Genomic DNA, 72,089 nt, shown 5'->3' on the forward strand with positions numbered 1-72,089 from the left:
GTTGCGCTGCAGCACAACTGGTAGCATCTGCTGGTGAGCCAGAGGTGTTAAAGGTCAGGTTGGGGGTTCGATTCCCACTAGCAACAACCCACCCAGTATGAATGGACGGAGAAGGGTGATAGGTTGAGGGTGGCAGGTGGGATGCCTGGTAAGCCCAAGAGGATCCGGGGGTGTTACACGTCGCACCTGTTCGAACCAGATTCTTGACGCCCATCGTGAAGACGAAGGTACCAACGACAGAAACCACGATGGAGAAAGGAGGAAGGATGAAGAAACCCTAGTTATGGGAAGAGAAAACGCACTGCCACATGGCCGCTTCTCAGTGGACAATCACAGAGTCAAACTGGTCAACCAGTCAACTCTGGCAAGGCTTAGTCACAGTTGGTCAAACATACTATTTTTACACTATTTTTGGGAGGTGGTTCCTCTGCAGGAACCCTAAATGGCCTAGCAAGGAAAAGATAGTCTGGCGGCAGTTCACCACAAACTAGACTAATTCTGGAAATTTCCCAGAACCACAAACTTTAAAAATGGAATATCCAATTCATACATAATCATACAATACTTAGCATGCCAATCAGAATTAAAATAAACAACACATGAAATTACCCTATTTAGCATGCCAATCACATTTAAAATAAGGTTAACGTATAAGGTATTCTAATTATCATACCAATAAGAATTAAACATAAACTTAACGCATAAAGCTCCCTAACCTGGTTTCCTTATCTTAGCTTTGACTCTTGCAAGCTCTCCCTTGATCACCGATGTCCTCTTTTGTTTTTTCTCTCAACTTAGTCCTCAAAACCTCACTCAAAACTCACAAAAACTCCAAAAATTAGTGCTCTCTTCTGCAACCACAATGACAGCCCAACCAAACCTTCTCTCTTACCTCAAAATGGCCTTTTAAATGGTCTTAATGAAAAAAAATGAAAATGGCATTAATCCTAAGTTAATTACTATTTAATTTCTTAATTCAATTTTGTTTTTCAACCACCCTTGGCTGCCATGTGTAAGATCCGTCGAATTTAATAAATTAAATAAATAAATAATTAATAAATGCGGGTAGGTGGTGTATTTATGACAATAAATTTTGATGGTATAATGTGAAAAAGTACTAGCTCAAGTAGTTAAGAGTACTTAGTTGTGTTGAGAGGACTTGGGTTCAAGTCTTATGTATGCCAATTATGTGTTATTTAATTATTATTGTTTTAATAATATGTTGGAACATGTTTCGCATGACATAATACTTGAATTGTGTGAGTTAGCAAGAAACATGAGTTGGCCTAATGGTTTAGTATTGATTTGGCTTGGTTGAGGGTTCAAACCTTGGTGAACTCAAATTTGCTTTCTTTTTGCTAAAAAGTTAGTGTGGCCTGGATATGAAAGGGTAGAGACAACCCTAGCAGGGGCACTAAGGGATTTTTGTGTTGGGCAAGAAGAAGAGTTGTAGCATTATACTCTTGTAAGGTGAAATTCCAAGTTAGGGGAACTGAGCCCGAATTTCTGTGTTTATCTGCACATGAGAGAATTAGGGGTGCTGCACATGAGAGAATTAGGGGTTATGGGTTTTGGTACTGTTTTATTAAATTTTTAGCCTAAATGCATGAATATAATGGAGTTATGCATTGTATATACTGTGATTATGCAAAGTTGGGTTGTTGGGGGCCTATTTTCGTGCCCAATTATGCTCATATGCCTAATGAAATTGTGCTGAATGAATGGTATAGGGATCTCACTTTACTTAGGCGAGTGTGCCTCTTAAGCGAGATAGAACAATAACAAATAAATACACAGAAATAAATACACTGATATACATGGTTGTGGCTATGTGGAAGGAAGGGTGGATAAAAGAACAATAACAAATAAATACACAGAAATGTCATACCTAGGACTTGAACCCAAGTCCTCTCACACAATTAAGTACACTTAACCACTTGAGCTAGTACTTTTCCACATCATACAAATTAGAATTTAATACCATAAGGCTTTCTTTACCCGCATTTATTAATTATTTAATTAATTAATTAATTAAATTCTACGGATCTTACAGGGGGTACTATACCTATAGAGTCACACAACTAAGGAAATGCAAGTTTTCTTTGCAAAAAAACACACAAGTCGTGAAGTTAGTATCCGTGAGGGGTTGATGGACTACATGTCCTCATCTCCTAGGGTACTGGTCCTAAGAAGCAATCTCAAGGAAGGAAATTGACTACTCGTCCTCGTCCCAAATAAGGGACTACTCGTCCTCGACACAAACATGAAACTACATGTCCTTGTCCCCTAAGAACACTCAATTAGAGGCAACCTCGGGAAGCGATAGAATACTCGTCCTCATTCCAGATAAGGGACTACTCGTCCTCGTCCCAGACAAGGGACTACCTGTCCTCGTCCTCTCCAAGACACCAGACCCTAGGAAAGCCACTAAAGACCACTCACTGAGAGGGACCATCCAGTACACGGCGTTGCCGAGTACATGTCAGCCTAGTAAGACGCCATATACTCGGACTCGCTAGCCAATCCAATCAGTCTAATCATCTCAAAGGAAAATAACCCCAAATTACATAACCAGTCATGATTAGCAGGCAATTAAGACCACTAAATCAAAGTTAAACCAGTTAAGGCTCATTAACTTTACTATAAAAGGCATATTTTACAAAACATATGCTTACGTTGGTATCAGAGTGTCTTTTGCTAACATTTTCTTCTTTCGTGTTCGCATCAAAGGATGAGATACCTTTGAAGAAAAAACCTTAAAACCGATAGGATGATTTAGGAAACTTTACAAAAATATATATATTGTCTATGTAAAAACACAATTTAAAGGATGATTTAGGAAACTTTACAAAAATATATATATTGTCCATGTAAAAACACAATTTAATCCATTTCGATTGTTAAAAAAATGAAAATAAATTAATTAAAGCAAATCCAATAATTGAACTTGGTAAATTACTAAAAATAGTAGACAAACTCTATATCCTCGAAGTTATCAAAGACCGAAAATAATTTGGTCATAAGAGAAATAAATAGTCAAATCTTTAAGTTTTTACATTCAATTCTTTTATTTAAACATATCAATTGTATGTAAAGATGCATCGATTTGAGTGGACCCTTATTTCTTTTAATCGATTCAATGATGAAATATAAGTGATAGGAAACTTTAGAAAATCGTGGTGGATATGTAGGGTATGCATGAGATGATGAGAAGAATTACTTAAACCCTAAGACTCTTGATGAATGTGTATAATTCTCTTTTAGTTTAGTTATTGAATCTCCCTTCGGCGTGTCTTGGAAAAAGGTACATGGTTCATTGATTCCCACAACAAAACCCTATTGTTGTGCTGCCACATGCAGGGTGTCCTTTAATAATAGAGCAAAGTTGATCCAATAACACCTGCAGTTATGTGTATCTGTGAATAGAGAGAGATTAAGAAGAAATATATAATAATAACTAGTGGATTGCATTGAGAAGTGTATATATGTATGTGGAACCCACCCTCTTTGGAGGAACTCCTTTGTCTTGTGGCAAAGAGTTTAAAGTAAGAATGGTTCCATTTCATGGGTTTCAAATTTTAGTGGCAAAAGTCATTGCTACTAATAACCACCCTTTCCAACTCCCTATGAAAACAAATTGTATTACCTCATTACTTCATTGATTGCAGGTAATTAAATCAAAGGAAACAGTCACAATGTTCAATTCACACTGATGTTGATGACAAATCTTCCCTGCTGGATGTTGAAAATGGCCCCCAAACCCAAAATTTAGATATAATTATATATCTACCCTTTTTTATTAATTTTAATTAAAAGTTCATTTTATTTTTAAATTAATTTATAAAGTATTTAATTTTTGCATTTTGTAAAAGTTGTAAAATATTATTTTTAATGTATCTAAAATATATCTAACTCTTCATTACATTAAAATCTTCACATTAAAATCTTCACGAGCCAATTACCAAGACTAAGTATAAATTATCTTATAAGTTTACACTACTAGAAATTCTCATATTACATATGATTTTTCTTACAAATTTGTTAAAAAAATTTGCAAGAAAATATTTTTTTCTGTTATTTTTTTTTTAAAATTTTAATTGGTAGGTAATTCCTTCATAGATAATCATTTCCTACAAAATTATAAAATTGTAAGTATTTTCTACAAAACTTGTTGCGAAAAGTGTTTTATACAAAATATTTTGTAAGAAAATTGGTAGCAATTTTTTTTTCACAACAAAATTTGTAAGTATTTCCTAAAAAAAATCAAAACAAAATTGACAGGAAATATAAATTTTTTTTAGTAGTGTTATCAATATAATAATTTATTGGGAGACAAATACTAATGAAATCTAAGCTTAAACTACTTAAAAAATTAATTGACACTATCTTCAACTAAAAATAGTTTATAAATCTTGATCTTTCTCATTTTTATATGAAACTTAGATACACATTTGAATTCATAACTTTATCTGTAATTAATTTTAATTATTTGAATAAAAAAAGAAAAAATGTTGAGATTTACTCTAGTTTTTTTAATTTTATTGTGGTTCTCCTTATTTTTATCATACAATTTTAAAATGTTTTCTCTCTGTTTCTCAGATATTTTATACATCAAAGTTAAATATTTAATTATTTTTCACGTATTAGTCTTTTTTTTTCCTTTTTTTTTTCTCTACTTTCCTCTTCTTTTATTTCTCTATACAAAAAGGTTGTCTTTCTTTCATAAATTATATAAAACTCTTCCATATCTTTCTTTGTAACAGTTAAGCATATATATACAAGAAAGTTATATATGTTAAACACATATATAATAAGTTTTATATTATTATATATGTGAAAATTTCTTTTTCGTAAAACTACGGACTTTAAAATCGGTATATGAATTTTTGGAGAGAATAAACCATTGCATGTAGGTTATGAAATATTTGCGAATTTTAACAATGGTTTTGGAGTTAGACATAGTATTATTTTTTCATTCTCAAATGTAATTTAAGTTCCAACCCTTTAATGTACATAATCGTTAACGTAAATATTTATTACGTAAAATGTATGGAGTTAAAACTTTAATTTTGAATTGATATCAACACGAATAATACTTTTTAAGTTCTTATCGCTTTTAGGTTCTTTAATTATATTTTTTCATTTTGTCATCATGATAAATTAATCCTTAAACACAATATTGTCATCCTTGTCCTCCACTAAATATTTGTATTCCTTCATATCAATATTTTTTATATAAGTTTTTAATCAATACTCTTTATAAGCTTTTTGCAATCAATACTTTCGTATTTATATTCAATATTCAAATACTCTTTAAAAAATTTCCTTAAATTTCTTTCTAGAGCAATCATACTATGGCTTCATATAATTAAGTGCTCAGACAATTCATTTTCTATATAAGTACACTTAGATAAATGACTTATTCTAAAATAATTAAAAATTGAAATAAAGATCAAATCATTTAAAATATATTATTTAATTTAAAAGCGCAAACACATTTTTCATAATCCCCGTACCCATTCATGCAATCAGATAATTTTCATGTTAATAGTAAAAATAATTGGATTTTAATTTATTTTTAAAAATTCATTTAATTTAATTTCCAAAATTCATCCATATCCGACCCAATTAAGTCATAGTTATCTTATCAAATTCTGTTGAAATTTAATCGAAAGATATGCTTAAATTTTTAACTTTTAATTTTATTTTTTTATATGTTTATATTATATTAAAATGTAATAATAAGCGACATAAACCATAATCTATTAATTATTAAATTTACATACAATTCTTTTAGTGTATTTTTATTTATTTATTTAAACTTAAAAATAAAACTAAAACAATTTTTTTTAAATGAAGTTGAATAATGTGAATTAAATCTAAATAATTCATCCATATTAATCGAACTAAAATAATTTATATCTAACTAACATGATAAACAAATGATTATATATACATTTAAAATATTAAATTTGAATTAACTGGATAGTTGATATTAAACTTGAATCTTCCAACCTAGCTGTTGCCTTAACTCATTTTACCTTAAAAATTGTAACAACTTTGTCTTGTTTTGAGGAATAGTTGACAGGGCTATAAAATGATGTATATATGAAATTTGAATTTTAATTCAACCTTATTATTAAATATATTAAATATATGGGTGCTGTTAATGAATGTTTGGTTAAAAATAATTAACATGAATCTTACAAAATTTATAATTAATTTATATTAAATAAAATATGACCTAATAATCATTAGTCTAGTTTTTTTTTATTCAAAGGATATAAATATCTATGTTTAATATTTTATTTAATGTTTATTAATTAAAAAATAATAAAATAATAATAAATATATTTTAATTTTGTTAAAAATTAAAATATAATTAAACTTATTTTCTTAAATTAATTGAAAAATCAACAAAAAATAATATTAAATATTTAAAAAGTTAAAGAAAAAAAATCAAATATCAATTTGAAATTTAATTGAGTTTCTTTTCTCTAATTCTTCGATAATCTTTTACATCATTCTTTTTATCTTAACAAAATCTTTTATATTAAAGAATCAGACCATATTTCAATATATGAAACTATTAATTATAAATAGATAAAATTAACAATACGTTAAAAATATATTTTTTCTTATTTTTTAATAAAGACTTTAAAATTTTCAAAATACTTATTTTGTATTATAGAATTATTATTTAAAATTTTTAAAAAATATTTTTATTTTTATAAAATCTATTATATATATTTATATTATTTTAACTAATATAATTAATTATTTCAACTTTTAATATAAAAATAATGAAAGTAATACACTTAATTATTTAGTGAGCAAGAATGAGTTATCATTGTCCTAAATATATTTGTTAAAAGAAATGTATAGAATCTGTATGCATTATTTAAAGATGAAGAGGGGTTAGGTATGTAGGGGCTATAATCTGGGGTGACTCAGACATTTTCCTTTGTGCAAGTCTTTATAAGAACTGATTCATCATTTTCCTAATATTGGTCCTGGTCGGTGGTACGTGGCAGCTTCTCCTTTGTTACCCACTTATCAATCAACCACTACCATATAAAATACTCACCCATCCCCACAACACTTCTGCCAAAGGTGTTGCCTTCTCAGAAACCACAACCTTTGTCTATAAACTAACTTTCTCCATAAACTAACTTTAAAAACTCATCTAACCACCTTACATATAAATTACTTTTACTTTTCTTGTTAATAATAATAATTGAATTTTTTTAAAGAAAATTCAAAACTACAAAATCAGTTTGTAAGTTGAAATATTCGTAGTTGATATAAAACTTTTAACACATTCTTCATGTCGAATTATATATATCACCAACGTGAGACTAGATATTAATATGTGATTCGATAACAGTTCAATAACAAATGAAATAATAAAGTAACAAATAACAAATTTTGTTAGGTTAAGTTCTAAGTCATAACTCTGATATCATGTTAAGAAATGAATTTTAAATCTAACTAAATCTAACAAAAACAAATGAGATTTGTACTCACTTATTTACTATAAATTGACATTATTTCTAATTTATTTATGTCTTTCTATATATCCTCTCACACTAAAATATATATACATTTCGATGGTGAGATTAGACATTTGTAATTGATTTGACCGTGAATGAAATAATAAACCACAAATTTATTAATAACGAATGTACTATGATAGATAGATGTAATAAATAATAAATATTGTTGAAATAACCTTTTGTAAAATTTAAACTTAATCTCAAAAAAATTAACTTTTATAACGGGAAGTCTTCATTCATTTATATACTAAAAATTTAACTTATGTATAATGGTTGACGGGAAATCTCCAACAAAAATAATTTAAATATATCTATCAAGATGTTTTCAAAAGTAAAACCGTAACATTTTTTTTTATTTTAAAATAAATGATACTTTAAATACAATAACTGAATTCCACATAATATTTAATATCTGGACACTTTTCATTAAAAGAAATTAAATAAAAAGTTGTATGAAAATGAAACATATAGTGATTTACAAGATAAGTGTAAATTTGTTATTCGACACAGTTATTTAAATTAGGAGTTTAAAAGTCAAAAAAGAAAATTTGAGACGTTTCCTAGATTCGACAGCAGTTAGCATGTTAACAACTCTATATATAAAACCTGGTTTGCTGCATAATTTTCTCCCTCAAACAATCCACAACAGCAACAACTAAGAGCAACAACAGTTTCATCAGGTTCATAGTTTTGATAACAGAAAAAATGGCGTACCCTTCTTCTCAAAATTCCGAACCCGCTCTCCCTCTGCACCTGTGTTTCTTCTTGCTCACCTTGTTCATGTTCCTCGGTTTCTCATGGTACTCAAGCTACGAGCCAATAATGGAGAGCTTCATGGAGCAACTGAAGCTGGTGCTGATGGTTTCCCCTCTTCTGCTTCTGCTAGTTCTGCACTTCGTTTCCAACTACGGAGGAGGTGGAGGGGTCTTGTCTTCACTCATTCCGTTGCCGGAGAGAGAGTCGCTGCACAGAGCAGGTGGAACTCCTTGGGGTGTTGGCTTCGTTCTTGTTCTTCTTCTCTTCATGGTTTCTTACCAGTCTTCTTTCCAAGAACGCTGGTTTCCTCTCCTCACCAGGTGAAAACACTGAGCCTTTTTGCTGCATCATGGATCTTTCTCTGTAATTACTGTAATTTAGTTTCTTCTCGGTGGTTTTCATGAAACCAGAGATTTCACCTTTTTGTGTATTCATTTTCTGTTTCTGTTTAAGTGTTGAAGTTGTATCAGTTTCAGTTTTTAGAAATGGATACCTTCTGTATAATTAGTCACTGATTTGAGTACCTTCTGAATTTATTCACATTATATACTAAGGAATTGTAGTAGTTTGTGGCCCAGAGAATTCATCGTACTGTTTGAATGAGTTTCATGGTCTCCGATAAAGGAAAAAAAGAAGGAAAGAAAGGAAGGGAAAGTGGTTTAGAAGAAAGTAAAACAGATGTGTGAGCCCTACATGATTAGGTATTATGAGTTATTTAATTATAAGGTCACAGTGTTGTGATATGCATCATAATATCACATTCAATACTTACTATACTTTCCATTTTTTAAGGATTTTTTTTTTTTTTTACTAAAGATGTGTTCATTTTTTATTGATATTTTTTTTTAAATTTTAAGATAATATTTTTTATTTTTAATTTGATTAATATGAACAGAAAAGTGTAATAACAGAAAAAGGGACAAGGGGAAATGTAAGAGCATAATAGTAATAAAAAATAATAATCAATTTTAATTTTTAAAAATAATTAATCAATGTAGTGCACAATTTAATTATAAATTTATAAATTAAAAGTTATTAATAATTAAAATAGGTTTTTATAAATAGATTATTTTTAAATTAATAATTAAAATAGCTTTTATTATGAATTAATATTTAAATTGTTAACTAACATTAATTAATTAATAAGGTCTTGATTATCAAAAGAAATTGATTTTGAAATTAACTTTTAATTAAAAAAATTATTTTTAAATATATTTTTATTATTAAAATTGATTATTATTTAACAATTTTTTTTGAAGAAAATACTACACACTTTAAACTATTAGGAAAAGAAAAAATAATTCATTTTAAACTACTTGAAAAATAGAAAAAAATTATTTCCTTAGTTGATTTTGGTGAAAAAACCTTAAACACTGTTCTAAAATCATATATGGAGTATTTGCTATAGCTTTCTGAAATGTCTTTTGTCCTTAATTATTTTGTTTTCAAAATTTCTTTCAAATTATTTCTTTGATATATATATATATATATATATATATATATATATATATATATATATATATATATATATATATATATATATATATATATATGTAACGATTGTTTAGTAAATTATCAATTTACCCTTATATTAAATATTTTAAAATATTTCTACCTATTTGAATTTTCTTTAACAAAAAAATTATATTTTAAATAATACATTGAAGGACAATTTTGAAGTATACTAAAAAGTAATCTACAAACCTTCATTAGTTTAATCAAATCAATCAAATATATGGTCGAGTTCCTTGTCTTTTTATAAACTAAATCACCTCAGTTTTAATTTATGTTCTCTGTATATTTCACTCTCAACCATATAAAGCATGAGGAAAGGTGATTAGGTTATCATATCAAGATTCTTCAATATAAGGCAACAATCCAGAATTTTTTAGCAAATCAACCATCAATAGAATAGAATGTAGGATATCACATCAAGGCACTACTAGAATTTTTTTTTTTAAATATTTTGTTGAGTTTTTCCTGTAAATTTCTTAAAAAAATGCAGGAAAAGAGTTTTTTATTATTTTTTCTGTGAATTTTTTTATTAACAAGTAATTCATATGGATAATTAATTACTTTAGAATTTAAGTTCTTTTTCAAGAAATTTCTTACTAAATTTCCTATAAAAAAAATATCTGCAATAAATTTTATACTAAAATAAATTTACAATAAAATTTCAAGTAAAAGAATATATTACAAAAGTAAGTATAAATTTTGTAAGTAATTTTCTTACTAACTTTAAATCAACAAGTACTTTCTTGGAAAAAGAAAGTTCCTAAATAATATTTTTCTTACCAAATCAGACTACATATGATAAGAATTAAAACAACAATTCACGTGAAATAAATTATCATGTATTTGCAGCGTAGTTTTCTTTCTTTTTTAAAAAAAAAAATGTGTAAATTTTACATGAAAAAAAAAGTGTATATAGTTTCCACCAAATTTTTTTAACACACAAATCTGCATAAAGTAAATGGTTTTACAGAGATTTTGAAAGAGAATCTTGCATGAGATTTTTTAAAGGTAGTATGCAGAATTGTCACACATCACGTGCTAAGAGAAGGAAAATACAACATCAATTTCAGTATACCCTTGTCTGAATATGTATGTTCTTACGTCCTTGTAAAATATTCTAGTCCGATTACTAACATAAAGTAACATATAATTAATTGTTAATTATAATACCTTAAAATACGATACATTATCATAATTGATATGAGATAATATTGTTAATATCAATTAATACATTTAAGATATTATTCGTTTTCTTTACTTAAAATTCGTTCAAAATTTTATTTTTGAAAGGTATTTTGAAGCATTATGAAAATATATTTAAATTGTTTTTGCCTTCAACTTATAGGTGATATAGAAGTATTGGGTATATCTAAACAAGTCTTCCGGTATATTTAAATTGTTTTGTCCTCATTTTCATTATTACATATGGCGTTAATCTTTTGATCTGAAATTCGTTGAGATAACCTTGTTAGAGTAAATCATCTCTACAAGAAAATATGGTATTATCAACAACAAAAATTCATTAGAAATCACACAATAATTGTTGGTAAAGGAAAATTACCAATAACTTACTAACGACCCAAAAATCATCAGTAAAATGTTTAATAAACTTTACTAACGAATAGGAAATTTTTTCAGCAATTACTGATGACAAAACATTTGTCGGCAATTACCAACAATTGAAATCCTTTGGTCAATAATTTTTTTTTCATTGGTAAATATCGTGAGTTCTTCTTCTTCTTATTGACACTAAACATATACCTAAATATAAAACATTTGTTTTAATATAATTAACTAGATAAATCAATCAAATATAAAGAATGCTTTAGAGGCCTACATCATCCATGACTAAATAAGGGTAATATTTAGTTCTTTTGTCCTTGATGTAAGCTCTAAGGCATCTTCCTTATACAAGTACAATGGGATCTCATTGTTTATCCCAAATACATTAGAATCCCACGAAATTAGCATCGGCTTATCACTTATGATGTCAACAAGTTGGTCAAGAGAATCGTCCACAAATAGAGAAATCTTTTAGGTTTAAGATTTTCCTCTCGATGCGACTGTTGTTACATGAAAAACAATTTAAGTAAGTTTCAACAAAATAACATGTAAACTTAAAAGTATAGTAGTGTACGGTGGGTTTTAGAGTCCGTACCAGGGGGTCAAAAATAGAATCAACCAAATCTCTAGGCCAAACGAGGAAAGATTGAAATGTCTGTGCCATAATATATACCTCATCTGTTGGCACAAGAACTAAACCATCTACTATGAGAACTTCCTTTAACGTAAATTTAACCCCATTGTCTGATAGCTCCATACCATGAAGAATTGTGGCTACCTCAAATTATTGTTCCATGGGCCACCTTACCCTCCACAATATATAGCATACATGAATGAGTGTCGTCAATGTAATCACCTGATAGGGGTGGACCTGAACAACTCCTATTTTTGCTTCTACTTGTCAGATCAAATGTTAATGTTATTTTATTAAATAATAATTATTCAATTCATAACTTATCATAAAATGATTGTTAATTTTACCTATTGGAGGAACAAAAGGTTCTGATGCAGAAGATACTTGAGGATGGATGACATAACTATTGAATTTTGGTGTAAACTGATAATCTTGGTAGTTAATTGTGATGTGGTGTGTTGAATTCATGAGTTGTATGTTGAACTATTTGATATTTGATTTGTTTGGTCTTGATTTGGGAAAATGTCTTAATCTATGTTTTGAGAGATTGGTATCAGGTATTAACTCTCTAAAACCATTTGGAATCAAAAACAATAAAGGAAAGGTGCCAAATTAGTCAATTGCACATGATCAATTTTCCCCAAATTGTCGTTTCTGATACACCGTCGAGCGTCGTTACAGTGTCATGGGGGTGATAGGCCACTAGCTTGGTGTCGCTGGGCACCATTTTTGGATCGTCGGGCGGTAGAAGTCAGTGGGTTCCTGAGGTTGGGCATCGAGCGCCACTTTTCAACGTTGAGCGCGACCTTGTTTTGTAGTTTGCGTCCTCTTGATAAAATAAAGATTCCCGCTTTATTAATCGTCAGATCGAGCTAAAATTTTGACAACTGATCTTAGACATGTGATTCTTCACCCTCACCGGTGGGATCTTTTTATTGAAGTCTGTGGTTAGGGAAATGGTTTTTAACATTTTGATGTACTTTATGTATAGCGTTATTTGCCATGTTTTGCATGCTTCTCTTATTTGACCATTTTAGGGTGTTTTGTGGTTGATGTGAAGTATGTTTATGGTTCTTATTATGATGAATTGAAGATAATATGTTGTGGTGAGCATACATGATGAAGTTTGAAGGATTTCAAGGGAAATTTCTAGTGTTGTTGTTATTAGTGTATGCCTTGATATAGGTGGGTATGGAAGGAGATATTCTGAACTCTAATAATCATTCATACTCATATAGAGTAGAATGAATTATGTAGTGAGAGTAGGAGAAGGTCCTAGCCTTTGAACTTGTTCTTTGGTCATAGGCTTGAAATGATTAACCTTGTGTGGTTGGGTGATGACTCATTGTGGCATTATATTCTATGGAGTCTAGAAACCATCACAAGTGCATACATTCAGTGAACCCTATATCAATGACATGTATCCGGATAATTGAGTTTAGTATCAATTGCTTGTGTGATTATAGGCATAAATATGTTTGTGAGACAAATAATTTGTAATAATAATATGTAAAAAACCAAAAACTTTGAAGTAGTAGTATAGTATTATCTTTTGTATGTTTGAAAATGTGATTTTAATCTTTCAAGTCGGACTCTTGTTGTTTTGGTAGGGGTTAAGGTGATTAATGTGATTTTGTTTCATTGTAGCAAAGATTATGATTTAGGTTTTATTTTGTTTGCTTTGTGATAGCCATTGTTCCAATATCAATATCTTCTTGTTTCATATTTCATTTAAGAAACCTTAATTTTGGCCTAAATGATGGCAAATGCTGTCAATTTGGGGGCTGTGTTAGGAAAAATGGGTGTTAGTAAACAAAAAGAAATAATATGCTCTGTAGTTAGTAATCTAAGGGGTGCAACCCATAAATAGTAAGAAAAAAGAATTCATTTCTATATTCCAAAAAGTCCACTCCAAAAGAAATAGACGATGCACAATTTGTGGGGCCATAAGAAGAGAGAAATGGGGTTACAAGTAGTAAGATAGATGGACTCTTTTGGACCTAAGCCAACAACCGAAAGTAGGTTTTACCTCTATAAAAAGTTCGAATTATATAATTTGAAAGATATTTTTAACTTTTAAATTATATAAGTTAATTGAAAATTAATTTTTAATTTTGAATTATGTAATCCAAGAATTATAATTTAAAAATAAATTTTAATATTATGAAGTATTTATTCTGAAACTCTGTAAATTTTTAAAAGAATTTAATATTTAGCGTGAAATATTATTTCTAAACATGTGAAACTAATCATTTTAATATTACAAAATTAATTGTTCGAATCTTTCGAAACTCCGAAAATTTGATACGTAAAACTGTTTATATAAACAATTTATTTTGTAGTATACTCATTTTTTTCAATTTTACTTTTTAAACAAATGATATTTTAAACTAAACCTTTAATTTTTTATTATTATTATTTTTTAAATAAATGTTAACTTAAATTTCACCAATTTCTAAATTAAAATAATTATCTTATTATTTTCACTTATTTATTTAAATTTTAAATTTTTAAATTAAATTATCATCTACAATTAAAAAAAGATAGACATGCAACTAACACATTCATTTTTACTAGTTTATCATAAAACAAACTAAAATAATAAAAATAAACAAAATAAATAAAAAATTTATATTACAATTAAAATAAATTACACATGAAATCACATTAGTTTATATTTATTTAAAACAATTCAACTCATAAGTAACCCAAACTACCGATTAACCTTTTCCGTTTAGATTTTATATATATATATATATATATATATATATATATATATATATATATATATATATATAATATTATCTACTTTGTATTTTTTAGAAAATAATTATGACATACCATTTAATAGAAATCTCTAATAAATAAAACATCACATATTATAATAAAATAGAGCACACGTACAAAGAGTATATTTAAAAATTAATCATTATAGTCATCCAAAATATACTAGAACAAAAGGAAAGATTAAGGGCACATAACAATGTCATAAACGTGTTTCATAATACAAAACACTTTATCAAAATATTACTCATGGAGCAAGGAATTATAAAGATCAGTTTGTTCTAAAAGGTGCCAAAAGGGCCATTACTAAAACCTAGTCTAAACAGTTGCATCTCCACCATTTGTATGATGTCAGGGATCTCCACATTTGCTCACACCAACATTGGTGATAATTGTAAAAAGGAAAACCAAACAAGAAACAAACACATAGAGAAAGGGTAAACTAGAGAAAAGTAATTTTAACATATAAATAAATAAGCAGATTGTAAGCAAGAACAACATGTGATAACAAAGACCCTCTAATTCAATTATCTAGATACATATCATCAGATCAGATTCACTGGTTGTTTGCACTTGTGGTGCCCTCTATTACTCTGCAGAGCCATTACCAATGGGTTTCACCCTACTACACACAACGTTAGTCCATGATCATCTAAGACCATTATCCAGCCAAAGACTAGGACCTCCTTCTACTCTCACAACATGAACCAATCTACTCTATGTGAGTCTGACGAATTCATTAAAGTGTGAGGATGCAACCTTACTTGAATCTTTATTTCATTACATACACTACAATAACACCACCATAAAATCTTCCTATGAGACTCATAGAATTACATCAAGCACATACCATATATATATATATATATATATATATATATATATATATATATATATATATATATATATATATTCATGCATCCATTATCATTTCATACCAAGCACAACAATTTTAGTTCAAAATATGCCATAATACATGCATAGTCACATCATGCATAATCCCCTCGCTTAAGCCAGAACCTTCTCGCCTAGGCGAGAACTCGAGCAACATGCCATAATGCACATCTGCGAGTTTTCACTTAAGTTAGACTTTCTCGCTTAGGCGAAACTGCTCTCACTTGAGCGATAACTCGCGCATAAACAAATGGGAACCGTATGCTATTCTCGCTTGGGCTAGAGGTTTCTCGCCTGGGCGAGAATAGCAAATTCTCACATGCTCCTCCATGCAAAACCTGAGAACAAGCCCAAACCACATCCAGTCCATAACCATACAATCACACGCATCATTCAGCAATTTTGAAACACGATTCAGAATGAAAATAGTTATGCATTTTGAAGGCATTTGAAAACTCTAACTTCTCTTACCTTGACAGATGCTAACCCAGAAACAAGACAAGACCCTAACAGAAGGGTAATACTAGAGATGACAAATAAACTTGTCCCCGTGGATAATGCTCGAACCTGTCCTCATTTTGACGGGGAATCCCCGCAATGACTAGGTATGGGTATGGGTATGGAGAATCCCTGACTTTTTCAATTGGGTATGGGGATGGGTATGGCGATGTACATATTTCCGCCTCCGTTTAAATTATTAAAATATTCATAATTAATTAAGTAACCATATATATATATATATATATATATATATATATATATATATATATATACATATGTATATGTATATACATATGTATATGTATATATGTATATGTATATACATATGTATATATATATATTTATATATATATATATGTATATATACTTTCTATTTTTTATTTCTTCAAATTATTTGGTTTGTCATGAAACTCATTCGCATCTCCAATATATTTTTCATCTTATCATAACCTTTATGTAATTATGTTAAAATGATGGATGTGAATTAAAAAAAATTTATGTCTCATATTTGAATATTTTTATTATATTTTTATATTTTTATTTATTGTATATTTTTCTTTCACATAAGAATGTTTAATACTCTCTATTTAAGTATTTAATAACATCAACCTTTCATTTACTAAGTAATATAAAAAAATTCTTTACTTATTATTATTAATTTTTGTTTCATTTGAAGAAATTTTGTTTAGCTAAAATAATTTTCGTTATTTCTCAACCATTAAGTATGTATGCTGATATTTGAAAAGTTTTCTTAGATCTCTAAGATATTTTTCATCTTATCATACCATTAATTATATAATAGTCTCTCAAATTGTTTCTAAAACACACATTTATTAATTTTTTAATATTTTTATTTGTTGTTTATTTTCATCATATACAATATTATTTTGATATATTTTATCTAATTATTTTTTATTTTCTAACTCATTATCAATCATATTGTAATTTTTCACTATAATTGTATAAATAACTTTTATTTACTACAATATAAAAATTTAATTTAATTGCCATGAATATTTTTTTATCACCATCCAACATACATTGAAGTTAGGGATGGCAACGGGGCGGGGCGGGTACGGGTATCATGATCCCATCCCCATCCCCATAATAAAAATTCATCTACATCTCCATCCCCAAACCCAACGGGTATACAACTTTTGACCCATCCCCATCCCCACCGGGTAACGGGTATTTTCTTATACCCATACCCATACCCATTTTTTTATTGTTCCATATATCAATTAAATATTTTTTATAAAAAAAATTTAAAAATCACACCAACGGAATCATGATATTATCAAAATATTCAATATTAAAATAACATACTCTTTTTGATTTTCATGATGTCAAATATTAAGAAAAATATTATAATATATATATATATATATATATATATATATATATATATATATATATATATATATATATATATATATATATATATATATATATATATATATATATATATATATATATATATATATATATATATATATATATATATATATATATATATATATATATATATATATATATATATATATATATATATATATATATATATATATATATATATTATTATAATATTTTTCTTAATATTTGACATCATGAAAATCAATATATATATATATATATATATATATATATATATATATATATATATATATATATATATATATCAGAATGAGAAATATGTTATATATATATATATATATATTATATTATATTATATTATATTATATATTATATTACTATGTATATATATATTATATGTGTGGATATCTTATGTTTATATATATATATATATATATATATATATATAATTATTTATATATATTATATTATATATTATATTATTATTACTATGTATATATATTATATGTGTGGATATCTTATGTTTATATATATATATATATATATATATATATATATATATATATATATATTTATTTATTTTAAGTATATATTATATTATATTATATAATAATATAAATATAATAATATATATTATATTATTATGTATATATATTATATGTATTTGCGTAGATATTTTATGTTTTTATTTATATATATATATATATATATATATTTCTTTTAAATTTTTATAAATTTGTCATGTTATAAATTTGTTTATAAAAGATCTCACTAGTTAAATGATTAATTTGTTTTATACGTATATATTATATATATTATATTATATTATTATGTATATATATTATATTATATTATATTATATTATATTATATTATATTACATGTATATGTGTAAATATATATATATATATATATATATATATATATAAAAGTATATTTTATTTATATGTATATATACTATATTATATTATATTATATTATATTTTATGTGTAAATATATTATTTATTTATATATATTTTTTAGATTATTTAATAAATTATAAATAGTTTAGTAATTTAAGCAGGGACGGGTATTTGGGCGGGTATATATATATCCCCATCCCCATCCCCAGTTGAAAATTTCGGGTATTACCCATACCCATACCCATACCCAGTCAAAGCGGGGATTCCCCGTCAAAACGGGGACGGGTTCGGGTTCGGGTGATACCCACGGGCACGGATTTATTTGCCATCTCTAATTGAAGTTCAAAAGATACATGATCTATGTCAAAATTTTATTATTATGTTTATTATTTGTTCTTTGCATCATTTTTATCAAGTGATGTATTATAACTTTTATTAATGTATAAAAAAGATATTCATTAGAATTTTAAAAATTGAAGTAAACAAAAATTTTAAAAATATTTTAATTTGAATATTTGTTTTCTTTTTATTTTTTCAATTTTATCAACTAGGTTTTATTAATGTTAGCAGTTTGCAAATTTAATAAATGTTTTGGTTCTCATGAAATTTTATTTGGTATTCTAATATAAAATGTAAACAATTATAATTTATTTAAGTATTTGATATCGAAGAAACAATCATTCTCTAATATTGAATATTTGATAATATTATGTTTCCTTTACCGTAAATTTTTATTATTTTATGAAAATTAATTAAAATTAATAATGGAGTAGTAAAAAAACGGGTACGGGTATGGGTACGAGATTATACCCGTTACCCGATGGGGATGAAACAAAAGTTTGATACCCATTGGGTTTGGGGATGAGGATATGGATGAATTTTTTTTACGGGAATGGGTATGGGATAGCGAAACCCGTCCCCGCTCCGCCCCATTGCCATCTATGTAATACAACTCTAGAAACAAACTACAAAGCTGAAAAACACAAGGGCACAAGAAAGAAGAGTGAGACTCCATATAAGGATCATAGTAGGACTATAGCTCCAGAACTGAAAGAGAAGGAAGATGAAGGTTCAGAGCTAGACTTACACAAAGCTTGAAGACGTTCTATCAGCTCGAAGGAGGATTCCGTAGAGGCTCTAGTTCAACTATTGTTTCAAAGGAAGAAGAGAGGGGTGAGCTGTTTTGGAGTGAATGAGAGGAGTTGAGGGGTGTTTTGAAAAACAAAGGACAAGTGAACTAGCCTTGAGCCTTTTTACTTTAAACTAGGTCCAAAACGTGAAATAAAAGTGGACCTCATAATAACTAATTTGGTACAATACATATTGATATTTTTTGTTTTTAGTATAATAAAAGAAAATAATTTCGGTATAATAAAAGAATATTCAATGTGTTTTAAGTTTTGATATGAATTATCTATTTGGTGATGAATTTTGAGATATTTGTGATAATGATTATAGGTTTAGAATATAGTTAATGTTTTTTATAAACATTACTAGGTAGTAATGTATTCTATAAATGAGATATTGAACTTTTGAAATGGATGAATATGATAAATTTGTATAGTTTATGTGTGTGAAGCTTTAAAAAATAGAATGTAATATAACATAATATATCGTAAAAATATTAAACATGCACTACTATGACGTTTTGAATCGTATTTATTTAAGTTGAATTAAATTGGATAAAATATTGTAAGGACATAGAAAAAAGTTTACGATATTAATTAAAATGTGATCAGATTATTGATTTGAGGTTTCTATGTGCAGATATTCCATCTTGTGTGAGTAGAGGCCTTTAGAGACAATGAAACTTTGTATTAGTAACTCACAATCTAGGTAAGGGAAACTATGATTTTATAATAATGCTTAAAGTGTTTAATTGGATGTGATGAAACTGTAATACACTTTTTGTTGAGAGCAAAGTAAGAATGATGATCGGTTTGGTATATTAGAAACTATGGAAATATGGAGTCTTCTAGTGTTTGCAGTGAACTGAACTACTTTTGGTAAATTATCTATTAGACTATTGAGTTAAAGTGATGAATTTAAATTGATGTGTTAATGAACATATGTTTTGTACTGTGAAAGTTCAGGATATGACTTATAATGTATCCAATTTGTCAATCGGTACTATATGAAAATATTTTGAGTTCATTTATATTTATTTTGGTGCTTAAAAAGAATAAAAATAACTCAGATAGACCAACAAACTAATTTGGTACATATATCAGATCTTGAAATTCTAATATGGCATTGGATGAGACCTCAGAGCTGTTGGGTGTCATCTGGAAAATAAATTACAAAGAGCTCTAGTAGTTTAGGGCGCTAGGCGCCATCTAGAAATTTAATTCCAAAGAACTCCAAGGGTTTAGGGCATTAGGCTCCAGCTAAACATCGTTGAACGCTCAATGGGGCACTAAGCATGAAATGAGTATCACTGGCACCATCTGGAAATTTAATTCTAGAGAGCTATAAGGGTCAGGGCATTGGCCATCATGTAGCTGTCATTGGGTGCCCGCTAAGGCACAGTGGCTTACTTGCGAAGTCTCGCTTAGGCGAGCTCATCTCGCTTGGGCATGCTCCCCCTTCGCCAAAAGCCAAAACTCTCGCCTAGGCGGCGAGTTAAGCACAACACACGACCACACACGAGTTCTCGCCTAAGCGAGAACCTCTCGCTTGAGCGAGATGCTTTATCGCCCAAAGTAGGGCTATCCGCCTGAGTGAGGTGCTCAAGCAGAACTGCACAATTCTCACGGGTTCTCGCTTAGGCGAGATACACTCGCCTGAGCGAGACGCTCAAATACAATCAGACTCGAGGTTCTGCTATTTTCGCCTAGGCGAGCCTTGCTCGCTTGAGCGAGAATAGAAGACATTCTCTTTCTCATGCATGCAGACACTAATCACAAATGCCCAAATTCACATTCAACATTACCAAAGCAATGCATCACATAATACCAGAATTAGGAACCTAATTTAGACTCCAAATTGACCTCCAAATTTGAAATTTAGCCATAACCCACATACAGTACTGAAAACCTCATTATTTGCATACATTCGTATAAAGGATTACCCATACAACATCAAAACCATCAAACCCCCAAATTCACATCACATTGAGTACGAAAATCTCATGGCAAAGATACAATTTATTCATGCCCATTACAGAATACACGAACTTGTTACCAACATGCATATAGATACAAAAAGAGCTCCCCTAACCTGGTTTTCCAATGCTCAAAAAGAAAAGAAGGTTGATAGTTCTTCTTGTCCCAATTTGGATTCTTCTAGTACTCTCCCAACATAGCTTTCTTGATTCCCTCTGACTCTCTTTCCACTCAAAATTCGTGCTCTCTTTTCACTCTAGGGTTCAGACTTCAAAAACCCTTCTAATTACCTTAAATGGCTTTTTGATTATTTATAATTGCCTTTAACAGTCCATTATGGGCTGTTTTCCCAGCCTCCCTTGGCCCCTTGTCTCTAGGGTTTTCCCACCCTTTCACATTCAGACCACAATTATATTAGCAAAAATAAAGGGGTTAATTTTGTTCCGAGCAAGGTTTGAACACACAACCCTACAATTACAAAGTCAAAGCACAACCAAGTCATATTTCGTGATAATTCCTAAAATTTTAGGATTACATTATCACTACTCACATTCATTCATAACCTTAAAATAATGCACAAACAAAATATCATACAATTGGCATAATAAGACTCGAACCCAAGTCCTCTCACACAATTAAAGTACTCTCAACCACTTGAGCTAATACTTTTCCACGTCACAATAAATAGCATTAAATGCCATAAAGGCTTCTACTATCCACATTTATTAAATAATTATTTACTTAATTATTTAATTTTCTCGGGTCTTACAGTTAACCTGTTGGCTCTTAATTGTTTAAGTTATGTATTATAGGGCCATGTGGACTAGTTATTGATGTGGTAAATAAGCTAAGTTTATGGTATATTTTAAACTCCCTTTTCTATTTTATGAGATGGGCCAAACCAAATGTTAAGGTCCAAGTATGCCCACTAGTTGTCTCAAGGATCCCCCTCTCAGCCACTCACTCTCATTTTGTCTCATTTTCTAGAAACAACTCTTTATCTCCCTCATAGTTCTGAAGTAGAAGCTCTGCTAGGGCTTAAGTCACGTTCTTCTTTGACCTTGTTGAGCTCATTCTTCCTCCAAGTAAGTTGAGCACCAAACCTTCATGCTTTCTTTCCCCTTTTTAGTTTGTTTGTGTTAGTTCTGTCTAGGGTTCATCTTCATAACCCTGTTTCCGTTCTGGTGTCCATGTTTTCAGCTCACTAGTATGTTCATGGAGCTGTGGTGCTGCTCCTCTTAGAATTGTTAGAACTATCCTCCCACAAGTCTGCTTTCTAGTTTCGAGGTAAGGGAAGATAGAACTCAAAGAATTTTAAACTGATTTGCTTGGTTTTTGCTTGAGATTAAGTGTTGAAATGTACTGGATTGATGTTTGTGTGTTGTGGAGATGACTACATGTTTGTTTGGTATTGTTTTCTAGCTTGATTCACTAGTTTGCATGAGTGAGCAGAGAAGAACTCTGTTGTTTTCGACTAATCCCTAGTTTTTGCTTGATTTGTCGCCCGGGCGACGAGCTCCAATTTTGAGCTCCAGTAATCTCGCTTAGACGAAGAGGTCTCGCTTAAGCGAGAACTCATAAAAACCTGTAGTGCCCACTGAATGAGCTCTCGCCCAGGCGAGAACGCCTAGCTTAAGCGAGTTCATGTTGTCGCCTAAGCGAGGGTTTTCAGCTTAAGCGAGATTGATGCGGGATGCGTTTCAGAAATTGGTTTCTGCTGTTATGTGTGATTTTTCTTTTCCAAATGCATTATGTATGATGTTGTGCCTATGTATGGTGGATTTTGAATTGAAATTGATGGACTTGGAATGAGATGAATCATTGATTGGCTAGTTGGTTGTGCAAAGGCATGAGATTTTAATGCTTCAAGATAACATGTAGATTTGGTCTGAGAAACATGGATATGGTAAGAGATAGACGTAATTCCATGAGCCTTTTGTGGAGACCTCATGGTGGTGCTACAGTGTATATATTAGATAAGGATTCAAGCAAGGTTGCATCCTGAAACTCTAAAGAATCAGTCAATCTCACATAGAGCAGATTGATTCAAGTGGTGAGAGTAGTAGAAGGCCCTAGTCTTTGACAAGATAATGACCCTAGATGATCATGGGCTAACCTTGTACGTGGTAGGGTGAAACCCATTGGCAATGGCTCTGCAGAGTAGTAGAGACCACCACAAGTGCAAACATTTAGTGAATTCGATCTTATTATATGTATCTGGTAATTGAGTCATAGAGTCTTATTGTTTGCTATCACATGTTTTAGTGCCTATTGTTTTGTCTACTTATGATCTATTTGATGAATTGCTTGCTTATTGTGATGTTGAAAATTATTTTTATTATATCTAACTTACCTTTTCTCTTTGTGTTGTGCTCCTATTGTTTTGTTGTTTTATTTGCTTTGTGAGTGAATTTCAAGTTTAATCTGATATTTGTTTCAAACTTTGTTCATGGCATCGTTGTGTGCCTTAGACTTCATTTCCAATATGTTTTTGGATAACTATAACAGTGAATCCCCTTATGTTTTTTTTTTGTGTCTCGTGCTCTATTTTGTACTATAATTATGCGACTTTTATTTATTAGATTTATCTACTAAATGAAATGTCATATATATTATATGAGAATAAGTAATTTGAGATTTAAATTTTATATATATATATATATATGCCTTACTATAATTGTACTAGTTTACCTTATTGTTTAATGTGTTAGGGTTTGTCTACTTACTACGATCGTATGCTATACATGAGCATAGGATAGTGCAGGTGGGAGAGATGTGCAATAGTGGGACTACTGATGGTCTTCTTAGAGAGAGTAGTGGTTATTTAGGTGAATAATTTTTGTATTACATAACTCCTCCTTGTTGATAGAGTTCAACATATATTTTGAAAATTTAAGTATGATTTACTCGTGGAGGATTATAAATACATCTTATATAGTCATATGTTTATTCATGCTCATTATCAATTATGTAATGATGTCATTAGTAATATGATTTTGCCAATTAGAGTAGTTACAAATATCTTATATGTTTTGGCATGAAAATGTAGAATGTTGTAAGTGGGTCAAATTGATTGAAGTTGATCTTATTTAGAAATAAGTGCTAAATTATATCTATGAAAAATATGAAATGGAACATTGTTGGACCAATAATCATCAGGGAATTTTTTTTTTGTTGAGTGAAATTTGTTTATTTGAAAACTCAAGATATTTGATCATTGGGTGACCAAAGTCATTGGATGGAATTTGTTTTAGTAAAACTTTGAGTGGTTTGTTTATTGGGTGAGCAAAATTAGTGATTGAGCGAATATAAACATGTGTTTAATTCATTGAGTGAGCGTAATTGGTGGTTGTGTGAAGACAATGTTTTCTAGACTTTGAATAACATATTTTTAAATGTTTATAAATGGTAAAATTGTTTGTATTTCACTAAATTGTTATATTTTATTAACATATTATACTTGAATATTATTATAGTGAGATGAATGGTGAATTGAAATGTATTAGTGTTTTGAATTATTAATTTTGATATATGAAATGAACCAGATATTATTTTATTGACAATGTAAAATATGAGATGTAGAGTTTCAAATGTATGATCTAGAATGAAACGTAAATTAAGTAGGAATGTATATCAATAAAATATAGTATGTATATACATTGACTTTTTTATTCATAGGTCACTTATGTATATACATATACACTTAACGAGAATAAAGGTCAAAATATCACTCCTAAACTGTCCATCAAATAATGTTTATAATTATTTCCATAAAGTAATGCCTATACTTATGTTTAAGCTTAATTAGTGATTTAATGCTCTAACTTGTTGATTCGATTCATTTTGGTTCCCTTCTTATTTTTGGGTTTAATTTAGTCCTCCAATTTTTTAAAAGGTTCAATTTCACCATTTTCGTTAAGTTGATGTGAATGTCGTGTTTGTACATGCCACGAGTCAATTCGTGAAATTTTCATTTTTTTAAATTATTAATTGTTTATAATTTAAAAAAAAAAAACATAAACTGTCAGGTGTCAGTATAATAGTGGTTGTTTTATGTTATGTACATCATCATAGAGATAAATTTACTAGTAAAAGTCGAAAATGTACATTTGTGGGGCACCCTTATGGCCAAATGGGATAAAAACTGTATGATTTGGAATCCTATGAATACATTGTCTCTCTAGGTTCTGTAGAAACTGTCGTCCGGAAAGAAAGATCTTTGAAGTAAATGAGTATACAAAATAAAACATCACTAGACGGGAGTATGGACCATTTGAAAGCGATACTTGTCATATTCAGAGATCATTAGAGCGAGGGGATAGACTACGATGAAACATTTGCCCCGCCCCAATGGCAAAAATGGTGATTGTACACACCTTCTTGGCAGTGGCAACAATTAAGAAGTGGGAAGTTCACCATATGGATGTTCATCTTGAGTTTCTCCATGGTGATTTAGCTGAGGAGGTCTACATGAAAGTTCCTCCAGGTTTTCAAAACTTTGACCCAAATTTGGTTTCAAGTTGAAAAAGTCAATTAACAACTTAAAACAAGCTCTTCGTTGTTAGTTTGCTAAGTTGGCTATGATATTGAAGTGTTGTGGCTTTGTTCAATCATATTGAGAATACTCATTGTTTATATTGCACAGAGGAGAAATACATCTCTATTTGCTAGCCTATATAGATAATTTAATTATTGTAGGAAATAATATTTCAGCCATAAAATTTTTTAAAGCCTACCTAGATTCTTGTTTCATATGAAGGACTTAAGAGTCTTAAAATATTTTATAGGGTTGGAGGTAGCCCATAATTCCGAGGAGTTTTATCTTTGTCAAATAAAATATGCATTGGAAATCATTGAAGACACGGGTTTATTAGGTGTCAAGCTTATGGATTTCAATGGAACAACACCATAAGCTAGCGTTAGCTTCTAGTACATCTCTCGAAGATCAAGAACCCTATCGAATACTGATTGGACGATTAATCTATTTTTTTGTGACTATACCTGATCTTGCTTACCCCGTCTATGTTTTATCTCAATTTATGCAAAATCCTTATAAAGAGCATTGTGAGGTAGCCTTAAGGGTTATTATATATTTGAAGAAACATCTAGGACAAGGTATTTTATTGTGGTCTATAGTAACTGGAACAATAAGGATGGTTTGATTCGGATTGAGCTGGTTGTCCACTTACAAGACGTTCTTTGACTAGTTAGGTGGTGCTTCTTGGTTCTTTTTTAGTATCTTGAAAAACTAAGAAACAATCAATTATTCTCGCTCTTTTGCAGAGGCTGAATATTGCTCTATGGCGGCGATTACATGTAAGTTAAAATGACTCAAACAGTTACTTGGTGAGTTAGGAGTTAATGATTCAAAAGGATGCGATTGTATTGTAATAGTCAATTCAATTTTAAAACAATTCAATTTTGTTCTCTTCAATTTGAAACCAAATTAATAATTAAACTTAATTATAGATTATATATATATATATATATATATATATATATATACTACAAGAAAATCATTGACTAGAAACCAATTTTAGAAACAAAAAATAATTAGTCACTATAGTGATCAATTTAGATATTAATTTACAAAATTAAAAATTATTGGTTACTAAAATAGTCACTATTATAAATAAAAAAGGGTTAAATATGTTTTTGGTCCCTCAAGTTTCAATGAAATTTGGAATTGGTCCCTCTTCGAAACTTTTGACCAATTTAGTCATTCATCTTTAGAAATGTGTGGATTTAGTCCTTTTAACCAGATTTTATTAAATGTATCTGACTTTTCAAGCGTATTTTATGATAGTATTTGAATTGTTTACATCATTCCACCCATTTTCGTTTCAATGCTAACTCAAATATTATCATAAAACGCATTTGAAACCTTAAATAAACTTAACAAAATTTGATTAAAATGACTAAATTCACGCATTTCAAAAGATGAAGGACTAAATTGGTCAAAAATTTCGATGAGGGATTAATTCCAAATTTCACTGATACTTGAGGGGTCAAAAACATATTTAATCCAATAAAAAATTGTAATTCGTCACTAAATTGGTCACTAATTAATTAGAGACTAATTAAGAAACTAATTCATTTTGGTAGCCAAGATTTGTGTAACTAATTTTGAGTTACTAATTTTCTTTGGTACCCAAAACTATGATAGTTAATTTTAAAAACCAATTTACTAACTAATTATAATTTCTTATGACTACTTTAATAACCAATAATTTTAATTTTGTAACTTAGTATTTAAATTTATCATTGAAATTAGTCACTATTTAAAAATTGTTTTATAGTTTATATTTATAAATAGGCTAAAAATATATCTCCTAATTCATGATAAATAATCATAATAATAACATCTCAATCATATCTTAATAGTTTGTATTGTAGTTTTACTTAAATTCTCAATGTTTTTAACATGTGACAAAAGGTGAGTAAGCAGAAAAATGATAATTACTATTTTGTATTAAATTTTATGTTATTATTATTTGTAATGTTTAAGAAATATCATTTTATTATTTTCTATTATGTTAATTTAATTACTCAATTAATTACTTTATATCTTCAGCATAAAATCAATATCGTTCTAATTGAATGATTTAAAAATAATATAGAGAGCCTATTTACACTACAACCATTTATAGTTTAGACCACACTAAAATAGACAACGGCTAAATAAATGTAGCATAAACATATAATAAACAACATTTTTATAAATGATGTATAAATATCATGAAAGTCCATGATTATATAATTGTTGCTTTAAACTATGTGGACAAAACTAGTAAAAACGTGGTCTAAAAACATAGGTAAGGTATAAAATCAACATGTAAAATTGTTGTTTATTGTGAGAATTTTAAGCAACGGTTTTAAAAATATTGTCATACTAAACACCGTTGTCTATTACCTATAACTACACTCACTTATACCACGCCTACAAAATTGTGGTCTAATCTTTAGACCACGGTTTTTATAATTTATATCATAACTTGATGTTGTTGTCTAAAGTGATTTTTGTTGTAGTGTTATTTCATATAATATAATATAATATATATATATATATATATTATATTTAGTTGATTAATTATTTTATTTATTAAGTCGATGCTGATATTTATTTATTTATATTGTTGGCCACAAAATTTCTGTTTTTAATTCAAATATTACATATTTTTAATAATAAATTATATTAACGTTTATATTTGCTATAAAAAAAAATGTATTTACTAAGAGAATGACGTTATGTTATTTTAATAAGTAATATATTTATGGCTGTTTTTTTTTATGAAAAACATAAAATATTATAATAAAATTTAACAAAATATTATATTATCACGCTTTATCTATTAAATGCATAATTTATAATATCTTACATAGTATATATCCAGTACCAGATTCTGTTGTATGATTCCATTTCTTAGAAGCCAAAAATACATATTTTAATAATTAATTTAAAAAATTTAAAATATCTCAAAGTTGGACAATAAAAATATAAATATAAAACGTAGTACATTTAAATAATAAAACTGTTTTACTAAACTTTAATACGAAATATTTGAAAAAAGACTTTGTTGAAGATTCTTACATTCCATCAAATATTTTATAATGCAATAAGTTGCACCACGTCTTTATCTACGGATATCTCTATCTTCAAAATAACTTTTTCTACCAATGTTTATCTGTAACTATAGAAGACTTCTCCTAACACTTAATGGAAAATTCAACTTCACATAATAAGGATAACATGCACTTGAATTAAATATTCTTATGCGGATAAAATCTCAATAACTAATTTTAATTGTGGTCATTTAAATATTAAATAGTGACATCAAAATAAATATAAAACAATAATTTATATATATATATATATATATATATATATATTATTAATATTGAAATAAAAATAAACTATCATCTAAAATAAAAAAGAAAACTGTAACAGTTTTATAAATTGTAACCCCTAGTGTTCCGGTACACCCAATAAGTTCCACATTATTGAGGAGTCGAGGTGAAACGAAGTTTAAATACTCATATCTCTCTACCTTCCGAGACGCTTTTTAAGGACAAAACCGTGACGGAGCTAAAATGCTCCAAAGCAGACAATACCTCGAAAATGTGGTGGTTGTTCCTAAACGATGGCTGTCCGATGAACTTGGAATCGGAACACTAAGTTTTTACTTTCAATAGAAAATTTTTGTTTTATTTATTTTTTCATTGTTAAAGCTTGGAAAAGATATAATGTCAATTATTATATAATATATACCTTATTATTATACGAAAGATTAAATATTTTTGGTTGATTAATATTATTTCTGAATAAAAATATTTTACTTTTTATAGACCTATATTTAAAGATATAAATCTGTTGTGATTTACGTAATGTATATTCTGTAGAACACTTCTACTGTTTAATAAATTAAAATAATTTATTTGTATAATATTTATCTAAAAACAACTAAAAACTTCTTGAGTAAATTACATGTGTGCTAAATCAAATCATGAATGTTTTGATTATATATGCTTAAAACCAAAAGTTTAAAGACCAATATCTTAAAGAAGAAGATAAGAAGAACTAGAACAATAATTTAGTAAGTGTCAAAACTCTTTTAAAATTTTGTGTCCAAAAAGCCTTTGCAAGAACATTGTTGGTGTTCATATAATTATATTAGTTGAGAAAGTCTATTCATTGTATACGTTGAAAGACACAATCTTCTCTAGTGAGCTAAATTAGGGATCTATTGATTACTCAAACCTTATATTTGTACAAGTTAAGAGTGATATCTCAAAAGAATATTTAATTAAGCTATGATTGACTTGAAAAAATAATATTTCAAGAGTCATTCAGGAGGGTTTGAAAGTTTAAACAATACTCAATCAGTCGAGAGTGCGAAAAAGTTACTTATTTGAGTTAGAAGTAACTTGCGAACAAATATTTATTTGAATCATAAGTGGTTTGAGAACACTTATATATACTTCATAGTGTGAGATCGTTTAATAAAACTTGATTGGTTGATAAAAAAAAATACACATAATTGGTGTAATTAGATGAATCACTATAAAAGTATTTAGTATTTTTTTTTACTTTAAAATTTTATATTGCAATATATGTTTAATTAACTAAAAAAGAAAAGAAAAAACATAAATCAAACTTAAAAAATGTTGTGAGATACTACTTACAAAGACAATACAATAAAGACAAACAAAGGTTTATAACAGTTCAATCCTTCTTTTTTATGTTTTCTCCTATTTTTCACAAATCCATACTATTTTTACAAATATATTTATATTTAAATTGCATCATTATACATTATACTAGTCATTAGTTATGCAATATGTACAAGTATACATAGTAAATAAAATATCCCAAAATAAATACATGAAATAGTTATCTAACTATTTTTTTTCCCCACAAAATTTTATGTGAAATAGGGAACTACCTAAAATACATCCATATTTCTACTCATGCTCCCAATACATATTAAAAAAATTAGAAAAACGACATTTCCATCAACACATCAAATTGAGACAGGTGATGTGATTCCCAATATATAAAATATTATCTTAACCATTACAGCATTAATAATTATAAAATTTTATTTTACCCCAAAATTTAAACCATAGTCCCTGTCGTCAGCTTTACGTACAACAATCAGATTAATTTACAATATGATAAAACTGTTGGGATTATTTAGTTGAAAGCCTCCAAAATATAACCCCAACCATCGTCAATAAATAGAATAAGAAATTATGACATAGGTTTATATGTTGTTTATGTTCTTATAAATATTCAATCTAGGACTTTTTTGTTTTGTGATTCTTTAGGAGATCGATAGAAAAAGTTTAACACTTAAAAAGTTATGACTCGATCATCACATGCTCTAAAATAATGCACTTATAATTTTTTTCATATATTACTTAAATTTGTAATTTTTAATTCATATTTTAAATTGTAATTGTCTCTTTAAGTGTAATTCGAATTTTATTATTATAATATTTTTTATGTTTAACTCGTAACTCTTAGTTAGAGATATTAAAAAAATTTGTACTCGGTATATAAAACTCACAACAGATAGAGAATGAATATAGTAAATGGATAACCGCAGGTAATAGGTATAGATAATTTTTATATCCGCATATTAATGAGGCAGTTACATATATCATAGTATCCGTATCTGCTATACTTTAATTTAAATTAAAAAAATTATTAAAACATTAACACATTGGTTTAAAAAATCTCTATTTATCTGTAAATTGTCATTCAACACTATTTAAATGAGTTATTTACACTTTATTTAAAATTCATTAATGTTATACATTGTATTTGATTTGAATTTATGATTAAAATATGGTGGTCAATATTAAAGTTTTATTTTATAGATACCCACATGTATCCGTGGATATTACAAAAATATGTGGATATCCAAATAATGGATACTCGTACGAATATAGATACGAGTACGGAACAAAAATATTTATTCAATAGTTACTACTCATACCCTACCCTACCTGACATCCCTATTCTTAATGTTAAATCTTTCTAGTCTAAACCTTAAAAATTTGGACAAAAACTTAATATTAAGAAAATATTCTGGTGACGTTGAAGATCAAGTAAAGCGCATAGAGCATAGAACTTTCTCTTGAAAAATGAAAGAAAAAACTTATCTAGACATCTTTTTCTCATCTTAATTACATATTTACCTACCTAGCAACTTTTAACATATTCTAAGTTGTCAAAATAACATACTTTGTTTCTATATTCCTTGTTATTAATTTTAACTAAGCTTATTATTTGCCAATAATATACGTGTTGGTGAATTATACTCCTTACTACAATTTTGTTCATATTTTTTAATCTCAAAAATACTTCTGAAAAAATCTTCTAAACATATTAATTTATTATCTGAAGTTGACATTAAGATATGCAAGTTGTGCATGCTGCAGTTATGTTTTTTTGTGCATTATATTCCAACTTGGTAGTTCCCAACGTTTACCCTTTCCCTTCTTTTGTCACAGACTTCTTAGAAACTTGAAACAACAATTTTACACGATTTTCTTAATCATGATTTTAGAAGTATTATTGGAATCTTATATAAGTAAAAATATTTAATTTTGGTTGAAGAGACTCCACGATTATGATTATATATTAGGAAGAAGTGAATTTTAATTTTGACTTAATTTTGGAGTTTCCTTTCATTTATATATTTTTAATTTGTTTTATTTGAATATATATTATTTATGTTGATATATATATATATATATATATATATATATATATATATATTAGGATAGAATTATATATTAATATATTATTTGATATTGATAATACGATAAATTAAATAAATAACAAATTTTATTAAAATAGGTTTTAGATAATTTTGATATTGTACTACTCGTATTCGAACCTCACAATAACTAAGAAGCCAATGATACTACATCAATTTCATCACGTACTATCCGTCTTCGAACCTCACAATAACTAAGAGGCCAAGGTATACTACCCGTACTCGACCCTATCATAATTGGGAGATTGTTGCCTACCGTGTACGACACAATCCAATGTCAAGGCTAAATTCAGGTTACTCCAGTCTTTTGCGTGAAACACTTCAAGATTGGGAGACTGATATATTGCCCGTACTCGAACCCCACTAGAATTAGAGGCTGATATATTATTTGTACTCGACCCTACCCAACCGGGATGAGAAGGATAATGCATCAACCCCATAGACATACTACCCGTCCTCGAACATTGCCAAAACTTAAGGTTTAATGTACTATTCGTACTCGGTCATACCCCATCAAACCAAAATGTTAAGGCATCAACCCTGTACATGTCGACCCTAAGACTAATGTCTTCATTAGGAGGCTGACAACTAGGAACTAAAGATCAATAAGGACTTTTGAGTAATTTCACCCACTTCGATGGATTTAGAAGTAAAAGGGTATATTAGGCCAAAAAAGGCCATTCAGGTGGGGCCAAAGGTAAAAAAATATAAATAGCATGTTATCCCATGTATTTATTATGCATTAATTATTCTATAAAATTCTCTTACATCACCCATGCTAACATGTCTTTTGTAGACACCCACCTTTTGTGCTCTTGATGAGATCTATAAGAGTTGAAGGAGAGATAACTCGAAATTTGGATATTAAAAGAATCTATAGTATAACTTAATCCATAAGAACAAATATTATTTTAAGAAATAGATTTTAATTTTAACTCAATCTATTAAAAAAGTGATTGTAAGATAAAATTTATATCCCCTTGTATATTTTAAATTTATGTTATCTATAACCAGTAGGATTTTCAACATATTTCAATAAATATTGTTTTACTTAAAAAAAATATTTAATTAAAATAAAAAATTACAAAAAATTATATCATCCTGTTATATATAATATTTAATGAAGTAAATCTTATTTTTAAGTTTAAATTTATTTGGGTTCTACAATTTTACAAAGGTTATTTTAAAATATTTTGTATAAAATTATCACGCTTTTCTTTTCGTTTTTTGTTTTTTTATTACATTAATAATTTTTTCTCAAAAAATTAATTTTTTATTACTACTTTTATTATTTTTCTCTTATACATTAATTTAATCAATTTATAAATATTATTAATTTATAATATAATATAAATATTTAAAAAATACACACACATAAATAAGATAATAAATAATGTTCATATTTACACTAATACTAATATATATATATATATATATATATATATATATATATATATATAAATTAGAGGATTATTTTTTTTATATTTTTTCTATACTTTTACCCTTTTAAAAACCGTTATTATAAATTAAAATAACTGCATTTCCATTTTAAACCATAACTTTATTGAAATAAATTTTTTAGATACGTTACTAATAATGAAATGATATATTAACTAAGGATAAATAAATGTGTAACTAAAATATTCGAAAAATTAAAGGTAATTCGTAAAATTATTGGAAATAGAAATAATAGTAGATTTAAACGTTGCTTAATAATACTTCTCACAGGAGTTATTATTCAACAAAGTACAAAACTTCATTCTCCATTGGAATGCATCACACCATGTTACAACGTGGCATTCGGATCCGATGAAGTGTTTTACACGTCAATGTGGGGACATTGTTGTCATTTTATAACTGACAGTTCCCACCGAACAGCCACCGTTCAACCGCACACAACCTTTGAGCAAAGCGAAGGCTCCTGAACAAGACAAACTGTTATTGATTGAAAACATGTTATCTATCAATTTTATACAAATAACATACCATTCCACTTCTATGGTGAAGATAGGTTGTGTTGTGGATATCGTTAACTAGATGACGTATCTTCATTTATCATTGGTTGTTCACAAAGTGTTTTGATTGAAGTCACCGTCTTGGGGTTCTTTCCTCTGTTTTAACCAACTTGGCTTCCATATTCGGATTCTTTGGTTTGTCAGACTGTGAAAAGGACGTGCTTTTCATGATGGGGTGCTTCTGCTAGCTTCGCTTATTGTTTCTGTACGTGATCACAAATCACCTCGTGGAATTGCTGCATTTTCTCTTTCAATGTTTTGAATTTTGTGTTTGAGATTCTGGGTGTTGAAAAAGGTAGGGTTTTGATGGCTGTGGGGTTTTGGTTTTTGTCGCTGCTCAATCACGTGTGAACGAACTTTTCCGTTAATTCAGAGTGGTGTGAGTGCATTTTATGGTATTTTCAAATGGTTATGTAGTGTAAAGTTGACCGTTTTAGGATTTTATCTTCAGTAGAAATTGTTGGATTTGGGTTTCGTGGTTTCCCGTATAACATGTTATGTAAAGATTATCATCTGTTTTCAACCTTTTCCATGAAGGAGTTTCGAATTACGTAAGGTGACATTTTTTTAAGCACCAGATGGAACTTCTGTTAGGAATAGGATTCGTTTCCCCATTCATGAGTAGGGAAAATTGCTTAATATGATCTATCAGTAACATCGTTCCTGTCATGTATAATTTTTTTTTTCCTCTTTTATGCTTGAAAAGTAGGTTATTTTGGCTTAGTTTTATGAAAGGGGTGAATTGTTAGGTTATAAACTACACGAAGGAGGAACTAAAATCTGTAATTTCCTTTCATTTTCTCCTCCCTGTACCCTTTTTTTACCCTAGTTTTAACGGCAGTATGGGAGATAAAATAAGTAAACAACATGAAAAGGATTGGAAGCTAAAGTGTTGCATTTATTCCTTGCAGGTTTATATTTGGTGATAGCTCTGATTAAGGGCCCTACAAACAATGGGTACTATCATTGAAGCAGATGACACATATACCAGGATCTTGGGAAGATGGCCTGTCTTTTATTATGGAATGGGACACATGCTCAATGACATAACTGCAGCTTGTTGGTTCACATATTTATTATTGTTCTTGACAGATATTGGACTTTCACCAAGGTGCATCTAATATATTTTTTTCCACCTATCTACTGGTTTAGCTAATTTTTGTTATCTTAGGTTGCTTCTATGATATGTATATATCCTACCAAATGCCTCCAATTATTTTGGGCAAACATATGATAAAGTTTTTTTAGACATAAAATGCATTCAATTTGTACCACAAGATAAAGAAGCATGGTATTCAATCTGTTGAATGCTTCCAAATTTCTTTTCTTTTTTTTTTTGACATTTCTTTGCTGTCTATTTCATAGGAATGCAGCTGTTGTGATGCTTTCAGGTCAAGTGGCTGATGGATTTGCCACCATATTTATTGGTGAACTGGTATTTAAGCCTTATTTTCTCTTTTCATTCTAGGGATTTACATGCTTCTTATAGGTCACATTCATGTGGCTTCATTTTATCCTTTTTATACCTCCTTGAGTCAGAGGGTCTTACTGTGTATAGGTTTACCCTGCGTAATAACTGAGTAACCAGATTTTTTGTTCTGGACACAAAACTGAGTTTACTTGATGGTTTTCTTAATATCTGATATTATCTGATAAACATTCACTGTATGATAAAACAGTCAAATTTACTTCATATCTTCACTCATTTCATTCAAATACATTTAGTCTTCATCTAATTGGTGTCTTTATCTAGAAATAACATACAGAATCTAAGAAATTTGAAAGTTTTCACTTGTCTTTTCCTTGGTGCTGCTCTTTTCACTTGTCCTATTCTCTGCTTCAGACCTACCTTATTTTTATTGACATGCTAATTTCTTTGGCCTTGCTTGACAGATAGACAGATTTGGACACTTCAAGATATGGCATGGTGCCGGTTCTGTATTGGTGGCTGTTTCATTTTCTTCTGTTTTTGGGGTTTGTTTACCCTGTAAAATGTTTAGTTCCAATTCATCTACTTTTGAAACTGTGAGTTACAGCATATTTGCAGCAATCTTCAATGTGGGCTGGGCTGCTACTCAGGTTTCACACATGTAATCATTTCATCAAATTTATCTTTTTTTTTTCATTTGATTCTAAAAAAAAAAATATCTTCTTGGTGATGTTGTTGGCGTACTGATTGTAACAATGATGTTTGATTTTTGTAATTTCATCTTTAATTGCCAGAGCTAAATGCCACTTTAGTAACCAAGTCTCAGAATGATATGAAGCAATATTCATTTATAAACCAAGTAACATCAGTGAACTCTCTAATCTGATAATTTACATGGATAAAAGAAGAATCTAATGAGAAAGGCACAGGTTTGTGACTCTTCAAGTTAGCATAAGCTCACCATTTTTTTATTGTTATCTTTGAAGGTCCATGGTGAGTTGCATCACGCTGAACTCGACAAGCAGAGTGGCACTTGCTAGCTGTCGCAATGCTTTTACCATGGTAAGATTCTAGTGAACTTTGCATATAAATCAATACATTAATATTATTAATTACTAATGTATGTAACTAATGCTCTTTACAAGGTTGCCAACTTGAGTTTGTATGCTGTTGCATTGATAGTGTTCAGTGTCATTGATGGAAAAACGCATACTGATGTTCAAAATCAGGTATGTGTGACAGTGATTATTTGGATCCATCTTTAATCATGTATTGTCAAGCATAATCACTTTGATGTTCCTTCAAATGATCAGTATCGTTGGATTGCATATCTGTCTATTTTTATTGGATGTTGCTTTGTGAGCGTATTTCATCTTTCAACCAAAGAACCCAGGTGTGCTTCTTTGCTTACTTCTGTCATTATCCTTGGATTAAAGACTTTTTTCTGCTCACAAACAATAGTATATATACCATGATCTTGTACATACTATGAGGAAGAAAAAAAAAATGCTTGAATTGCCCATTTTAGCCAGATTAATTGAAAGCATTAAGAATCTCAATGGCTACCTTGTAGAGAAATTGTGAAAAAAAAAGTGAACTTTTGGTACATGGGAGAACTTACAATTGTTGAACTTCAACCAAGCAAAACCCTTGTTCATGCAAGTCAATTGTATCTCTCTCAAAGTTCTTATAAACTAGGCTGCTTGAGTAGTTTCAGCTACTAATTTAAAATTTTCTTTGTAGATTAAAGGTAGGTATACATGGAAAGGTTCATGCAAGGATTTCATGGGATTACTGGTTCAAGAGAATTCTGTATTACCAGGTTGCTCTAATTTACATGATCACAAGATTGGTTCTCAATGTTTCGCAGGTTAGCACCGTTTCTTTCTTTCATATTTGTTTTCATTATCTTGGAAGAGGATAGACTTAATATATGTTAAGGTTATGCTGTATGTTGAATATAGTGTAAGACACTCTTTCAGAAGCATAACTCTGGCATTTTGAATTTCCAACAAAACATGATAATATGGTATATGAATGGATATTCTGATACCAAAATGGCTTCTTTTTTTTCAGGCATACCTTGCTTTCTTTGTCATCAATGATCTTCAAATGGCCCAATCAGCCAAAGCTTTGGTACTCCACAATTTTTGTCCATTGAGGTTTAAATAAGTTTGAACAATGGCATGGCTGATTTCACTGTCTTGTGATGTTTGGAACAGGTTCCTGCTCTCATATACATCTGCAGCTTCGTTGTGTCTCTGGTGTTACAGGTTTCTTCATATGGATATCTTTCTGCATTACATTTCCATATTTTCAATCTCCAATTCCACTGTTAAATTGGTCATTAATTAACCTTTGTAGGAGATTGCATGGACTGGGAGAATGCTGAAGGCCTATTACTCTGCTGGATGCATTCTTTGGATTTTTTGTGGTGCAGTGATCCTTCTTTTGAGTGCAAATATGAGTTATGTGATGTACATTGTGTCGGTACTTATCGGCATCGCAAATGCTCTTATGATGGTAAGATATGGTCTTTACTTTTGATTAAATTGACAACAGTAGAAGAAATATGAATCTTGGTTTATTAAGTTCTTAAACCTATTTAAGTAACATAAAATTCATCTTGGCACAGTTTAAACTGTTATGATCTAGTTTTGTAATTTGTACGTATTCAATGTTTTTATTATAACAGGTAACTGGAGTAAGCATGCAGAATTTTCTCATTGGAGAAAATCTTAATGGTTGTGCTTTTGTTGTTGGATCATTGAGCTTTTTGGACAAAATTTCATGCGGCCTTGCTTTGTATGTTCTTCAGTCAAACCAAAGTAAGTTTCTTGAATTTCTCTCACAAGAAAAACTCACTTCGTTTTATTATTATGAATGAATAAGTTTATTCACACATGATAAAGACCTCATGAAAAATGAGAAGGTCCAATGAAAAGTCTTCCAAAAATATTAGGAATGATAGACTTATAAGGTGGGGACTGTTTCCACACATCATCGATGTTGGATTTTCAACATCATCCCTACTGACAAACAAGTCTTTGGATAAGCATTCTTGTATATTACAACTTGTTGTATTTTACAATGAGCAGCACTACATGGTCCTTTTATAGACCCTTTAACTTGATCCTTCAACCACGTACATTAAATATAACTATTACCAAACCACAATAAATAGACCTATCTAATTACTATCAAAATACTATTAATGAACTTCTAGTCTTAAAGCATTTTTCCAACTATCCACATCTAAGTTCACCCAATAATCCCCTCACCCCCTCACATCGAGGCATGGATGGGTCATGTGTGAGATATCGTAAGTGATACAATAGGTCCAACAAACCTCAATAGGATAGGTTCTGAAAATATAATAGGAATCGAATTTAAGCCCAACTCATTTTCATGAAACTAGTTTGTAAGAAAAGGATTGTCTCAACTTGTACTCTAAATTAACCTTATCTATAGTGAACATGGGATCTTTCGATCAAGAAGATTCATTTGGTTTGAGAAGTGTTTTCAGTTTTCATTTTTAATCACTAAAGTATGATCTTTCATTTTGGTACTTTCTCTTTTCAAGAGTTTGTGTAGGACATGATGAAAACAAAAGAGATTTGTTGGCATTAATTTCTATACAACTCAAAAACAGGAAACAGAAAGAATTTTCTTTTGTTATTAAAAGTAAATACAAGAAAAATATTTTCCAGGAAGCACCTTAGCAGTGTCACTAATTATCTTACATTGTTGAAATGATGAATGCAGATATCTCTTCAGAGCTTCAGGGAACACAGTTTCCCTTTTCAGTAACCAGATATGGTTTGGGTCTTGTTCCTGCAATATGTTCACTAATTGGGGTGATAGTAACTTACACAATGGATTTCCACAATCCTTCAAAGTCTTTGACAGCACCACTATTAGTCTAGCTCTGTCACTCAACATAACCATTATCCTTTCTCTAACATACATCAACACACACAACACAACATAGGAATATTCAAACAGTACTCAAAATATTCACTTCAGGCATATTCAATTGTTATTCATTATAACAAATATTTCATCAAATGTATATAACGTGTACACATTTGATTAAATATTTTGCTCTGTTGACTTTATCAACGTTAATAGTCTGGTCGTTTAAGTTCTTCTGTTAATATTTGGTTTTACATATTGTTTTAATTTATAGTCGTTGTTGTTTTAATGAAAGCATTGTTATAATTCTGTTTAAGAAAAGAGTTTAACTTAAAAGAGTCTTGCGATTGATAATTACAAGTAGTTTATTTATTAAATCTAGTCTTTTAACAATTTATTTCAACATTATTTAAGCCATAAGTTAAAAAAATCTCAATTAAAGTAGGAAAATTATTTAGTTTCCCAAATGTGTACTGTGGGATAAAAAGAAATTTATTGCGATTTCTTTTGGTACATTTACTAATCTGTTTCTATGTTAAGCTATTTTTAGAGGTTTTATTTGATTGTTCTACCCCAATAGTTAAAATTGAAAAGATAATAAATTATATTTTTGGTAAAATCATAATATATTATATATATATATATATATATATATATATATATTAATACTTACAAAACAGAAGAAAAATAAATCATAATAACTTATTGTTTTTTTTGTATATATTAAAATTTAATAAATTGAATTCATAATTTTTAAGAAATTTAATGGGAAAAATATATCAAAATAAGCAATTTGTTTTGTCTTCACAAATAGTATTAATATAAATTCTTTTATACAAGAAATAGTAAATAGCAATGTTAATATGTTTTTTTATACGAGAATTAATAAATATTAACATTATTATGTTTTGCGTCTATAAAACTGGGAACGTAAAATTGTAATTATATTAAATTTTATTTGGGAAGTTGTGGTGTGTTGAACATGGATTTTAGTTGTATTAATTTTTAATTGGAAAATAAATTTTAATTATAATAATATTTAATTTGTTCATGTAAGGTGATTGAGTGATCGATAGTATGCATATAACCATGTAAATTTTTAATTATTCATTAAAAAATATAACCATGTAAATTTTTAATTATTCATTAAAAAATATAAACAGGTCATTAACAACAGAAAATTTGAAAACAAAACCATTTATACATATTTATGATTGTGTTCGACGATTATATTACGATTATAAGTGAAATTTGACTCATAAATATTAGAAAATAATTGAATCTTACAATTTTACGATTTAGATATCAATTTTGATTATATTGAAATAATAGTACATTAAGTATACAAAATTTTACATAATAATTCGAAACTAATTTGATATTAATAAAATGTTAATATTGTATTACATTAGTTATTAAAGAAAATTATTGTAAAAGTAAGTGAATCACACTACTCTCAATGTGGCATCCTCGAAAGCTTTCACTTTTTTTACATTATGAAAGAGTTTCTTTTATAGTATACAGGTCTAAAGTATGATATTTGAAATAATTTCACATAAGGCAAACATTAATTTTATTAATTTTATTTGGGGACGACGGTTTAGGAGGTCTAAAATACACTTAAAAAAGGAAGTCTTTTTATTTAAAATTTATTTTTTGAGTTTTTTATGCAAAATTATTCTTTCTCATGTAGATAGTAAGACTAATCTGTTTAATCTTTTTTGAGACATGGTTGATGTTAAATAAGTTTTTATTATCTTTAGTCTTGAGAAACTCTCCTCGGTGGAAACAACCCATATTAAAATTATTAACATTATTCTATATAAGTTATATATGCATTTGGAAAAGAATTTATTCTTTTTATATAATTAGTAAATAATTTTGTATCAAAAAAAGCTCAAAAATAAATTTTAAACAAAAAGACCTCATTTTTTAAGTTTGTTTTAGGTCTTCCAAACTGTTGAACTATATTATTAAAAGTGTAGTTTTTCATTTTTTTTATAAGTGTAAAGAAGGACATCGTAAAAGAATAAGTCTACTGACTAAAAAACAAATTGTTACTTATATGATAGTAACTTATATATTGAAAAAAAATTGTTATTTATATGATAGTAACTTATATATTGATTTTTCAATGCAAATAAATATTTACTCTATTTTAGGAGTTGTCATGGTTAACTTTTTCCTTGACTTTTCTTTGTTTTGACTTTCGTTTACTTTTGTTAAATATTTGTTGGACTTCCTTAGATTATAATGACTTCAAAATGCTGATTATTTCATTGTCTTTCGATGTTTACACTTCTTATCTTTATTAGACTTAATAGACCCAAATATAATAATTACTATTCACACCACTTTTACACCGGAAAGAAAATGAATATAAATTTTTAATTTCTAATGAATTTTTTTTAAAAATAAAACACATTTATTTAGAATCATTTTAAATATTCTCTGTTCATGCATTTCTCATGTACCATTACCATTTTCATAGTTTCTAATCCAATATAAAAAACACTGAAACATGTAGTTATACCTTCAACCTGCATATATTTTAGTTTATTTAAATATTATTTGTAATATATATATATATATATATATATATATATATATAAATTTATAGAATAAGTCATTGATGTTTACACAATTTTTTGTATGAGAGAAGTCCGTCAAATTTGATTAGTTATATTTTTGTTTTCATCATACATTTGATAATGAAATTGTTGTAATCCCAGCAATTTGAGAAACCTATGACTGAATTGAAGGTGAGATTCATTTATGAAGTAACTTTTAGACTTTTCTAAATAATTTATAGAAAATATATTTTTTAAATAGTTGAGTTAGGTGGTCAGATAATTTGAATATAGTTTCTATTCTTATTTCATCTTATATAGGTATAAGTTAATGAATACACTTTGAAACAAAGGTGTTTAATTAGGACTTTCCAGAGCAAAATTTTAACCAAATAATAATAGAGGAATTATAAAATGAAATTTGAAACACTGCAGCATAACGTTTCTTATAAAATCTGAAACGGATAATTATAATTGAAAAAAATAGAGAAAAACGTAATAGTTATGAATTTTTTGAAAAGAATATAACGTATGCGTACGAGGTCTTTGTTATAGTTGGTACGTATATTTTTAATTTATGTTTAACCAAATTTTAACTAATAAAAAAATAATTTTTAATATTTTCTCTGTTGGTATAGAGAATTTGGTTGATATAAATGTGAAAGGGTTAAAGTTTGGTTGCATGAGTTGTACGTGCATTAGTTTTCTCTAAGCTATAATTTGATGGTAGCTCAAATGCCCATTTTGAAGTCTTGTGTCGGTTGGAAACATTAATCAAAATGTCTTACTTTCTAAACTTTCTTTTTTCCTCTCAATTCATTTTTTTTTTTCACAATTTTAAAATTTCTGCCTCTAGTCTTCTGTTCCCATCATCACACTAACCTCAAACTTAAACATCACGAAATGTAAACAAATTTTCTGTCCAATTTTATAAACCTTGAAATGTTCTGGCAAAATTATCAAAATGATTAAAAATCAAGAAAACAAAAAACAAATAAGGGTTTTCTTGTTTTGCATACATCTATAACTAAGATTTTATTTGTTGTAAAGTATTAAGAGACTCATAAATTCCCTTTTAGTATAAACCTTCCACACCAAAAATTTGGCAACTGCTTTTTCTAAGATGGTCCTTTTCTTCATTTGAAACATTGAGACTTTCTTCTATCTCTAGACACCATTTTTCTTTGTCTCACTAAATTGTTCTTTTTTCATCTTAAATGTTTATCCAAAACTTAATCTGTTCTAAGCAGTTTATCTTTTTTTCTTGTAAAAAGGCTTCACAGTTTTTTTATTTTTTCTGGGCAAGATACATGGATTTCTTTAGTCGAGATACATGTAACATAAAATACTTGTACGATATTACGTTAAAAAGTGAATTTTCTTGACGTAGAATTTGTAACAACAATTGAAAACTGGTTAGTTTGGTAATACCAGGAAATGTAGAAATAAAGAGGAATGAAATTGTGTAGTATCAAAAACTATGATATTATAAGAACATATTTTGATTGATAGAATTAGTATACATAAAATACAAGCCATATATATATATATGCATGAAGGATACAGAGATGCAAGAGTATAACAGGAGATGGAGAAAGCTAAGTATTTTGGCGGCAGAAAAATAATAATAATAGAGAGAAAATAGATGAAAATCGACGAAGCAAATCAGCAGCCAAAAATTTGTCCTAGGATGATAACTTGAAAACAGGTTTTTTGGGTGCATCACCTAAGTGAGGATCACGCTTAGCCTTCAGCAAATGCCCCAAAACTTTGGCATAACGACTCACCAACTTCTTGAACTTCAAACCTTGGAGGTTGTCCTTCTGATGCATTCGAACCAGCTGAAGATGTTGTTTCTCTTCCTCGGTAAAATGTTCACCAAGCGAGTTCCTTGATCCCTTGCCTCTCTCATCACTGTTATTACCCTTCGTTGCTTCATTGTCATCTCCTACGATCAACTGCTTCAAGCTTTTGTGGTCACCCTCGCCACCTTGTTTCACCTCGTCAATAGTATTGGTTTGAGCAGTTTCCAGTGTGAGTTTTTCATCCTTTGCTGCTGATTTGGGTTTCTCATTCGAAAATTGTTGTTTCCTTGTTCTTCTTGACATGGTGATGTCGTAGGGGCGTTTCACCGAAGGAGATTGAACCTCCATTAACTTGCTATGATCTTTCTTTCTTTCTTTCTTTCTTTCTCTCACTGATTTTCAAAGGGGAGCCATGGCTGCAGACAGCAAGATCAGTCCTTGAGAGAGAGAAATGTTGAGTTTCTTAAAGAGCAACCAAAGGGGGGGGGGGGGGGGTTGGTTAGTTTAGAGGGTTTTCAAAAAGGTGAAATGTCTGTTTTCTGGTTGTCCATGTGTGAAAAATGAAAGATTAACTCTCTCCAATGCCAATGAACTTCAAGAAAATGAATTGGGAAGGTCACCAAACTTTCAAATTTTCACCATAATGGGCTAAGTCTTACATCTCAAACTTCTTTGTCTACACTTAATTTCAGTACTTGTTTAATAATAAAAAAAAATTAAATTTACACTCCAATGGATGTTACATTTATTAACTTTTATCCAAAATAGTTCGACTTATTTCTATACAGCCATGCATAAGTTTGGGGATCCTAAGACGATCAAAGATAAAATGTATTTAGCGGATAAACTTTATTTTACTAGTCAATTTTGTAAAGTTAAACTAATTTAAATAAGATTAAATATGTTTTTGACCAAATTTTGAGTGAGAATCAAAATTATTCTTTCTTCAAAATTTTGGACTAATTTGGTTTCGCATCTTTCAAAATACATAAATTTACTCATTTTTACTAAATTTTGTTAAATTTATTTGATATTTCAAAGTTTTTCAACTAACATTGAAATTGAAATGTGTCAAATATTATCATGAAATGTGTTTTCAACACCAATCAACTTAACAAAATTTAGTTAAAAAGATTAAATCCACACATCTCTATAGTTAAAAAACTAATTGGATCAAAATCTCTAAAAGAAATTAATTTCATGACTAAAAATATATCAGACCCATTTAAAATAGTATAATAAAAATTTATTATAGCAAAATTTTGTTGTTTATTGAGTTTTTTATCACTGTAGCGTATTTTATCATATCATTAATTAATGTGTAAGTTTATATACTTATAAAATTATAAAATTAAGTTAGATTAAAATTTGATGTATGAAGAGACAGAAAGGAGAAGGTTGATTTATTTGGGATGTATTTGTGTATATATGAGTTGGTGGGTTTGCAGCTTTCGGGTGCAGTGGGAGCTAAGGAGCCTTCAATCGACATCGATCGCATAGAGCTTGTGAGGTGATGATTTTTATTATTTCCATGAGCATATGGTAAGGTAGAAAGTAGAGGGAAAAACCAGAATTGGAATAAGGCCTAGTCTTGCATAGTGCATTAAATGAACATTGCTTAATGTGTGAGTGTGGCTATGTTGATGAGTTTTGTTTCTTGCAGTAGGTCAGTGAAAAGTCAGCGTTTTCCTGGGTTTAGTTAAGTTCGTTACCTTTCAGCTAACTGCCTAGATGCCACATAATATGTCTCTCTGAGGAAGGAAAGACTTTTAAGGGTATCCTTGTACTTTCATACCACATTTTTCGTATACCATTTTAGAAAGAAACATGCTTCCACTGTTCTTAATAGATCCTCGTTATTTAATAATACAGATTAAGGACAGTTTTATCCTTTGACTTTTCAAAGTGTGACTTTTAAAAATAAAATCATAAGAAAATTCATATTTTAAAATGAACATTCCTTCAAATTTCAAATGTCATGGTTAATTTTAACAATATTATATTAATAGATTTCAGATTAATATATATATATATATATATATATATATATATTAATTTTTAAAAATTAATTTATATGTAAAGGAATTTTATTTGGATAATTTGATTTTTTTTTCTTTAATTTTTTTATGGAAAACTTTATCCTAGCACATCCCTGATTTGAAATTCATCCTCTCTCTTCAAAGTCCTAAATTTAGATATGTTAACGGGTTGACTCACCACGAACCGGGTTAAAAATGAGTAAACCTAATCCGGCTTACTTTATGGTAAGTCCAAAATTTTGTAATCCGGCTCAATCCACTATTGGGTTGGTGGGTTAAGTAGGTTGGTTCACCAACCCACATAAAAAAATTATTTATTTATTTATTTTTTAGTACTCAAATATTTAAATAAATTTTTAAGTAATCCATGAGATGACAATCATAGTAAAATCAAGAACCAATGTCTTGATCATGCTCACCACTAATATATGATGAATTGTTTCTCATAAAGTATCTATATAGACTAAGAAAACATGGCTAATATTACACATTTTCTGTCATACTATTCAATAAAATATAAATAAAAAAACTACACATTTTTTTCATACTAATTTAGAAAAATTTGTTTATAAAACAGTTGCTTGAGTAATTTACTATAAAGATTATAATTAAAGATGAAAGTATCAACGTATATATTCAAATATTATTGAACAACATTCTAACATTTAAAAATATGAAATTGTGAACCTATATAATTAGAAGTAATAAATAATTACCAAAAATATTAAAAAACATTGTAAAAAAAATGTTGGTGGGTTGGGTTCACTCATTTTCAACCCGACTCATGGTGAGCCAACCCATGTGAGCCGGGTTGGCTCACTTTGACATGTCTAGTCGAGCAACAATTAGAGCTGACAATTAACCTTGTCATAATTATTGTAAAACAAGGTTGATAATCAGGTTTAAAATGCAATTGGACCATTACACTAAGCCTACGGGTCCATGAAGAAAACTATAAATAGATGTCAAGGTATGGTTGTGAGGACTAGGGATGGCAAGAATACCTGCACCTGCAGATATCTGCGGATAAAATCTGCGACAGGTAGTTAGCACCCGCGGGTAGGTATTTTAATACCCGCTTATAAACGAGTCGGTACGGGTATCATACTATCCGTACCCGCGGGTACCCGTTACCCGTAAAATATTAAAATTAAAATTTAATTTATATTTTATTAAGTTAAATTTAATTATAATTAAAATTAAAATTATATTTTATTAGGTTAAATTTAATTAAAATTAAAAATTAATTTTATTATATTTTATTTTATTTTATTTTTATAATTTTATATTAAAAAATTTATAATATATATATTTTTTAAATATTTGTGGGTATGCAGATACCTGCGGGTTCTAAAAAATCCGCAAGTATTTTTTTAAGCAGGTACCCAGCAGGTAAACAGGCGGATTTTTTTTTTGCAGATCGGGTTGTGAGTAAACACTATCCGTACCTACCTGACCCGTTGTAATCCCTAGTGAGGACTTTATCTCACATTTATTATAGCATTTATTGCTAATAATGATCGAACCATCATTGACTTAAGCATAAAAGCCTCCTTAGCAGGTAAACCGGTTTGTAGGAGAACCGAAGCATAGAACAAAATTGTTTAAATAGATATAAAGTCCCTACACATGAAACATTTAACATCATTTCAAAAAAATGGTTTATAACTCAATTAATTAATTTTGTTTTTAGTGAGACTTACGAGTTTATAACCAATACTATTAATCTTTAATTTTAATTTTTAAGTATAATTAAAATAGAAAATTATTTTTAATCCACCATGTGCCAAAATATTTACGCCAAATTTATTTGAATATAAGTTATTAAATTTTAATAATTTAATATAAATTAAAATTAAATGTTGTAATAAATAAGAGTATTTGTTTGCTAGTTTTGAGATCTTTGAAAAATCCAGGAAGTTCTTGTTGTATCTTGTGAGACTTGTGCAACACACCATAACGAATAAGTCCTTAAGGACAATAAATCTACACATCTTAGGAAATGCTCTTTTGTTCGTGATTTATCAGTTTTCCAACAACGACTTGATTTATCAAGTATAAGAAAACCTCCTATGAAACCTAGGATATACACCTTATAGAGGGCATGAAGTTACTAAAATCCAATAACATTAACACATTTAAAAATAGAATAAAAAAAATAGAGGACAATTAATATAATATATAATTATACAAAGTTATATATACAAAATATAAATGGTTGAATTATACGTTTTATAAAAGTAATAATTCATGCTAATTTGTAAATGTAGTTAAATATTTCCTTTTATTTATTTTTGAAAAAGTTGATTAAATTTTAAAAAAATAGTTTTCTAAAAATTACCAATTCCATGTTTATCACTTTCTAAATTATTTAATCAGTTTTTGGTGAGTCCTCTGAGGTGATCATGAATTGGATTTTTAATGATCCATTAACATCCAATCCAGATCCAAATATTTGGATCAAGATTTAAATTCAATCCAAATATTTGGATCAAGTTCAAAATCCATAATTCATTTTTTATAAAAGAAATTTAAATTGAATTTTTTAAAACTTCTATCTTTAAGGCCAACACTACTCAACGTGTTTGGGTTGTCGGGTTCGCTCGGCTCATCAGAGTCGTCGGGCTTGCACAATCCGTACAGGTCATCGGGCACGACTTGTCAGAGTTGTCGGGCCTGCATGGTTCGTACGAGTCGTCTTGCATGGTGTGTCTGAGTCGTCGGGTCGACTCAGCTTGTCCGGGTCGTCAGGGAGACTCAGCCTGTCCGGATTGTTGGGTCCGCTCAGCCCATCAAGGTCGTCGGGCCTGTGCAGTCCGTCCAAGTCGTCGGGAACGACCCGTCCAAGTCGTCGGGCCGACCCATCCCAGCCCATCTAAGTCTTCAGGCCCACCTAGCCCATCCGGGTCATTAGGCCTACCTGGCTCGTTCGGTTCATCAAGCTCGTTCGACTTTTTTGGGTTGTAGTGTCCGACTGACTCGTCCGGTTCATCGGGCCCACCTATCTCATTCACGTCTTTAAGCCCCCCTAGCCCGGTCTGGTCGTCGGGCTCGTCCAGCCCTTTAAGGTCGTTGAGCCTGCTCAGACAGGTCGAACAAGGTCCGTCCAAGTCTAAATTTAGCCTAGTCCATATCAACCTTTAGCCTAACCCAACTAAAAATTTAAATTAAAATTTTGGATTGGATTTTTTGGATTATCCGTATTTGAAATTATTGATTTAGAGAATGGATATGCAATCCATAAAATATATAAATTGTAGATTAGATTGAAATCTAGATTCATTGAAATGGATTTTAAATTGATTGGATCGGAGTAAAAGTAAATCGGATCAAGAAAATTAGATTTTTTGCCCATCCTTAGAGATGACAAATAAACACATCCTCGTGGGTATTGTCTGAACCTATCCCCGTTTTGATGGAAAATCCTCGTATTGATTGGGTATGGGTATTAGTATGGGGAATCTCCGACTTTTTCAATTGGGTACGGGGATATACATATCCCCGCCATAATACTCATCCCCGCCATATCTCCGTCCTCATTTAAATTATTAAAATATTCACAATTAGTTAACTATATATATATATATATATATATATATATATATATATATATACTTTCTATTTCTTTTTCTAATTATTTGGTTTGTCATGAAACCCATTCGCATTTCCAATATATTTTTTAGCTTATCATAACCTTTATGTAAATTATGTTAAAATGATGTATGTCGATTAAAAAAATGTTATGTCTCATATTTAAATATTTATATTATTTTTTAATATTTTTATTTATTGTATATTTTCCTTTCACATGAGAATGTTTAATACTCTCAATTTAAGTGTTTAATAGCATAAATATTTCATTTACTAGGTAATATATATAAAAAAAAATCTTTACTTATTATTATTCATTTTTGTTTCATTTGAAGAACTCTTTTGTTTTGCTAAAAAAATTTCCATTATTTCTCAACCATTGAGTATATATGTTGATATTTGAAATTTTTTCTTAGATCTCTAAGGTATTTTTCATCTTATCATACCTTTAATTAAACATTTTTTTTCTTTGTGCGATTTTTTTCAATAGTCTCTCAAATTGTTTCTAAGACACACATTTGTTAATTTTTTAATATTTTTATTTGTTGTTTATTTTCATCATGTATAATACTATTTCGATATATTTTGTCTTATTATTTTTTATTTTCTAACTCATTATCAATCATATTGTAATTTTTTCACTATAATTGTATAAATAACTTTTATTTACTACAATATAAAAATTTAATGTAATTGCCATGAATATTTTTTTATCACCATCCAACATATATTGGAGTTCAACAGATACAAGATTTATTGTCAAACTTTTATTAGTGTATAAAAAAGAGATTCATTGGAATTTAAAAATTTGAAGTAAACAAACATCTAAAATATATTTTAATTTGAATATTTGTTTTCCTTTTATATTATTTTAAAAATATTTTTAAATTTTATCAACTAGGTTTCATTAATGTTTGCAAATTTAATAAATGTTTTGGTTCTCATAAAATTTTATTTGGTATTCTATTCTAAAATGTAAATAATTATAATTTATTTCAAATTATTTGATATCGAAGAAACAATCATCCTCCTAATATTGAATATTTGATAATATTATGTTTTCTTTACCGTAATTTTTTATTATTTTATAAAAATTAATTAAAATTAATATTGAAGTAGTAAGAAAACGAGTACTGGTACGAGTACAAGATCATACCCATTACCTAGTAGGGATGTGGATGAGACAAAAATTTAATATCAGTTGAATTTAAATATGAAGATATGGATGAATTTATTCTATAAAAATAGTATTGAATAGTAAAATCCATCCCCACCCCGTTGTCATCCCTACCCACACCTAGTCTTCATTCTGATATCGTCGAGATATAATAATGATCAAATCTATTTTTAAAATTCGTTTAATTATGAACTCTAATGTACAAAATAAGCTTTATCACTCTTACTTTTTTATATATAACTTTTTTCCATCACTACTAATTCAACCCACTGTACGATGTAATCTTTGTTTTATTTTTCAAATTCCAAATTCTCAGTCCAAAATTTTGAAACAAACATCAACCCTTGCTTTGTAGCTAGGAGGAAGCATGTATGGGCCTTTTCGTCCAATCTCATATTCTCACGCCAAACACGTCAAAAGTATTAAAATGGTAGAATTTTGACTGCAAAATTATTAAAATAGTGTAATTTTGAAGTTGTGTTAGCTGGCTACTTTGTTGTATTTTTATTTTTTTTAATTTTGATCGAAGTTGTGATACAACTTTGATGTATTGTAATATAAATAAAGTTACGTAAATTTAGTATAACCTAAATTCTTCGTTTTTTTTTAATTTTAATTGAAATGATGTCAATTTGGTATAACTTCATCGTAATGAAATCATATTTTAGAATTACATTATTTTAATAATTTTTAAGTTAAAATTGCACTATGATGATATTTTTGCCCGCTAAACACACAAAACCTAAACTAAAAACACATAATTACTAAATTAGAATAAAATAATAAAAAGTCTTTTTGCCAATAATAATTAAAAGGGTTAAATATGTTTTTGGTCCTTCAAGTTTCAGCGAAATTTGGAATTAGTCCCTCGTCAAAACTTTTGACCAATTTAGTCCTTCATCTTTCAAAATGCGTGAATTTAGTTTTTTTAACCAAATTTTGTTAAGTTTATTTGACGTTTCAAACGCATTTCATGATAGTATTTAAATTATTTACATTGTTTGACATATTTTTGCTTCAATGTTAACTTAAATACTATCATGAAATGCGCTTGAAACATCATATAAACTTAACAAAATTTGGTTAAAATGACTAAATTTACACATTTTGAAAAAATGAAGGACTAAATTGGTATAAAGTTTTGATGAGGGACTAATTCCAAAATTCACTGAAACTTGAGGGACCAAAAACATATTTAACCCTAATTAAAATTAAAACTTATGTTGGCACACTTTCCATATATGTACGTGTTTTTTACTTTTACCATGAATATAAATAATTAATCATATTACCTTGTCTCGATATTTAATTTGTAGGTAAAGTAATCCTTTGATGGTCGAAGCCAACTATTTTGTCCTTTGAACAACTTAAGTGTGGGTCTATATTAGTTAGTTCAAAAGGGTTTGGTCCATTAACCAATAGACATATTAGTGACTCAAATCTATTAAAATTTAATAAAAATAACTAAATATAGTAAGAATAAGTAAAAGTATTAAAATGCATACATTTTAAAAGTTTAAGATATCTTGATATTTTAATTAAAAATAAAATTTTAAAAAATATTTAGAAGTAAATCAAAACCTATCTAAAAAAATTGAGAAATCCATAGTTGACTCCATAATTTCTAACCTTCACAGGTTACCAAATTTAGATATCATAGAGGGATATATCATGAGTAATTGATATGTTTTGATGAAAAAAATATTGATAGATTAAATTTAGATTAAATATGTTATCGGCCCCTTAACTTCTTGTTAAAATTAGAATTAGTCTATTTTCGAAACTTTGATATAATTTAGTCCCCTAAGTTTATAAATGTGTGAATTTAGTCATTTTAACTAAATTTTTTTAAGTTAGTTTGACATTTCAAACGTATTTCATGATAGTATTTGAGTTGTTTACATCGTTTGACACATTTTCACTTCAATGTTAACTAAGAAATATGTTTGAAACCAGGGGCGGATCATCATGGGTGCAGGGAGGGGCCTTGGCCCCCCCAAAAATTTTGAAACTTTTTTTACAATAAATATTTTGATTTTTTTATTATAAATATTAAGTATTTTGATTTTATTTTGTTATAAATATTAAATTAAATTAAATATTTTATTTATTTTATAAACATAATAATTAATACTAATAAATAATAAAATATAAAATCAAATATAATAAAGAATAAAGATTAAAAAGATTTATCAAGATATTTTTAATTATTTGTTTTCATTATAGATTGTGTTTTTCATAAATTGTTTTCATATTTCATTCTCATCTGTTTTCTTTTGTTTCTGAAAAGACAAAGATCTATTTTTTTCTCTTATTTCTCCTTTATTCTCTTCCCTCCTCAAGGAAGAAAAGAAGAAAGTAATTCTTTCGTCTCACTTGATAGTGAAATATTAATTCAATAATTTATTTAATGAGCCTATTTTATATGTCTATGTCTTGAATTTCTTACAAATTGTTCTCATCTTCCATTCTTACCTATTTTCTTTTCTTTCGGAAGAGAAAAAAATCAATTATTTTTGCTTTCATCTCTCAACTGTTCTCTTCCATTCGAAGAAGTAAAGAAGAAGGTAATTCTCTTTTGTCTCACTTGATAGTGAAATATTAGTTTAATAATTTATTTAATGAGTCTCTTTTATATTAATTTTTTATTTTATCAACATAGAAGAAAAAATGATTGTACTGTGTGTTTTTTATAATTGAATTTTAAATGTGGTTTGATTATCATCGAATTTTCTTTTGGTATTTATGTCTCTCAATTTTTTATTAGATTATGATAAATCATTTTTTAGTATTTTTTTAAAAATAGGTATATTGATGAAGAATAAAGGAATATATTATTTAAATAGGTATATTGATAAATCATTTTTGGTATTTATGTCTCTCAAATTTCTTCGTACACTTCATTTTTTATTGTATTAGTGACAATAATGAAATGTATAAATTTTGGATGTATTATTTGGGCACCCCCAATAATGTTGGTCAAGATCCGCCACTGTTTGAAACGTCAAATAAACTTAATGATATTTTGTTAAAAAGACTAAATTCAAGCATTTGTAAGGATGCAAGACTATATTGGTCCAACGTTTTATGCTTGTTTGGATGGAAGAGTGGATTGGAGGGTGTGGAAATGAGTGGATACAAGAGAAAAAGGAAATTAAAATGAAGTTGTTTGGATAAAGATATTTGAAAGAAAGTTTATAAAAATGAGTGAATGATGTGATAGATTTAATAGATTAAAAAAATATTTTAATTGATAAAATTGAAAGATTATATTTATTTATATTTACTATTATTATTATATTCTTTTATTAATATTATTATATTTATTATTATTGTTTTAATCATTTTTTATATTAATTTATTGTTATTTATTTCATTAGTAATATTATTAGTATTATTTGATTTATTATATTCTATTTGATTTTAATAAAATAAATTTATTTTCTAATAATTATGGAATTATTTTTTAATATAAAAGTTAAAAAAAATACACACTTTCCTCTTAAAAGTATTAAAATCTCAAAATAAAAGTATATTAAAATTTAAATTAATTAATTTAATTTTAATTATTACTTAATTATATTTTTTATTAATATATTTTAACTATTTATTATACTATAATATATTTTATTCAATTTTAATTAATTAATTATGAAAGTTTTGAAATTTCAATTATTATAATAATAAAATAAAAAAGCAACTTTGAGCTCATTTCTTCACATATCGGAGAGGAAAGAAGAGTGTGTGACTTTTTCTCATTTTTCTCAATTTGAGTGCATAGATATTTTGACTTTCAACATTCTTAGGGCTTTACATAGTAGGAAACAAACATCGCATTAAATATTCACTAATTTTAATTTTTACTAAAAGTTAAGGAATAAAAATATATTTAAGTCGATTACAATTTAGTAAATTCTTGTTGGTTTTGATTAGATAATAATTTTAAAATATATCGTATAATTCTTATTGAATTTTTTACTTTGTTTGATAAGCATAATGTTTTTTTATAGATGATATACACACAATTCTTAAACTATCATTGCATTTAATAAAATTTTATAAAAGTTTATTATGTGTTGTAAAAAATGTTATTATTTTCATGTTTGTCAAGAAAATTCCATAGCAATGCGAGGTGGACTAAGATCCTAAGTCTGTTGTCGCGCACAAGTCTAGTTCGCATGAGTTTGTGACGGGAAAGGGTAGGTCGACCCACTAGCCCACAATAAATTTTTCCTAGATGAAAACCTAATGAATAATTTTTTTTAAGTGGATAACATTAGCATAAAATGAATAAGTGCCTTTTTTTCATTCCAATTTCTAAAGTTACATTTTAAAAATACATTGTCATTTGATTCATGGTGTATTAGATAGAAAAACTTTTAAATTGAGTAATTGGATTCATGGTGCAATAGATAGAAAAGTGTTAAATTGATTCACAATTAAATACATGGTGCAACATTTTTTTTTTAAATTCATGATACAACAAAAATGTGGGTCAGTCCGCAAACTGGCAAGCTATAAGAAATGTGAGACAGACAACAATTTGTAGCATGTTTTTGCACAATAGGACAGGCCAACCCAACCCGTATTTTGCAATTTTAGTATGGGATGGACCGACCCACATTGTCACCCCTACATTAAACACATGTCAACATAAAATTTGTATTGAAGAATGTGTTAAAGCTATTTAATATATCAACACACATTCTAACATGTCAATATTCGAGTCCACTAGCGAGATAACAGAACAATAATTTTAACTCTTACACATATAACATGCATGACCTAATGATCTAATCAACTAAGTGTGAGGTTTTTAACACATACATCATGACACACATCATGTTCACACATACATTTATGTCATGTTTGAATTCCAACACTTCTATGTTATTATTTTTATTATGGACATCATCAAAAACATCACAAATTCACCCGATAGCAACAATTTATTAACAAAATTATTTGTGATTTTAAAAACTCATATATATTATCATTATATCATATATAACTTTGTAAAAAATTACAAAATAATTTAATAAAAAATTCGATCTTGTATATGTTAGAAAAGGATTACTCAACTAATACTAATAATAATAAAAATATGAAATAATATAATAATAATGATTAAATCAATAATAATACTAAGACAGTATATAAAACAATTAATATTAATTAAAGATCAACAATTATAATAACAATAATAAATAAAAGATAAAAGGTAAGGAGTAGAAATATCATGGGTTGAGGCACGCATAGCACTATTCTTAGAGAGAAAACGCCCCTACTGCACAGGGCTAAACAAATAACACTCATATGTGTTTCAAATCATATGCGTTTCTCTCCCAAGATACAACAACCCGTCAAATCGATCGAGTGCAACGAAGGATCTCCGAACCTTATGAACACCACTGTCTTAAAGATAATATAGAGAAGAAAAGAAGAACATTTCAGAGAAAACTCTAATGTTTGTTGTCTTTGTTGTTGTGTCTTTCCCCATGCACCTAGGTGGTATTTATAGGTAGAAAATGGAGACAAAGAAGTAAATAGTAATAAGAATATAGCCGTTAGCCATAAAAAAATTAACCCATAAATTAAAGGTCTATAAAAACATGAGTAACAGTAAGTTTTTCTATTTTAATTATTTATTTTTTAAATTATATTAAAATATTTCTAAAAATCCCCCACATAATTTAAAAAATAAAATAAAACAAAATATATTATCTTTTAAAACAAAATATTGTAGTTCAGTGTAAGGAACCTTCCGCGTCTGACCCTTACACCTAGTGCTTATAAACTTCCACCCGAGAAAATGCAGAGACTTGATTGTCTTGAACTACATCTACTGTGGCCGGGTTTTAGTAAATAACACATACAATATCGGTGTTCATTATAGGTTCGAATCAGTGGGTGCACGTTACGGCCTTGTGCATGTATCTTGTTTCATGAGTGTCACTTAGAGACTTGCCCATGTCTCATAATGGCGGCCCTACCATCACACTCACTAGGTAAACCCTCAAAGGGTGGTTTGTGACTCACACCCCTACAATAATTGTCATTGAGTTTATTAAGAGGTATTTTATAAAATAATTCACATACCTCAACCATTAGGTTTATTAAGAGGTATTTTATAAAATACGCATAATAATGCACATACCTCAACCTTATTATTGCCACAATTTATATAGTACACCTCGCCATAGGAATGAGACATAAAATTTAATCAAATTATTTGGTGTACTTTAGTTAACAACAACTTCGTTGTTACCCATTGAACTTCATTCCATGGGATCGCCATTCATGTGGAGATGGGTGTCCATTGTTGCAACTAATTTATGGGCTATAGTCTCATTCCCCTCGATGACTCAAATACTTGTTATTGATGCATCAACCCTTTGATAAGCAGATCTGCAACATTTCTTTCTAACCTGACAAAGTCAAAAGAGACAATACCATGAGTAATTAAATTTCTAATATATTTGTCTCTCATTGTCATATGTCAAATTTTCATTGACGTTTTTACTAAAAACTTTAAATATAACAATTTAATGATCAAGATGCATTGAAAACAGAAATAATTTATGTTTGCATAGTAGATCATGACAACAACTTTTTAACATATTCCATGATAGGACACCTTCATCCAAGGTTAAAACATAACCATAGCCAGCAGTTGATATTGTGCCACCAGAATCAATATCCAATTTACATTAAAATATCATTCAATCATCTCAAGAAATTGGACATATTGTCATAACTAGAAAAAACAAAAATAATATCACACTAGATGGCAATACAGTGAGGTATATATTCATTCACTTTATAATATATAACCAAGATTTTTTTATTAACAGGTATGCATTGCAAGACACCCCCACACTTTGAAATATTTTAAATGTGGTTCTTTTTTTCTTTCATAACTCATAACAAGTTTTATCACAATCTTTTGTGTTCAAAATATGGTAAACAAGATATAAAATTTCACTAATACAATGTTAGGCAAGCCAGAACTTGTAGAATAACATTTACCATATCAAAACATTTTTTTTCTTTCTTTCACTGCACCATTATATTAACACCATACACTATATGAAGATGTTACATAATGAATAATACCATGAGTTTCACACAAAACACTCATTTATATATACATGTATTGTCATTTCTCTATTTAATTAATTTTGTACCTCAAAATTTCATAATTTGAATGGTCTCTAATCAATCTTCTCAATAATTATAATAATAACATGTCATATAACACAACTTTCAACTTTTGTAATAACCAAAGAAAAAGTTACTAAATATTTTATTACAAGATAAATGTACTTAACTCAAACAAATCATCACAAATATATCATTTATCCATAATTTCATTTATTGTTACCAATAGAAATAGAAACAATTATACACATCAATTTTTAGGCTTAGTTGAAACTCATTTGATTATAGCCATAACAAACACATTAGTTCATAAAATGTGTTTTTCAGTCTTCAGCTCTATATTATTTTTAATTTTAGAAATGAATACAGATGAGTAATCAAAAAATATAAATAACAAGATAATAATTTTTCTCTCTAAGAATGTTAGAAAAGGATTACTCAACTAATACTAATAATAATAAAAATATGAAATAATATAATAATAATTATTAAATCAATAATAATACTAAGACAATATATAAAACAATTAATATTAATTAAAGATCAACAATTATAATAACAATAATAAATAAAAGATAAAAGGTAAGGAGTAGAAATATCATGGATTGAGGCACGCATAGCGCTATTCTTAGAGAGAAAACGCCCCTACTGCACAGGGCTAAACAAATACACACTCATATGTGTTTTAAATCATATGCGTTTCTCCTCCAAGATACAACAACCCGTCAGATCGATCGAGTGCAGCGAAGGATCTCCGAACCTTAAACACCACTATCTTAAAGATAATACAGAGAAGAAAAGAAGAACATTTCAGAGAAAACTATAATGTTTGTTGTCTTTGTTGTTGTGTCTTTCCCCATGCACCTAGGTGGTATTTATAGGTAGAAAATGGAGACAAAGAAATAAATAATAATAATAATATAGCCGTTAACCATAAAAAATATTAACCCGTGAATTAAAGGTCTATAAAAACATAAATAACAATAAATTATTTTATTTTAATTATTTATTTTTTAAATTATATTAAAATATTTCTAACGGTATATATTTTTGATATGTATTTTTGTAACTAAGTTGAAGACGGGTCATTCAAGTAATTAAAAGTAATAAATATTGTATTAAAATAAAGTTACACGAATAAAGTAGTGATCCTATTGCTATTTATAGTGAAAAAGACAACTAACAATGTGCCGCCTAGGAGCTGTTGCCAAGACGGGACTAACGATGTTACATTGCCAAACCCCAGAACTCAATATGATCATATTAGTATTATATTCGGCATCTTTTTTATAAAATCTCCAAGTTTAAATTTATTATTAATAAATAGAAAAATTGTGTTTGGAAAGATTGATAAAATAATTTTTAACTTATTTAATTAGTTTATAAATAGATATTATCAACTTAAAATTGTATGAAAAAACATCTTAATAAGAATTTATTTTAAAATATTGTAATTATAAGTTACAAATCATCACATGTGTAATACCTTCATAAAATCATATAATCTTTCAAAATTCAAATTATATATATATATATATATATATATATTAATTATGGTATCGTCTTTGGTGTTGGTAGTCCTTCGATGACCAAGAAAGTCAATCTCTAGCCGAACAAAGTATTAGTAACCAAAACTGAAGAATTTTTGACAAACAAAAGTTCGACTAGTAAAGGGTGTTGGACCAACCTTAAGGAAGGTTATGGGTCGATTCTAACATACAAGAAGCCAAACAAGGAAATAATATTGGGCAGACCTCAAATCCAATCACAAATTTTGTACCTTCGAGGAGACCATGTAAACTGTTCCTTTTAACGTTAACTTCCTGTCTAAGGATCACACTTTCAATTGTAACAAGAATCTACCCACCCCCGAATTCCAAGGGGAGGTGAGAACTTGAGATGTAAACTCTCATTTTCTTCTTATAGATACGAATGTCCAACCTCAAAACAAATAACATGTTTTTCCTTGGCTAATATCTCACTTAGTTGTTAAACTTGCAATTTACTTTGCTCTCCAATTGATTATCTAGTTTAGTTGCGTGAACAAATATATATAAAATATATGTATGTAAATGCAATGTTTAAAAAAAACTATAAATAAATTACAATCTTTTTCAAATGTTTATAATATACAAGTGAATATTTACCTCACATTTATAATAAACATTCACATATAATTTATTAAAGAACCATGAAGAGAAAAATGAAAATAAATAAATAAATAAGATGTTTGTTTAACTTATGCAAAAGTATTTTTTTTTGAGAAAAAATCTAGAAGAAATAAGGGTTGAGTTGTAGTCACCTCTTTTTTTTAGGTCAAAGATTTTATGCTTGAGTGAGAATAATCTTATTAAGTGAACATTTTTAGCTTAAGTGAAAATATCAGACAACATACCTCATGCATCAAAAGAAAATAATTTTTCAAAAGTTTGACCCAAAACTAAAGTTTAAGAAATACAACTCTCAAACACATACAGAATGATAGTACAATCCAAAATTTGTTCGAACATCGTCCTTCTCTCATTTCAATTAAATCTAAATCATTCAAACTCGATATATATTTCATTGACATCAAACTAAAACCAACATAAGGGTAAACTATATAAATTGACTATACTCATCAAAACCATATTTAAAAATCATATTTAAAACTTAGTTTAACAAACTATACACCTTACATGCATAATCTATCCACCAAATCCACTTCTAAATAGAAGTACTCAATTTAATTCTAAAACAAGAAGTTTATTAACTCAAAACTCAAATAATAATCCATTTGAAACATTTAATAACTTTCAACCAAAAAAACTATTGTTGCATAGAAACCAAATCTTATAACCAAGTCACTCTCACATCTAAATCAAATATCCTAAGATTCTATGAAGAGACATAAATAGCTCAAATTATATGTAATTTCACATTCCAAAGAAAATTCTATCTCAAAAATGAACTTATTCAAAATCTAGAAACATAGACCAAAGTATTCAAAAATAATCAAATTCAAGAATCATCTTAACAAGTTGAGATGATAAATTTTTTTAAGTGACTCAAACAACATTGATAATAATACCATAAGAAAAAAGACAACAATAAAGTAATGACCCAAATTAGTAACTATCACACTTCTAATTTGTTCACCACAAGATTAATAACAATTAAAAACCTCGTGAAATATGCATATACATAATATACATATACATAATATATTTACGGTACTCCAAAATGTATTTCAAAATTTTTCAAATAATAACATAAACATCACAATCCTAAGAGGAACTATATAATAAAATAAACATTCTACTTTAATATTCTAAAAGATTTGCAGTCTCCATCACCTACATGATCCTCTACTCACGTATAACATATGATCATCACATGTAGATACCTCGTCTATAAAATATAAACAAAGGGTAAGGTAGTGAAAATAAACAATACTAAATAAAGCAACATTATCCTCAAACCAGAAACTAGTAATTCAACCATATAAGTTAATCTCCCACTATTTCATCCCTCTCTCCATTTCTATCATAAAATATGATTCTACATCAAAAAAAATCAACTCTAAATCAATAAGTAACAATAAGAATCAAATGTCTGTAAAATAATACAAGCCTCACGACTCTATCATCACAACATAACCCTCGCGGCTCAATTATCATGGCTCAAACATAACATAAACATTTAACTCTACTTCCGAAAGACTAGTGTATTGAGTAAACTGAAAGACTATGCACCTATCATAACTCACTTCTGCTTCTCAAGAGCTATAACTACAAATTTTGCATTGGAACACCAATCCCTTTCGAGTATGACCAAGGTAAATTCCTTATATATGACCAAAAAAGCCCACATTGAAGAAAAGTATCCATCAAAGAAGTCCACGGGGCCAAACTCCCATAAAAGCCTTGTGGGTTAGGGCCAACTCATGGACTTTCTTCTTAAATATGAAAAATATATTACTAAATTTTTCAGTGCCCTACATGTGCCCGACAACCCGGATTGGTCGAGCGGGACCAAAAACCTAGAGGGGTCGGGCGGGCCCAACAACCTGGACGGGCCCGAAGACCTAGACGATCTCGATGACCCGGATAGACCTGATGACTCGGACGGACCTAACGACTTGGACATGCCCGACGAACGGGACGGGCTTGACGACTCGGACGAGCTCAACGACCCGAACTGGTCTGACAACCCTTACTAGCCTGATCCGGACGGACCCAACGACCTGGACGGACCCGATGACTCAAACGAGCACAAAGACCAGGAAGGGCTTGACGACCTAAATGAACCCGACAATCTAGCGGGCTAGTTAGATGTGTTCGACACGTCGGGCCTGTATAGATCGTTGGGATTGTCCGGGTCGTCGGGCTCATCCGTGTCATGAAACTAATCCTGCTCGTCGTGCTTGTTTGTGTCGTCTGGCCTGTCTAGGTCGTCAGGCCCGTCCGATTCGTCGGACCTGTTCGAGTAGTTTGGTCCGTCCGGATTGTCCAGGAAGTCTAGGTCGTCGGGCCAGTTCAGGTCTTTAGGCTCGTATTGGTCGTCAGGCTTATTCGGGTTGTTGGGCCCGTCTAGGTAGTTTGACCCATCCGGGTTGTCAGGTCCGTCGAGGTCGTTGGACTTGTCGGGCCCGTTCGGGTCTTTGGGTCTGTCCTTTTAATCGGGCCCATCCGAATCTTTTGGCTTGTCTAAGTCTTCAACCCCGTCTGGGTCTTCGGGCATGTCCTGGTCGTTGGGTCATTTGTGTCGTCGGGCCCGTCCAATGTTGGGTCCGTCCGGGTCACTCGACTTGATCTTTGACTTTGGCTTAATGTAGTATTTTTAGGGGGCCTAACCCACCTTAGCCCTGGCCCTAACCTAGTGGAGAGGGGGCTTTGGGGCTGGGGCTTTTGTTTGGCCCTCTCATTTGGGGTCCCCCTTAAAAGGGGCTTAATGAAGAGTGGGTCATGGTTGGTCCATGGGTTAGGGTCCACATTGACAACTCTACTCACAACTAGATATCTTTCTCTACATGAGTTAGATACGAGAAGAGATATCTTCATAATCCTTCATAGCACCCACACATATCACATATTTCATCTTAACTCAATCCAAACTCATCACATAACATCAATCATATATTCTTCCTTTCAATTTAATTGTTAATAATTCATCATTTATTTTCCATTACATTAATATAGAATTCAATTACAATATTTCAATCAAATATATTGAAATAGTGAACGATATAGTCATTTTAGCCTTTAAAATCATTTATAACACAATATTTATCTCAAACATTTATTCATATATATATATATATATATATATATATAATATTTATATCCTAAAAAGCATAAATAAAACATATCTTAAAGTTATTGAAACACTATTTGGCTTAACTAGAGATCTTGCTCACCCAATGAACTTGTATACTTGTCCAATGAGAAACCACCAGAGTTGAGATTGCATAGTGAGTCATACACCTCACCTAGTGAAGATTAAACAGGGAGCTCCCTGAAGTTCCAGATGGTGCCCAACGCTATTAGGATAGCACCTAACATCCCCTTTGTGCACCTAACAATGGCTGTCTGGTGCCCATCACCACGACCCTTCGAGCTCTCTTAAATCTATTTTTCATATAGCACCCAACGATTATGAGATTATGCCAAACATTATTACATAAATTTCATAATCTGATATGAGTATCAGATTGGCCCATTGAGTCTATTTACGTTATTATACATTTTTTTCTTGTACCAAAATAAGTCTATTTCAATTTAAATCTCACTCATATAACACCTATTGACCAATTTGATGCATCATATTCAAATCACCACGTTTACCCAATCCCATTTCTATCAAACAGATAATTCAGGCATGCATATACTTTACAAACAAGTTCAATATCCAACCCATTTTTCACACTCTCCTCATCATCATCACAAAATTTGATCAACATAGCCTCATCTCGAAAAATTGAAACAACAATACCATAATCAAATTACTAAACAACAAGTTTCAATATCATAAACACTTATTACAACTTTATCATCTCCACCATAAATTTAAAAATAATAGTCATTGTAATTCTTTACTAGCTTTCCTTACTTCAAAATAACTTGTCCAAAACTAAAACTCTACACCTCAATAGATTGAGATACTCCCAACCAAAGACCTATTGCAAACTATCCAAACAAAATATAAATTTATTATATGATAGATTAAGTTGAGAGGATTATTTCTCAAGTGTCCCTACTAAGATTGATGGTTAAAATACTACCAAAACTTGAGATGAAAGATTTTTTGGATATATATAAACTTACACTATTTTAAAATTGGATCGGTTCCAAATATTTCTTAGCTTTCCAATTTCTCAGTTGTGCAATTAGATGTTGAAATAGACAATAATATAAGAAGAAATCGAAAGAAAACGAATGAAGTAAAGTGGTTGTGAAAAAGGAAAGTTGAAGGAAGAAGAAGATAGGCACGATGCAATTTTTGTTTTCTTTCTCTTTCGTCTTTTAATGTAACACACGTTACAGTAAATCTTTTGAATAAATGAGAACTTGCTCTATTTGAAAATATGCCTAGTTAGAATTCAAATTCTGAAAAATGGAAGAAAGAAATTATAGAGAAACGAGAGAAAATATTTGAGAAAGAGAAATAAAAGAGGAGAGGGAGTCCGCAATACAATTTGAGTTACTCTCTAATTTATTTAATTTTTTACTATCTCTTATATTTTAATTTTTTATTCTATAGAAATAATTTTTATATTATTTTTAGTATTTGTTAAATTATATCTTAATTTTTCAAATCATTTAAATTAAAAAAATATATAACTTTATAAATTGAACGAACTAATATTTTATATATGATGTTATGAAAAGAATTACGCATAATAAAAAGAATAAAAATTAGAAAAAAAATTGCTTGTAATACTAGTTTAATTTAAGAAATAAATAAAAAAAACCAAATAAGACAAAATTTAATTAATGCTCATTAGATAAATTTATTTAAATAAAATCATTCGTCCAAAAAAAAATTATAACTTTTAAAAAATTAAATTGAAATACTAAAAATTTAATTTTTAATTATTTTTTAAAAATTCTAAATTTTAATTATATATTAATAAAAATAAAATTTTCATTTAAAATTATATAATTATATTCTCTTATGTCATTTTATATTTATTAATTAGTTTATCAATTAGTTTTATTAAATATTCCTAATTTATTAAACTAAGCTACGAATTTATAATAAATTAATTTATTAACTAAAGCTTTATCCATTAGAACTAGATTAAAGTTTTATATAATTGTAACAAGAATTAGTAAACAAATTACCTAAAAGAATTATTTATTTACTTAAAAACTCAAAATTCGTTATTCTTTATTGCGTGCTTGTTTGTATTAAATATTGTGAATATAAAATTAGGTTAAAAACATACGGAGAATAATGCCAATAATATTTAATTATTTTTTTATTTTTGTTCTTTTGAAAAATGTTAAGTTGATTCTTTAATTGTTTTTTAGTGTGTGTTTGAATTGGAGAGAAAATTTTAAAAAAGGCGAATGGATAGATTTAAAGAGATGTAGAGTGGATTGTGCTATTGTTTAGATTATGGAAAAGATAATACAATTTGAATAAATTTTAGATAAAATTTTATAAAAGTTAATAAATAATGTGATATATTAATGGATTAAAAGTTATTACACATTTTTAACGTATATATTTTAGATAATAATATATAATATTAATTATTTTATTTGGGTAAAGCCATTTTTTCATAAATCTCTTCCGCAAAGCAAAGAAAGTTGGAATGCCCATTTTATTTTGATTTCCGTGCAAAAGTGTTTGGAATTCACACTTTCCTTATCCGGCGTTTGTCAATTTCCAATCCTAGGAAACAAACAAGTCGTAGTTTCAATTTAGTTTTGATTTTTGAAAAATTAATGTGATTTAATCTTTTATGTTAAATTTTTTAAAATTGATGAAATTTTTTTTATCAAAATTGAAGTTGTAATATAAAACTCTAAAAAATAGTATTTTAGAAATGACAATAGATTAAAAATAGTAAAACTCGATTATTTTAATACTAAAATGTTAGAGTATAAATAAAATTCTTATAAACGAGTTTCATTATTATAAACACAATATCTCTCTAAAATCCTTTTCCTAAGAGTTTTCTCACATCTCTCAAGGATTTATTATCTTGTGTACATGTTTTTGAAGACTAGAGACTTCTCGTATGATTCTCGCGGTGAGATATTCAAGTTCATCTGATCAATCTCTCCAATTGAGTAAGTTGATTTTTTACTCTTTTCTCACGATTAATTGATCTTCTTGTTGCATGAGAGTGATTCTAGCTCGCATGTGGTGTTTGAGTCATCTTTGTAAATCTCTGTTGATTAGTGGTTCTAACGGTATGTCCTGATCATGTTTGTGTTGTTCCTAGGTTTAGTTTGGGCATCCTGTTGAGTTGAAAGAGGTTGGGTACTATATAACTATCTGAGTTATCTCACAGGTAAGAGAAGTTAGCTTTAAACTTTTGTCTAAATGAGTATTTTTTATTTGTGTAATTGCTTAGATTGGTAAAGTCTGAATTAGTATGATTATGGTTAGTTGCTCTTGTTTAAATTGAATTTTGTAACTTTTGTTGTATGTTGTTGATGAATATTGTGGTAATTAGGAGAACTTGGAATCTAAGTCACATTGGTACCAATTGCTATGTTGTAAAAATTGTTAATGATCAATCTTAAATAAGAATACCAATTAATATGAAAACAGGTATAGATCACTTAAAAATAAAAAAAAGGGCAAATTGTTGTTTCTGATACAGCATCGAATGCCATTATAGTGACGTAGGACGCTAGAAATCAGTGTGTTCCAAGGGTTTGGCACCGGGCACTGCTTTTCCAGCACTGGTGCCACCTTGTTTTCTCGTCTACGCCCTCTTGTTAAATTGAAGATTCCCACTTCATTAACTATTGGATCGAGCTGAAATTTTGACAACTAATACTAGACACATGAATTTTCATTTTGACCAATGAGATATTTGTTTTGAAGTTTGTGGTTACATAAATGGTCTTCACCATTTTGATTTACTTTATTTATGTATATGTTTGAGATTGTAATTGATTGAGATGGAATTGTTGATGTGTGAATATGAAAAGGAGATTAACATTGTATATGATAAAGGTACGTTTTGAACTTTTGTAGAGTATTTCTCGGGGAGGAAATCCCATTGGTGATGTTTTCATTAGGGTGTGCTTTGATAGTCCGTATTGCTCCATCTTTATGAAACTATCCTGAACTCTACTAGCTATTCATACTCACGTAGAGGAGAATGGTTAGGTGGTAAGAGTAACAGGAGGTCCTGTCATAAGAATGATTCCATTATTCTTATGATTGTAAAAAATATTAACCCTATATGTGGTAGCTCGGTAGAGTAGGTTATGTCACCACAGGTGCATGACTTCAGTAGTCTGACACAAGTGCACGTATCCAGATAATATTGAGTCTAGATGAGTTTGATTTATAATATGACATGAGTAGTGGTTGTGTACTATAATTTGAAATAAAAAATTATATGCATATGAAATGTTTTAAAGTGCCTTTGTATAATTTATTCAATTAGATTACCTTTCACTACAAAAAATCATGTATGTTGTGACGCTTATTTTTTTTATATTACGACATTTTCAAACGTCGTTATTTATGTGCACAACATTTTTTGAAAACATCATAATTCCTGCCGCCACAAAATATAATATGACATTTTCATGTCAAACGTCGCTACAAACGTCACTTTATACATTGTATAAAGTGGCATTTTAAAGAGGTAAATAACGATAACTAAAAATGATGCTATTTACTTCTTGGAAAACAAATCCAATGAAAATAAAATGTCATAATTCAAATTATATTACGACATTTATAAATGTCACTATACTAAATTATAAAAAAATTATTATTTATTATTATTCACTATATTTATAATTTCATAATTCAAGAATATTGTATTACTATTATTATTATTATTATCCATTTGTATTTATGTTTTCATAATTCAATAATGTTTTATTATTATTATTGTTATCCACCTATATTTATAATTTTATAATTCAACATATTTTTTCTTTAATAATGACAAATTAAATTATGAACAAAATTATAAAACTATAAGAAAATATGCTAAAATACAAATAAAAATGAACAAAAGAAGAAATTTCATTGATCGTGGAACAATTTCAAAGTGCTGAAGAGTTAAAAGATCCAAACATAAAATAGACAATACTAAAAGTCATTTTGAAATCGTAATACAATTATACTTTTAAACCTAATCCTAATTTGTTTCGCTTCCACCATTTGATCGTACTACATCCTTTGGAGACGGTGCACCACTTTGAACATCATGTGCATTCAATGAATAAGAAATATAAGTAATTGAATAATTTTAAAATAGCAATACAATAAAATTAATTAATTTTCTTAAGTAAATTATAGTACCTCGTTACTAGACGGATGTACCAAAGCAACAACCATTGCAGCAAGAGGTTCAAGAATATCTTCTCTAGAAGCAACATAGGCAAGCACTTTTTGCATTTGGTTCATTTGGTTCTTAACAGTTGCAAGGTCACTTTCCATCTTTACAAACTTGTCATCCATATTTGATGAAGTTCCACTAGAGGAAGCAAAGTTGATTCCACTTAATCTTGCAGTTGGACATTGCTTGAAAGCAGGTGTAGGACAAGCTCGAAAAGAAAAACCTCTAACCCGACCTAGATATTCTTTTCCAAACATAACACCAACTGGATCATTTGGAGATATATCTGATGCAATTTCTGGATTTTTCAACATCAAATCATCAATTTTTTCCTGCATAAAAACGACAAACATCACCATTTCATAAATTTCATGCTTATTAAGAAAATTAGATTTTTCTTCATATATGTCAAGTTTTGTTAAAGTCGTGACCCATATTCTAACGTGATTAATAAAAATACTCCTACCATTCTAAGTTTTATATAGATAAATTAAAAATTGCATGTTGATTTCTAAAAGTTCTGATAAATATGCAGATCTACAAGTGTATCTAGATCTATATTATACAAGTTAACATTAAACATTAATTGATTTGAGACATTACAACTACAACATAATTATGTTGAGAGCTCTGTTTTAAAAAAAATTAATTGTGAGATCAACCCAGACCGTAAAGAACTAGTGGTCCATTCTACCACCAATGTAGTTGCCTAATAAATTCAAGATTCCAATAGTGAATAATATTCCAACAATTAATTGATTGTGGTGGAATGTAGTGATTAAGATTCCAGCAGAAAAACAGAGTATTATAAAGTAGTGAAAAAATTCCAACAACAAAACATACCTTATAATGCAGTTAACAAGATTCCAGCAGTGAACAAAGCATATATAATGCAGTGAACAAAATTCCAATAGCAGAACAAACCATATATAGTGTTATGAACAAAATTCCAGCAGGCATAACAAACCATATATATTGCAGTGAACAATATTCAAGTGACCAGAAAAACCATTTATATGTAGTGAGCCAATTTTCAAAACAGACAAGACCTTTTATATATAAGACACAATAAACTTATAAACAAAAGTTGCATAACTCAATTCACTGAAAAAAGTTACCTCAATCTCCATAGCATCGCCATTCACGTATGTGCCATTTTTTCTCTTATGAGTTATCTTCCACATTTCAGCTCTACTAATACTTCTACCGGTCTCTATTTTCTATGTATTCCAAGAAAAAAATTATAAGCTAAAGAAATCATTCCATAACCAATATGAATATCATTATTAAGAATTGAATAAGTAAAAAATTACCAAATGATCCCTTCTTCTTGACAAAGACATAGCACCACCAATATGAGGAACAATTTGTTTTTTCCTAATATATTTTTTTCTATTACATAATTCCTACAAAAAAAAAATGAGATCAGATTTTTTGAAAGTTCAAATTAAGCTTATTTAAATATACTAATTAAAAAGGTTATACCACTATTGAAGGCTTGAGGCAATAATCAACAAAAACAGTCCATTGATCCATACTGACATTCTCTAGACAATTCTTAATGAGCTCATTTCTACTCATAAGTGGGTCATAAAATTCATTCCAAAGTTTGCATCTGTACTCCCACCACAGTTTCCCAGTTTTAAACATGACATCTCTTTTTGCCAAGTCTTCGTTTATCTTAAAATAAAATCGAGTCTTAAAATATAAAATATAAAATATAAAACACAAATATGTTAGTCCAGATTTATATTGAATAAAAGAAAAAACATAATAGATGTCTAATAAATGTTCAGAAGTGGCATGAACAAAATCTGAATTTGGGGTAGATTGAGGACTTGATTGTTCAGATTAAGAAGTTATATGTGCATACCAGTTCTCGCCACCGCTTGTCACCATATTAAAATTACAATTACAACAATAAAAAACTTCAACCTTAAGGATGCACCTATAAATGCACACAACATTCTGTAAATTGTCTACGTGCACCACATATACATAGTAAAATCAATTATAACTAATAGTGTACGACACTGCATTATCCTGCATTATTATTTAGAATATTAACTTGGTTCTGATGTTCATCTCCGCACTACATAAACTAGAACTTATAGTATAGTCATCAGAAGGTTCTTAAAGTGTACAAGTGAATTATAAACTAAGAAAATTTTTCCATAATCTAATCAAGGTTTGTTAGCATTAATCTATATATTTATACTAATTTAGCATAAATTACATTGTTTTGAAACCATGAATACTTCGTAGTAAAAGAGTTAATATGGAGCAGGGAATATAAACATGACTTGGTTGCCTCCTAATGAAGTGACTAAAAGGTGAGGCAATCTAGCTTTAACCTTCCACATGAGAATTGATTAAGATTAATCACAAATACTTTTTTTTCATGAAGAAAAAATTAGTTCTGGTGAAGGTGAGTAGCATTGACAATTTTTGGCTTCATCATACACCCATGGCACCCAGAACCATAGAAGAAGCACACAACATTCTGTAAATTGACCCACATGCACCACATATAAATAGTAAAGTCAATTATTAACATTGACAATTTTCGGGCTTCATCATATACACATAGACACCACTCTCTTTGTTTAAGAAAAAAAAAATACATTGAACAAAGAAACCAGAGGTAGGGAATATGTGGACCCCATTCTTTTTCTTTTTTTTTTCTTTATTAGTAATGACACAAAGAATATATAGTACTAGAGTACTCAAAGAAATATATAAACACCTTTAACCTTCAAAATTAACACTAAGCAATTCAAGCTTATTTCCTTTCATATTTAGTTTATCTTTTATGTCTCAATACTGCATCCAACAATACAATGTTTGAATTAAAAGTGGAGTTTTGTGTGAAACACATAGTAGAGTACAATACTACTTTTACTCCAGCAATGTTTCTTTCAACAACAACTAGGGGAATATAAAATAGAGTACAAAAAGGTGAAAAACTCAATGAAGGGGTTAGTGTGA

At 28.7% G+C, this 72,089-nt stretch overlaps 4 protein-coding genes across 8 annotated transcripts in view; 2 read left to right on the forward strand and 2 right to left on the reverse strand.

The window, feature by feature from the left end:
• The first annotated feature begins 8,168 nt into the window (after nucleotides 1-8,168).
• On the forward strand, nucleotides 8,169-8,877 carry LOC114177429 (oxidoreductase/transition metal ion-binding protein). Its single transcript, XM_028062765.2, has one exon. The coding sequence runs from the start codon at nucleotides 8,262-8,264 to the stop codon at nucleotides 8,634-8,636; it is 375 nt and encodes a 124-aa protein (XP_027918566.1). The 5' UTR covers nucleotides 8,169-8,261; the 3' UTR covers nucleotides 8,637-8,877.
• A 25,867-nt stretch (nucleotides 8,878-34,744) lies between these two features.
• Nucleotides 34,745-40,472, forward strand: LOC114175255 (uncharacterized). Of its 2 annotated transcripts, none has more exons than XM_028060040.2 (13): nucleotides 34,745-35,181; nucleotides 35,798-35,997; nucleotides 36,252-36,321; nucleotides 36,780-36,976; nucleotides 37,302-37,377; nucleotides 37,461-37,544; nucleotides 37,629-37,708; nucleotides 38,059-38,185; nucleotides 38,392-38,451; nucleotides 38,538-38,588; nucleotides 38,680-38,838; nucleotides 39,011-39,143; nucleotides 40,081-40,472. In XM_028060040.2, the coding sequence occupies exons 2-13, from the start codon at nucleotides 35,840-35,842 to the stop codon at nucleotides 40,239-40,241; spliced, it is 1,356 nt and encodes a 451-aa protein (XP_027915841.1). In that variant the 5' UTR covers nucleotides 34,745-35,181; nucleotides 35,798-35,839; the 3' UTR covers nucleotides 40,242-40,472. The 2 variants fall into 2 exon arrangements, with proteins under 2 accessions (XP_027915841.1, XP_027915831.1); XM_028060030.2 differs by having other exon boundaries at nucleotides 34,745-35,091.
• Nucleotides 40,473-44,286: 3,814 nt separating this feature from the next.
• Nucleotides 44,287-45,083, reverse strand: LOC114162165 (uncharacterized). Its single transcript, XM_028045965.2, has one exon. The coding sequence runs from the start codon at nucleotides 44,951-44,953 to the stop codon at nucleotides 44,486-44,488; it is 468 nt and encodes a 155-aa protein (XP_027901766.1). The 5' UTR covers nucleotides 44,954-45,083; the 3' UTR covers nucleotides 44,287-44,485.
• A 23,684-nt stretch (nucleotides 45,084-68,767) lies between these two features.
• The window catches only part of LOC114178237 (uncharacterized), a 4,538-nt gene continuing 1,216 nt past the window's right edge, over nucleotides 68,768-72,089 (reverse strand). Inside the window, exons 3-7 of one of the 4 annotated variants that reach the window (XM_085671143.1) lie at nucleotides 70,587-70,799; nucleotides 70,415-70,507; nucleotides 70,220-70,321; nucleotides 69,065-69,433; nucleotides 68,768-68,975 (exon numbers count right to left, since the gene is read on the reverse strand). In XM_085671143.1, coding sequence (XP_085527269.1) covers nucleotides 68,901-68,975; nucleotides 69,065-69,433; nucleotides 70,220-70,321; nucleotides 70,415-70,507; nucleotides 70,587-70,751 — 804 coding nt within the window. In that variant the 5' untranslated portion in view covers nucleotides 70,752-70,799 and the 3' untranslated portion in view covers nucleotides 68,768-68,900. The remainder of the gene's footprint in view (nucleotides 68,976-69,064; nucleotides 69,434-70,219; nucleotides 70,322-70,414; nucleotides 70,508-70,586; nucleotides 70,800-72,089) is intronic. The other 3 variants (XM_028064054.2, XM_028064046.2, XM_028064038.2) reach the window with 3 other exon arrangements.

Source organism: Vigna unguiculata, chromosome 1 (assembly GCF_037176805.1).
Source record: "Vigna unguiculata cultivar grain cowpea cultivar isolate G323 ecotype 2 chromosome 1, ASM3717680v1, whole genome shotgun sequence".
Lineage (NCBI taxonomy): Eukaryota > Viridiplantae > Streptophyta > Magnoliopsida > Fabales > Fabaceae > Vigna > Vigna unguiculata.

Bases quoted from the DNA above. Each gene is read 5' to 3' on its own strand.
- LOC114162165 (XM_028045965.2), bottom strand. From the start codon at position 44,953: ATGGAGGTTCAATCTCCTTCGGTGAAACGCCCCTACGACATCACCATG.
- LOC114177429 (XM_028062765.2), top strand. From the start codon at position 8,262: ATGGCGTACCCTTCTTCTCAAAATTCCGAACCCGCTCTCCCTCTGCAC.
- LOC114175255 (XM_028060040.2), top strand. From the start codon at position 35,840: ATGGGTACTATCATTGAAGCAGATGACACATATACCAGGATCTTGGGA. The intron at 38,589-38,679 runs GTTTCTTCATAT...TAACCTTTGTAG, and splicing joins TTGTGTCTCTGGTGTTACAG to GAGATTGCATGGACTGGGAG. The intron at 38,839-39,010 runs GTAAGATATGGT...TTATTATAACAG, and splicing joins TCGCAAATGCTCTTATGATG to GTAACTGGAGTAAGCATGCA.